At 33.5% G+C, this 72,089-nt stretch overlaps 4 protein-coding genes, 1 long non-coding RNA gene and 1 pseudogene across 9 annotated transcripts; 2 read left to right on the forward strand and 4 right to left on the reverse strand.

Moving 5' to 3' along the window:
• Positions 1 to 15,381: 15,381 nt before the first annotated feature.
• Positions 15,382 to 18,357, reverse strand: LOC131622557 (phosphatidylinositol 4-kinase gamma 3-like). The gene is made up of 3 exons (XM_058893592.1): positions 18,141 to 18,357; positions 16,136 to 17,900; positions 15,382 to 16,053 (listed from the first exon to the last, which is right to left on the reverse strand). Exons 2-3 carry the CDS (start codon positions 17,480 to 17,482, stop codon positions 15,676 to 15,678), a joined length of 1,725 nt encoding a protein of 574 aa, XP_058749575.1. The 5' UTR covers positions 17,483 to 17,900; positions 18,141 to 18,357; the 3' UTR covers positions 15,382 to 15,675.
• A 23,192-nt stretch (positions 18,358 to 41,549) lies between these two features.
• Positions 41,550 to 46,857, reverse strand: LOC131622606 (uncharacterized). The gene is made up of 7 exons (XM_058893651.1): positions 46,723 to 46,857; positions 46,621 to 46,644; positions 45,832 to 46,296; positions 45,484 to 45,678; positions 44,905 to 44,934; positions 43,062 to 44,171; positions 41,550 to 42,282 (listed from the first exon to the last, which is right to left on the reverse strand). Exons 3-7 carry the CDS (start codon positions 46,249 to 46,251, stop codon positions 41,731 to 41,733), a joined length of 2,307 nt encoding a protein of 768 aa, XP_058749634.1. The 5' UTR covers positions 46,252 to 46,296; positions 46,621 to 46,644; positions 46,723 to 46,857; the 3' UTR covers positions 41,550 to 41,730.
• A 6,448-nt stretch (positions 46,858 to 53,305) lies between these two features.
• On the forward strand, positions 53,306 to 55,019 carry LOC131622620 (protein FAR-RED ELONGATED HYPOCOTYL 3-like; annotated as a pseudogene).
• A 506-nt stretch (positions 55,020 to 55,525) lies between these two features.
• On the reverse strand, positions 55,526 to 56,923 carry LOC131622558 (uncharacterized). Its single transcript, XR_009289931.1, has 2 exons — positions 56,529 to 56,923; positions 55,526 to 56,394 (listed from the first exon to the last, which is right to left on the reverse strand). It is a non-coding gene; the product is annotated as an uncharacterized LOC131622558 (long non-coding RNA).
• Positions 56,924 to 57,417: 494 nt separating this feature from the next.
• Positions 57,418 to 58,975, forward strand: LOC131622559 (calcineurin B-like protein 7). 3 transcript variants are annotated; one of them, XM_058893596.1, is made up of 5 exons: positions 57,418 to 57,680; positions 57,762 to 57,844; positions 57,942 to 58,001; positions 58,119 to 58,203; positions 58,293 to 58,975. In XM_058893596.1, exons 1-5 carry the CDS (start codon positions 57,569 to 57,571, stop codon positions 58,601 to 58,603), a joined length of 651 nt encoding a protein of 216 aa, XP_058749579.1. In that variant the 5' UTR covers positions 57,418 to 57,568; the 3' UTR covers positions 58,604 to 58,975. The 3 variants fall into 3 exon arrangements, with proteins under 3 accessions (XP_058749579.1, XP_058749578.1, XP_058749577.1); XM_058893595.1 differs by having other exon boundaries at positions 57,429 to 57,656; positions 58,095 to 58,203; positions 58,293 to 58,963; XM_058893594.1 differs by having other exon boundaries at positions 57,429 to 57,680; positions 58,095 to 58,203; positions 58,293 to 58,962.
• A 5,634-nt stretch (positions 58,976 to 64,609) lies between these two features.
• LOC131622608 (calcineurin B-like protein 7) lies at positions 64,610 to 70,694 on the reverse strand. 3 transcript variants are annotated; one of them, XM_058893654.1, is made up of 6 exons: positions 70,475 to 70,694; positions 70,311 to 70,393; positions 70,155 to 70,214; positions 69,960 to 70,068; positions 69,631 to 69,772; positions 64,610 to 69,507 (listed from the first exon to the last, which is right to left on the reverse strand). In XM_058893654.1, the coding sequence occupies exons 1-6, from the start codon at positions 70,584 to 70,586 to the stop codon at positions 69,444 to 69,446; spliced, it is 570 nt and encodes a 189-aa protein (XP_058749637.1). In that variant the 5' UTR covers positions 70,587 to 70,694; the 3' UTR covers positions 64,610 to 69,443. The 3 variants fall into 3 exon arrangements, with proteins under 3 accessions (XP_058749637.1, XP_058749635.1, XP_058749636.1); XM_058893652.1 differs by having other exon boundaries at positions 69,631 to 69,877; positions 70,475 to 70,692; XM_058893653.1 differs by having other exon boundaries at positions 69,631 to 69,877; positions 70,499 to 70,691.
• Positions 70,695 to 72,089: the final 1,395 nt, after the last annotated feature.

Below are 72,089 nucleotides of genomic sequence, written 5' to 3' on the forward strand. Positions count from 1 at the left end.
TTACAAAAAAATTATTATTTTGAAATCTATACAAGTGTTTTTTATTAAAACCATTTTTTAAAAATATATACAAAAAATTAAAATCTATAAACCCATATTTACGATTTAATTTTAAATAAATACTTTTTAGATAATATTTATAAAATACAATTAAATAAAAATTTACAAAATAATTTATTTTAAAATAATTTATTTTATCTTTAATTTTTAATATTATTTATAATTTTAATAAATTTTTATTTTTTTAATGTTTTAATAAGATTTTTTTTTTCTAAAATTAGAACAGACTTCTAAATTTTTTTAGACGGCCATGCTTGAATTTAGTGTAATAAATAATAAAAGACGATGTAATAACCGATAAAACACATTAATGTAAAACATAAGAGCATCTGGGTGCATGTTTGAAAGCTACACTTGTTTCTGTTTTCCATTTTAGGCATTGAATGATACTTGTTTCTGTTTTCCATTTTAGGCATTGAATGATGAACTTTTACTTGGTTCATTAGTGCAACAATTGCCTCGAAACTTCCGTGGAGCATGCATTGTAGTACTAATAATCTCCAATAATTAACTACTACTATAAGAGTCTAAACATCTCACATGGGGTGTCCATCATAATTAGGGGTATTCGCGGTACGGTTTAGTTTGGTTTTGAACATAAAAGTCATCCTAACCGCGAGATAAAAATGCATGCGGTTCGGTTTTGTTCGGTTAATTTTTAAAAAGTCATCCAAACCAAACCAAACCAAACCAAACCAAACTAAATCAATGCGGTTAGGATCGGTTCGGTGGACTGCGGTTTACACCATAAAATAAAAATGTACTGAAATAAAAAAAGAAAATAATTCATTCTTCCATACATATATTACAGTACCATTAAAAAGAAGTTTTTCATACTAATTACACCAAAATAATTCATTCCTCCATACATGTATTTTACACCAAAATTACTACCATATAAATGTATCATGTATTTTACAGTACGATACTATGTATTTTACATATACTACATACTAAATTACTAATATAACTTCAGTTATTCATACTACATACTATATACAGTTTTCCATACTAATAAACTATATACTAACTAATAAACTACATACTACATATACAAGTATCAGATAACTTCAGTTCTAAATATTAATACAACATTACAACTTCAGGACTAAATATTATCAGTACTACATATACACCAAATGCTTCTCTAGAATGAGTGAGAGAGAAATCAGAGAATGAAGTTGAAATGTTGAATAATGTTAGAAGTTGAGCTTTTGCTTCATACTTCACTCAGTGAAGAAGACGATAGAAAGAATAAGCTAAAAGAGTAAAGGTGTTTAATCATTTAGAATTTCATTATTAGCCAAACAAGGAACTACAACATAGCTTTTATACACATGGTTCCGTTAGTAAACATAACGGTTAACCAACTCTATTAACTAAGACTTAACAGTGTTAACTAACTGTTAACACATAGAAACAGTCCTAAGCTATATATCTTCAACAGCCCCCCTCAAACTGAAGATTGGGGAGTGAAGCTGCCAACCTTTAGTTTGTCTCGCAAGTTCTGAAAGGCAGCTGTTCCGAGAGGCTTTGTTAAGGTATCTGCAATTTGAAGAGCAGCTGGGATATGCTTGATTAACATCTTACCTGCCACAACACGTTCGCGAACAAAATGTATACCCAACTCTATATGTTTTGTGCGAGCATGTAAAACCGGATTGTGCGATAACATGACTGCACTTAAGTTATCACACAGGAGAATGGGTGTATGAAATGGAATACCCAACTCAGACAGTAATGATTCAAGCCAGAGTAGTTCTGAGGTTGAATGTGCGAGAGCACGATACTCAGCTTCCGTGCTTGAGCGTGCTACAAGTGACTGCTTCTTGGAGCTCCATGAAATTAGGTTAGGACCAAAATATAAGCAAGATCCTGATGTAGACCTTCGATCATCTGGGTCACTCGCCCAGTCAGAGTCACTATAGGCTCGCAGAGAGTACTTAGAGGTAGAGAGAGATGGAGATAACCTGAAGCCCATTTTGGCCATGCCACTTAGATATCGCAGCAAACGCCTAACAGCACTCCAGTGAGATTCCAAGGGGCATGACATATACTGACAGGCTTTATTCACACTAAATGATATATCTGGCCTAGTGAGAGTTACATATTGCAGTGCACCCACCACTGACCTATACAGATGAGGATCAGAGAAACAGTCCTTACCATGTTTGCTCAGCTTGCAATTACTCAACATGGGAGTGGGTACCCCATTAGCATTGGACATCTTGGCTCTTGCAAGGAGATCCTGAATATACTTGGACTGATTCAGAAATAAGGAACCATCTTTGCAAAACTTCACTTCAATACCAAGGAAGTAGCTAGGTCTTCCCAACCTTTTGAGAGGAAAACTATTGTGCAGATTAGTTATCACAGTTTGAATGAGTTTGGGACTAGAGCCTGTGAGCAAAATATCATCAACATACACAAGTGCATACATAATAGTGCCCAGTTTTGAGTAGACAAATAAAGAAGTATCACACTTGGAAGCTGTAAAGCCAAACTGCAGAAGAGCATGTGTCAGTTTCTCATACCAGGCCCTAGGGGCTTGCTTGAGCCCATTAATGGCTTTGTGTAGTTTACACACTAGGGATTTGTCTGAATTTACAAAGCCAGGTGGCTGAGTCATATAAACTTCATCTTGAAGAGTGCCATTGAGAAAGGCATTATTGACATCTATTTGTTGGATGTCCCACTTGTGTGTGATAGCTAGAGTGAGTATAACTCTAATAGTGGCAGGCTTCACAACTGGAGAAAAGGTCTCAGTATAATCAAATCCCTGCTCTTGGTGAAAGCCTTTGGCCACAAGTCTGGCCTTATATTTGCTTATACTACCATCTGGATTTTCTTTGATCTTAAATACCCACTTACACCCAACTGCCTGTCTATCATGAGGAAGAGTTGTCAGAGACCAAGTTTGATTAGCCATAAGAGCATTGTATTCATCTGTCATAGCTTTAACCCACTCTGGTTTAGATAGAGCTTGTTTAATGCTAGTGGGTTCAGTTTCAGAGTGAGCCAAAAATACTTTGGGTTTTGAATGGCCAGTCTTAGCTCTTGTCATCATAGGGTGAGAATTGTGAAGAAGGTGAGGAGGAGAAACATTAGTGCCTATGGACGGAGACATAGAGGACTGAGTAGTATCAACATCAAATGTGAGGTTAGGTGAAACTAGAGACAAGTCCTGGAAGTTAGTTTTAGATGGTGACACAACCTGAAGGTCATTAGAAGAAACAGGGTTATGTCCTGAAGTATTGGAATCACGGGTAGTATTATTACTAGGCCTGGAATGATGTAGCTGAGTAGACTCAGAGGAGGGAGAAATAAGGTTCTCTGAACATTGAAGTGTTCCAGCTATGCTAGGCTCAGAGTTTTGAGGACTGTGCATGGAAAGAGTCTGAGGTATGGCAGACTTTTGAGCTGGCAGAGAAGAGTGAGCAGAGCTTTGGGGACTGTGATCAAGGGTATTATCTAACATATTTGTGGCATGAACCTCTGATATATTTGGAACCAAGACAGGACCAGTTGTAGGGACCACTTCATTAGAGACTAAGGGAAGAGTTGCAGGAGTAGACAGTGAGGGAACAAGGGAGGAAAGGTGAGGCATAGGTAGACTGGTAGGTGGACAGACTCGATTGTCAGTCCCTTTACTTGATGTAGAAGCTTTGGGAAATAAGTTGGGAAAGGGATAAGTGAGCTCATTAAAGGTAACATCTTTGGATATGTAAATCCTCCCATCCCTACTTAGACACCTAAATCCTTTGTGTTGAGGTGATACTCCAAGGTAGACACACTCTTGGCTCCTAAACTGCAACTTGTGTTTATTGTATGGTCTCAGTAAAGGGTAACAAGAACATCCAAAAATTTTCATGGTAGTATAATCAGGGTTTTTGGCATAAAGGGCATGGTAGGGTGAGTTGGCATGGGTGAGAGATGCTGATGGCAACCTGTTTATGATATGAACAGCAGCAGTGAAACTATAGTCCCAATATGACTCAGGTAGAGAGGCATGAGCAAGTAAAGTAAGCCCCATTTCAACTATCTGTCTGTGTTTTCTTTCAACTGAGCCATTTTGATGTGAAGTATGGGGGCAAGTGAGTCTATGAGATATCCCTAACTCTGCTAGGAACTTGGTGAGAGGTCTGAACTCACCTCCAAAGTCAGACTGAACAGCTTTGACCTTAGTGGAAAACTGTGTTTGAACAAAAGCATGGAACAGCTTAAATGCTTGCAAAGCATCTGACTTTTGTTTCAACAAGTAAATCCAAGTGTATCTAGTGTGCCCATCTACAAAAGCTATGTAATATTTGAAACCTGAGCTGGAAGAACATGGGGAAGGACCCCATAGGTCTGTGTAAATCATATCAAAAGGCTTGTGATAGACAGTATCAGTAAGAGGAGCATGTATCCTATGTGCTTTACCAAGTTGACACGCAGAACAAAAGAAATGACTATTTTTATTTGATGAAGGAATATTACAAAGATTGAGTATAGTAGCAACAGAATTAAAGTTGGCATGGCCAAGCCTATAATGCCATAGAGTCCTAGTATTATTCACATCTACTCTATTGTCATCAGAATGAGAAACAACATAACTATGAATACCAGATTTATGGTTCAGGTTGCTATGTAAACTCGAATGCTTTTGTTGCTCCAAATGCAGCTGAGGAAAGTAGTAGAGGCCACTTGCATCAAGAATTCCTTCAGCAAGGATCTGTCTAGAAGCCTGAGAGATAATATGACATTTATTAGGTAGGAATTCAAACTTGACATTGTTATCCTTAGCAAATTTTGATACAGACAACAAATTTCTAGTGATAGAAGGAGCATGAAGAACATTATTGAGGATTAACTTATGTGCAGGGTGCAAGGTGGATTGTAAGTGTGTGGAACCTACTGATGCTATGGTAATAGTCTGACCATTGCCCACAAATACCCTACTATTACCAGAATACTGCTTCCTATTATACAACAGATGAGAGAAAGGAGTTAGGTGATGAGATGCACCTGAGTCTGCAAACCAGGCTTGAGATTCTAATTCTGAGGGTAGATTATACTCTGCTGTATACCCAGTCGAGTGCCCTGTGGTGGCCATCATTGCCACAGCCTGAGTATTTGTGGAAGCATTGGACTGTGCTTCTTGCTTAGTTGCAGTCTGAGTAGAGTTTGCCACCACACCATTATTTGCACTGGTAGGAACATAGTTCTCATCAAACCTGTACCAGCATGTGGAGGCTTCATGACCATATTTGCCACACAGCTGACACGTAGGTCTGTTTCCCGTAGAAACTCTGCCACGCCCACGGCCACGGCTGCGTTGAAACCTTCCTCTACCCCTGTTGCCGGAATATGCTCCTCTGGAGCCATGTGTTTCATGAGTCATGTGAGCTACATTGGCTGCTATGGTTGACGCTGCGAGCTCCTCACGAAACTTGTCCAACTGTGCTTCTTGCACATACAATAGGGCTTCTACATCACACAGTGTAGGAGGTGTGGGATAACCATACATTTGCATTACGAAGGGATTATATTCCTCTGGAAGTCCCTGTAAGATAGAGTCAACTTGATCTTGCTCAGTGATTGAATCACCTACTGCGAGAAGAGAATTGGCAATAGCTTTGATTCGCAGCACATACTCAGTGACTGATTTTGTCCCTTTCTTGGTGGATTTGAGCTCCACACGTAGCTGACGAACCCTAGCCTTCATCTGAGCATTGAAATGTTGATGAATCTTGTCCCAAACTTCAAAGGCATGCTTACACGCAAGAACTCTTGGTAAGACAGATTCAGAAATTGTGGATAATAGCCAGATGAAAACGGCTTGATCTTGCACAATCCAGTTTTCGTATTCTTCAGACATCGTACCTGTAACTCGATCTTGAGGTGTCTTGAACTTCAGCGGAATCACTGGATTCACCACAAGTTTGTGCATTTTCTGAGAGAGAATCACTCCCTCCACTTGTTGATTCCACAGCAAATAGTTGTTATCTTGAAGCTTAATGGAGAGTTTAGAACCAAACGAAGTGGTGGATTTGGATCCAACGCCGCCTGTTGAGAACTCTTGCGATTTGATTGTCGAATCGGGAGAACCATCTGACGCCATTGATGAATCTTCAAGATTGGTAAATCGAGCACCAGAACGAATCAAGAAATGGATCTGCAGAAGGAGAAGAAGAGAAGAAGCGCGGAAGAACGAATCAGGCGAATGATACCATGTTAGAAGTTGAGCTTTTGCTTCATACTTCACTCAGTGAAGAAGACGATAGAAAGAATAAGCTAAAAGAGTAAAGGTGTTTAATCATTTAGAATTTCATTATTAGCCAAACAAGGAACTACAACATAGCTTTTATACACATGGTTCCGTTAGTAAACATAACGGTTAACCAACTCTATTAACTAAGACTTAACAGTGTTAACTAACTGTTAACACATAGAAACAGTCCTAAGCTATATATCTTCAACAAATAAGAAGGAAGAATGAAGGAATAGTGAGTCACGTGACGTGAGTGTACAGTATTGCAATTGGATTGGAAATATAATAAATTAATTATAGAAATTCAAAAGTTTAGTTAAATATGTGGTTCGGTTCGGTTTGGTTCGGTTTTGTGAAATGAAAATCGCAAACCGAACCGAACCGTGCGGTTCGGCCCAAAAATCATTCAAAACCATCCAAACCAAACGCGATTTTTGCGGTTTTCGATTTGGATTGGTTCGATTTGCGATTTTCCTTTTGGATTGGTTCGGATACGATGACCCCTAATCACAATGATAGTTCATGATCCCTATCATCCATCTATTTTTAGGTCCAACCACCGACTCTTTGAGGGTTGAAGTTTGAAAAACAATAAAAGTATTTATATTGGTGATATTATTGATGTGTGAGGTATAAAAAACTATATTATAAAAAAGTCAAAAAAAATTATAAAACTGGAGTTAGACTTAACCCATAAAAAACTAAAATAAATAAATAAAAAAAGTTTATCATCCTTTAATCGATCACTTTAGATCCAAGTCCGTATGTGATCCAAATTATGACCCGTTTTTATGAGGTACTTTATCTTGTTGTTTTATCTCACGATAGTTATTTTCTCAACATCTTAACATAAATCTAATAAGAAACTTATGTATGTTCAATCAATACCATCTAAAATATTTTATATAATCCATTTACAAACGATTTTTTCTCTGCAATGATTATATCATTTCTTTTTAGCTCATCTACTATTGGTGTAGTAACATTTTGTACTAGATGATAAGATTTCATAGAAACATTAAATATTCTCTTTGTTATATTTTCCTTCCTCAACTTAGCAAGCTTTTGTGCATGACAATATTGTAATGAGTAACCAATAATAAGACAAAAAAATAATGTATAAGGTTTTTTGGTACTCAACATTATAAGCATAACTATTTCTTTCAACAAGAAAGAAATTGGGCAAGAACTCTGACAAATCAAGATCAACCAAAACGGTAGCATAATATCTTTAAAAAATCCACTAGTTGCTTCATCTAAAATAAACAGAGCAAATAACATAAACAACGGAAAATAAAAAGAGAGGAGGTAGAGAGAGTGCACCGAAGAGTTATATAGATTATGGCTAACTATTTGGCCTACTTCTGTCCTCAATAGTTTTCTATTGACAGTTCCACAAAACACACTTTAGATTTGCCCACGAACCTTCAACTACAAACAAATAGAGCTTTTACACTATTTAAGCTTAAGAACCAACAAGCAAATTTTTAAACATGGATTTTGCTAAGGAACATTCAAACAAAGCTTTTACACAGGACATGCTCAATATTCTACAACTAGAGCTTTTATACAAGTCAAGCTCAAGAATCTATAATGAAGCTTTTATAGGATTAAGCTTGCAACCTTTAGAAAATAATTCTACAGGAGAATCACATTCTTGGATACAAAATATTAAAGCATAACGCCGTTTTTGATATTTTGGTACTACAACAATCTTCATGAAAAGAAAATATGAAAACATAGAGAGTATAAGAAAGATAAAAGATTTTCTATTAAAAAATTTTGTGTGTTATGAAATAAGGAGAAATCTCCTTTTTATAGAAAAATAATTGGCTCAAATGGAAATAATTTATGACCCATTTTAATGACTTGATCTATTAACCCTAACTCGTAATCAATTAAGGGCTTTCAAAATACGACAACCCTAATCTAAAAAAGTAAAACCTAAAATGACTACATGGTTTAATCGATTAAAATATTCTCTAATCGATTAAGAAGTCATTTACCTTGCTCTAATTGATTTTATTAAGTCCTTAATTGATTAGACAGTGTAAAAAAATTCCCAATTAAGTAGAAATACTTCTTAATCAGTTCCATACAAGCATCGTTAGGTTTTTAAGAAGGTTTGTGAAATAAGAGACGGATTAAAAAACTATTAATTATGTGGGATTGCCTATATCTTACTCTTGACCTTTTACATTTTAACTGATCACTGTAAGATACAAAGCGCGCGATAATGTGAGATTTCACACACAACTTCAGATCTTCAAGTTCTCATACTTGATACAACAATGACTTAGCATTTCAACTAGAACTTGAGTCTTTTGACGGATGTGGCTTGAGATATCTTATGGATCAGGTACCATAATCAGAAGCTTTACTTGATAGTTGAAATCAATTACTCCAATTATAGAGAACTCTGAACATCCAAAAGTCATTTGACTTATGAAATTGTTATCTTCAAAACTGCTTCATTAGTAGTCATCATCAAAGCATATCACAAGGAGGTGGTTAACTAAAAGCACGTTAATATTTGGAGTGATTAACTCCTCATCAAAGATAAAAAGAGTATACTCTACTCCCATTGAGAATATACTTCTCCTCTTTTGGAATAATAGAAAAGGCAGGAAAAAAACAGCGCTATCACATAAATTACAATAAAAAGGCGAGAAACATTATAAAAGAAAGAAAGGAATTTTTGAAAGACTTAAGTAGTAAGCATTTTATTCTAAAGATTTAATCATTCATATAAAAGATAAAAAAAACTGACATTAAATATTTAACATTCATAAAGGAAGGGTTACAAGAAGGGAAATTATAAAATACGATATCAAGGAAAACAAGAAGCAAATAAGCAAAGCAAACAAAGGGTACTCATTGTCTTGATCATAATCACTTAATAACCCAGAAGACAGAGGCATTCTAGTTTCAACAAACTTGTGGGTCAAATAGTCAATTTCGGAATTTGTTTGGTTTACGCCTCTAGTGTGTGCTTACTAAATCAAATACACACTAGATCTTGTTTTGATTGCACTTTCCGTTGACTCTTCCTCTTCTATATCAAATCCAAAATGCTCCATAATTTTTGTAATTAAGTGACCATATGTCAGCCACACCTCCCCTTTTTCAAGCACTATATCATGTGATATATTGCCCCACTCACCCAATTAGTTTCTACCATATTGGCCAGTAACCAAGTCAAAATAAAATTAGTATTAGAGACTTGCCCAAGATTAAATTTTCTTAGGATAAGAATGTATGTTGTCATATATTGTATGCGACAGATTTTTGGACACACATATTCAACGGTGAGGGGAAATTTTTTACGCTCATCTAGATTAGATAGGAAAGATTTAGAAGCAGAAAGATAATCAAAATCTTCAACTGATCTTGAACCTACAACTTGTAGAGAGATTTGAAGTAAAGAAGATCACAAATAGCGGCAAAATCTTCCAAAAAGAGAGATATTTCTTGATCACCTACCTCTGATTTGATGATTTCATTTAAAGCTAAGAGGATCATAAATTATCTTTGTCAATTTTGGAAACATCTCTTCAGGCTTGCTCTAGACAAATCTCTTCAAATTATCTTGGATGAAAGAATCGGAGAATTTGAACTTTCTATAAAAGCTCTCATCCACCAAATGAGCCAATGTGAGATTCTTGTCAGTAAAGTTCCTATAAAACATGTCTTCTTGTTCTTGAGAAAAGAAATTATCGAAAAATATGCTGGTGTAGAGGTACTGTAGGAGTACAATCTCAAATGGTGTTATATTAATGATGATCAAGATACAAGAGTATAAAAAAACAACAGAGAATGCAAGCACACAAGAGTAAAAATATGTAGAGAAGGATTACAAAAGGGAAGGGAGGAATGAGCAATCATGCTACCTATTTATATACCAACTTCAATTTTTAATCAATTAAGGCATTAATATCAATAGATTATGATTGACTAGTTGATGTATCCTGCAGCTCTATGGTCTTTTAATCAATTACAAAATTAATGTAAATTGATTATGATTAATTGATTAATGTATCATGCATATATGTGGTCTTTTAATCGATTAATCCTTTAGGTTTAATCGATTAGTTGGCACCAAGTTTGAAACTCAAAAGGTATAATTTATTAACCCTTAGATTTAATCGATTAAAAGATGATTTTCCTGCTTCTATTAGCTCGCTTGGGCCTTGAAGGATTATGAACTCGGGGTTTATTTTTGCACCTCCTCCTTATTTGGTATTACGCCCCCTTTGCAACAAACTTCATTTCTTAAACAATTGATTAGTAACGAAATAATCCAAATGATGTAGGAAATTTAAATAAGCCCTTCTTAGAAAAATAACAAGAGTTTTTCGCGTTTATTTTTCTATCAAATGTTTTACTTTAAAATCTTACAAACTTTTTAGGAGAGATTTCTCACCCTTATGACAGATATGAAATCAATATTTTTGTTCTCTTTCTTTTCGGATCTCTCTAAATTTTTTGGTAACCATTTCTTATTTGGTAAAATACCTTCTAATAAGCCTTTTGCCTAGTGAACTTCTTTCAAATAATTCGTCAAATATTGGATCAATTTTTTATAGAGGAATATTAGAACTCATGCTTTGTACAACTTTTCTTGATTTACATTTTGGTTCTTGAAGCTCCAAAGCATCCTTGCAAAATAAACAAATGTTTACCTTTGGTACTAAAACATTTTTAGGTCCTTTAGAATTAATGGATTTAAGATGCCTTGACTCGTACCCTTTAAACCATCTTATATCATACATTTTAGAAAAACAAAAAAGTTTAATAAGACCATGCTTATGACAAAATTGCATTTATACACATAACAATTGATCTTATTCGTAAAATGGAAAATGCATATGAAAGATTTATTAGGTTGATAACCGAGACTAGTTTTATCATTACAAGTTCTTTGATTAGATAAAATTAGGTCCGAATTCTTTTTACCTTTTGTAAACTTACTTAAGTTTACATGCAAATTCTTATTCTCATTTATTAAGGAATCACAAGTTTCACATTTACGTTATTTTAAAGATTATTTTCTAAAACCATCCAATTCAATACCAAGCCTATTCCATATGATTTTTCAAAGCTAAGATGTTTCTTTTTAACTTTTCATTTTCATTGGTAAGAAAATATGACAATAAAGAAAGGAGAAGAAATATACAACATTTTCTATTTAGAATTTTTGTATGTTATGAAATTAGGAAAAGCCTCCTTTATATAGGAAAAATTTTGGCTCGGAATGGAAATAATCAATGGACCATATTATTGACTTAATCGATTAACCTTAACTTGTAATCACTTAAGGGATTTCAAAATACTACAATCCTAATCCAAGATAGGAAAACCTAAAATAGCTACATAGTTTAATTGATTAAAAGCTTTTCTAATCAATTAAGAGGTCATTTACCTTTCTCTAATCGATTGGACCAAGTCCTTAATCGATTAGGCAATGTAAAAACTTTCCCAATTTATTAGAAATACTTTTTGGTCAATTTTATACAAGTCTTGATTGATTTTCAAGAAGTTTTATAAAATAATAGAGTTTAAAAAACTTTTGTGTGTGTGTGTGTGTTGATTGTCTCGATACTTCTAGACTTACTCTTGATATTTTACATTTAACTAATCAATCTAAGATGCGAAGCCCAAAATCAGGTGACTTTCACACTTTCACAATTTCAAATCTTCAAGTTCCCTTGCTCGATACAATAATGATTTAACACTTCAACTAGAACTTGAATCTTCTAACTGTTGAGACTTGAGATATCTTCTTGATCACGTGACATCATCAAAAGTTTTACTTGACAGTTGAAATCAAGCCCCCTATCACATAGAACTCTTAACATCCAAAAATCATTTAACTTATGGAGTTGTTATTTGCAAAATTGCTTAATCAATTGTCATTATCAAAATCAAATGATGGTTATATGAGCAAGCACATAGATCTATAATTTTTTATTCAGTAAATCAATTGTTGGAGAATATTCTCCTTTCTTTAATATTATCCTTCTTTGAAAGAAATTTTTGCAGCTATACCATCAACATAGTTGTCTTCCATAATTTTTATGACTACTACACATTCTTTAAAACAAGGTGTTGTTAGTTGGATTCGAAGTATGTCATAAGTGTTCTTCAAATTTTGCTTGAATGTTTTCAAAACAAGATCTGAAATCTTGACAAAATCAAATTAAAAATATTTTATTGAATATGTAAACAGGATTACAGAAGGTTGCAACCTGCAACTCTCATTATTGCAAACAAAATAATTTTTTCACTCCACACAAGTGATCAAAGTGTATCCAAAGTGGCCACTTGATAAAATAAAAGTGATAATGATCCAAATTGATAAGCCAAATCAACAATTGGCTTACATGCAACAAGTTTACAATTGAAACATGGAACCCCTAAGATTGAAATTCGTAACCATCAAATTCTTTTTAGTGCAATTGAACAAATTTCCACTGATGCAGCAAACACCAATGTAATTGTTGGCAACGTTCTGGGAAAAAAAGATGTGTATCTCTTTAAATAGAATCCTCTAATTATTTTTGGACTTAGTAATGTGTTCATGCTAATGTCTCATATTCAAATTCTGCCTGCCGATGCTAACAAATTTTGTGTTTGATAAGTCTATACATAGATAGTAGTTTTGATATGGTTTCAATTGATCTCTCATATTAATGTCATATGGATATCAAATTTTAAACAAATAAGTATTATCCTCAAATTCTTTTGTAAAATCAAAAGTATCTTACTAATTGGGTTTGAATTCCATTTAAATGTTTACTTAGAGGGAGAAATTGCTTACTCAAAAAAAAGATAAAAGCCTTATGTATTAAATATTTTGAATATTAAATCTTGATTGAATTTATTCTTTTTTTTATAAAATTAGTTATTGAATTAGCTTAAATATAAAATAATCTAAAAATATATTGAATTAATTTAAAATTTTTAAATTAAAATAACATGAATAAATATGATATGAAAAATGACAAGATATAGGTTTTAAACTTTAAATTATTTTAATTAACTTATCCAAAAAAGTTATAGACTCAGTTTGGTTGGCATAATCTTTTTCTGAATTTATAACTTATAAATAGATACATTTGATACTGTGATTTTTTTACGAGTTTATAATTGATTTAATAAACTATTTCAAATAAATTATAGTTTATCATTTTTTTGGGAATTTATATAGTCATCCCCCCAAATTATATACGACACCCCTTTAAATAATATACGACACCCCTTTAAATAGGCGTTTTTATCAAATTATCTATGTAAAATACTAGGTTTTTTAAAATTTTAAGTACATTACCGAAAATTTTGTTGAATTTGCCAATTTACCGTTTCTAATGATGCTACATACCGAAAATTTTAAATTTCCGTTATCGAATATTACAAATTTCGGGTATGCAGCAGCAGTTAAAATCTATACCGAAAATTTGAAAGATCCGGTATATAAAAAAATACCGGATATTTCAAATTTCCAATGTGACTTCAGTTCATAAAATTACTGGAAATTTCAGGTTTTAAAGAAATTTCCGGTACACATCGGAAATTTAGAGTTTTCGGTATTGGTTTTCTACCGGAAGTTCATGAAATTTTCAAGACGGGATAATGAATTTTGTAAAATTACCGGAATTTTTAAAATCTCCGTTGAATTGCACCGGAAAATTTAAAATTTCCAGTAAACGGATACCAAAATTTTGTAAAAAACAAAGAATTTTCGATATCGGCCAAAAAGAGATATCGAAAATTTGATCTGCGGTACTGGAAATTTGATCTGCATTACCGAAAATTTACTTTTTGATGATTTTGGCAACAATATTTTTCTTTTAAAAAAGATAAAAAGTTTGGGTAAATAATGTCAGGAGCATTTTAGGAATATTGTAAACTGGGGGTGGCATGTATAATTTGGTGGTATGTATAAATATCATTTTTTTCTCTCAACTTTACTCTTTTTTTATCGAAAAAAGTTAAAATTAATTATATATTTTTTATGTGATTTTATATTCATAAGCTAACCTATCATTAATTTTGGGTGTATTTAGATTGACGGCAGATAGATTTGACTATAGTAAAATTGAGTTTGATAGAATTGATTTTATCATAATTGAGTTTAGCAGAATTGATTTATGTTTGGATACATTTATGTAAAAGTAAGTTGAACAATAAATTACAGTGTAAAAGTCATGGAGGCAGAAGCTACAAAGCGTGTGTTTGATTCTGGGTTGAAAAAAAATTGATTTTGAGTGAATCGATTATGTAAAATTGATTCTGGATAAAAGTGGGTTATAGGTAAAGTGATTTGTGTTTGGAGAAAATTTTGCAAAAGTGAGTTGAACAATAAATTTCAGTGTAAAAATCACATTTAAAAATCACGTTTGATCAAAAGTTACAAATCTTAGCTTTAAGTAGAATCAATTCTGGAAAACATAATCAATTCTGCTCGAGATCAACCAAATACGTCAAAATCAATTCTAGATGTCCAGAATCAATTCTAGATGCCTCAAACGTGAAACCAAACATAAACAAATTCTAATTTCAAATACAATCAATTCTAGAGACAAAATCAATTATACTTTTTCCTAACCAAATATCTTAAAATCACTCCGAATCAATTCTACACATATAAAATTGCTTTTAACATTTTCAAAAGTCAAACCAAACATGCACTTTATCAAAACATTACAAAACTAAACTAGTAGCCTATATTCTATAAATTATCTATTATCCGTTATTTTTATGAAAGAAATATATAAGCTAATAAAAATATGTTATAAGTTTGTGAAAACAATTAATAAACACATTTTTGAAAACATATAAGTTTATACTCTCCCATTTTTCAATATAAATCATTTTGGCACTTCACATATATTAAAAAATAAATAATTTATATATATAAAAAAGAAAAATTATATCTATTTAACAAAATTATCATTCTTTACTGATTTAAAGATATTATGAAAGGACTTTTGATTTTATATTATTTCTGAAAGTGGCATATAATAAAAAATGAGGAAAGTATAATATAATTGATATTACTTCTTTTAAACGATATTTATTTGTGCTGGTGTTCTCATTCTTCCCAACAATTCTTTCGCCCAGTATCATTCACTGTAGTTCAACATTTATTTTCAATATTACATATTAGCTCAAGCACCACAGAACATTGGTATGATATTGCACAGAAATTCCATAAGAAGGAGTAGTATTAAAAACACAAAAGTCTATATATCAACACAAGCATCAAATTCTTGATTGGTTGTTGGAAGGACTCAACCACAGCCGATTTCAGTCATAGGAATAGCCCTTCTAAGTTGCAGCATGTGTATATTACAATTCAGTCATGGGAATAGGCCTTCTAAATGATTATCCATGATCACAGAAACAAGATCAAGAAATGCAGCTTCGCTTGTTCCGGGAAGTGCAGCCTCTTCCGCTTCCTGAATAATCTGCTCAATGACAGACTTTTTCTTCAGTGTTTCTCTACACATGATGCTTCCTATGGTGAAAGGAGTGAGTCCTTTCTCTGCACCTTTCTGAAGCAGCATGGTTGATATACGAAGGATCCGGGCACATTCAAGAGGAAGTTCCCATCCATGAGATTTCAAAAGCTTGATATCTTCTTCAGCATCCAGAGATTTTATGTGCTCAATGGTGTCTGGGGAGTAAGGTTCTTGAGCTTGTGGCCAATATAACCAGTCAAAAGTGCAGTCTTCAAACTGCAAAACGGGCAAAACAACATCAGCTTAAATTATTTTCAGACTGAAAAAGAAAACCAATTCATTCAGATTTCAGACTTACACTCTCAGGCAGACAATAGCCATGATCAATTGGAATAAGGACAGTTGGATCATCTTCACCGTTCTTGGAAACCAAAATATTCCCGGCATGTCTATCTGCATTTGCCAACCTGATGTCCAGCACAGAGATCTTGTGTACCTCTTTCACCGGAAATGCGCTAGGGCCCATATCTTCACAGCTTCCAATGTTCTTCATAAACATCTGAAGTGATCCTATTTTAACATTACTTGAAACCTTCTTATAACCTTCAGGATGATGGAACCCTTCATGCATGCATTTGACCATAACTGTAGGCGGAACTCCAGCAAACCCCTGCTCCTCATTGTTATGATATGAGCGAGGGCCTTTCCTCGGATGATCCAAGATGTAAGCTGCAACTTCTCTCAACGCACCTTTCCCTACTCGTGTTCCTTTCTTTAACCCTTCACCATCCTCTGAGATAGGTAAGCCCCGAGGATTATTAATTGCCATTGGCTCCTCATCAGTAGGCTTGAAAACTGACACATACTTTAAGCCAGATGGATCTTGCATGAGATAAGCTCCTCCTGATCCCTCTGATGATCGAATTGGCTTACGGCCTTTCTCTAACCCCTCTAATGTAATTTTAACTAGTTCCTGGATAAGTGGTGGAATTTTGATATTGGAATTCTTAAAAATTGGTTCCAAAAGAAATTCACTAGTCAACCTGTTCCTCTTCGGGACCAGTGGCCCTAGCTGGTCTGCAGCTAAATTTGGTACTCTATCAGGTGTGGACGATGCCTCAATTGATAATTCAAAATCTTTTTCTACTGGTTTAGTTCTTACCTTGGCATCTGATATCCTGACCAACAAATGAATCACAGCATCATTATCCTTACAGATGTCCTCAATAAGTCTTCGGTCATCAAGTGCCTCGCCCTTCCATACCAATTCTTGATCCGCAAGATCGAAGAACCCTTGCCCTTTCCTTGCAATCTGCTGCTTCACATAACCCACATTCCTAGTCTTCTCGATACAAAACCCAAACTCCTTACCAGATAAAGTCCTAACTGTAATAGCTTTAAGATCAGAAAACCTTAGAACTAAATGCAACACATTTCCATCAGCAACTCCATAATCACGGACACATGATTTGTCATGAGCCAATTCCTTCCCTTCAAAAACCAGTTTCGATTTCTTTACAAAAAATCCTCTAAAGGTTTGAATTCTCAGCTTCACCGAAGCAATGGAATCCGTCTCCATAATATGCATGGGGATCACCGATCCACCAACAGTTAGGTAAATCAAAATTGAATCCCTTGCATGACGACTAAACCAACTAGTATATTCACCATTTTCATACATTGGACTAACTGTCAAACAAGCCATTCGCAATTTACAGGTTCATAATCTTGCTGGCTCAAAAATAAACAAGCTATGAACCTTACGATCACTATTAAAATCAAAACATCTCAACTAATTTTCCCTTCTCATTTTTCAGGTTTTCCCTCTCACTGCAAAAGTAGCCCATACCTGAACCTAAGCAGTAAACAAGAACTAAAAAGCCTAAAATATGTAACCTACTAGCAGTTTCTTTCCAAAAATCATGGCTCGGAACCAAACCAAGATTTCTGGAAAATGAAACTTTCAGAGAAATTAAGTTCAGCTTATCAAATCAAATGTCTATTTGAATTGATATTTGAATTGATATTTGATAATACTATAAATTTTTACATTGCTGCAATGCTTAATGCTATAGCAAAATTCAGAGAACAAGAGATTGCTTGCAAACCGTAGTCCAGTTACCCTACAACATATAAATTGCATGTCAATTTCAAATGGAATAATAAAAAACACTGAAAACGAAACATGAATATAATAATTTATGACATGAAATCAAATAATCATTTTCGAAATTTCAAATTAAGAACAAGAGAAATAAGGTATTTTTCATGAATTTTCTTCATACCAAAACTAGCTACGATGATAAACGAGAATCCATAAAAGAATGTTCTAGAAAAAAAAAAGAAAAGAAGAAGAAGCTTACGGAGAGTGAAAGAAGAAACTCAGGTAGGAAGACGGTGATATGAGAAAGTTGAGAAACAAAGCGACATTTTACGAATCGGAAGTTTTCTTAGATTCGACTCAGTGAGTCACCATTGATGAAAAATGAAAAAGAAACAATGTGAGTGAGAACTGAGAAGAATAGAGGTTTTTGTTATATGGTACATTCTGGTGAGGTTCTATGCTATATACATCTATTTTTGTCTTGTCACGCAAGTTCAATACATTTTTCTTTTCATCTCATTGATGCAAGTGTATTGATGATTGATTAGATTATTCCATATTTACTAACCTCCTCACCAAGTAATATTCTTTCTAGATCCTAAATTTGTTTGACAAACTCATTTTTTTGTAAGTTTATAATTTATGATTTTTTTATTTGATATAATTTATGATTTATAAGCTTATATGTGTAAAACAGATTTGTTTAATAAATTTGTACGACTGCTTGTATTATCTTTGAAAAAGTAATTTTTTTAAGAATTTTTTTTAATAATTTTTTTATAAATTACAAGATTAATTTTGACGTATAATAAAACAAGAGAATAATTGTTATGCATTATTAATGTAATATATTTTACATAATCAGTACATCACAAACAACCATTCACAAATATTACTTTGTATATGATTATAAAAAAAAAAGCCAAACAATAACAATTTAATGATTATAATTCAGTGACGGTATAAAATTTCTTTTATATTATCAATGTATCTCAATTAAATACATAAAACAAATATAATATATATTATTAAATTTTAAAACTTAGTCAAAATCACATAATTTTTCAGTTATTTCAAAAATAATTTTATGAAGAGCTATTCAAAATACTTTAAGTAATTTTTTAAAATTTTATTCGAAAAAAATTATTATATAAAAATAAAATTTTAACAAAAATTATTTAAATCAATTTTTTTTCGGAAATTCTATATAATTTTTTAGCTAAAATATTTAACGCTATAAAAATTATTTTAAATAAGCTGAAACAAGCTGCCCAGTATCTAATTTTTACTAGTTTATAAGTTAATTCAAATAGTTTTTTATGTTAAGTTAATGGTTTATATTTATTTCATATGATTTTTTTTATGCTCATTTCCATTATGAATGTCTTAAACAAATTAGGATTAAGAGATTTGTATTATATTTTAGACAAAATTATAATTCAAATCTATGAGTTTTTTGTACAATATATATGAACCTCATTATATTGAGTTTATCTAAATAACATGTAACTTTTTCTATAGAAGTGGATCAAATTAAATTCTTCATTATGGATGTATGTGCCAGTAACTTTCATGCGATTCGAAGATAGTTATGGAATGAAATTATAATCTAAAAAAGGTTAATCCTGACTCTTGGTGAATGCTAGGTGATTTCAATACATTTACTAGTTCCCATGAGAAATTTAATAGATGCACTCCAAACAAAACTTCCATAGATGGGTTTTTTAGTTGGACAAATTAAAATGAGCTTATGCATCTTGACATTAATGATAACTATTACACTTGGACCAATGTGAGGAAAGGCGGTGCTTACTCTTTTGTTAGGCTTGACAAAACCATTTGTAATTATAATTGACTAAATCTTTCAAACACATTCAATTGCTCTACTTTGATCAAATCACTCAGACCATCACCATATTCTTCTCGACTGTAACAAAGGTAAGTTTGATTTGACTACGCCATTCAAATTCCTGAAGGTTAATTGACTCTAGATGATAGATGCAGACAACTTATTATTGATAATTGGAATACTAGTGTGATCGGTTGCCCTATGATTTTTTTTATATGCTAAGTTGAGATCTCTTAAACATATTCTTAGGAAATGGAACAAAGAGTTATTTCGCAATATTCATCTTAAATCCATTCATGCTACGATGAAGCTAACAGGATACACAGTTGGATTGATGATGTAGGTTATAATGGTGGTCTTGGATCAGAGGAAAAAATGAATAACTTCTGTTAGATAAGGCATTGAATATGCATGACTAGTTTTGGAAGAACAATGCAAGGAATAAATGGTTTAAGGATGGAGATGGGAATACAAAGTTTTTTCACAACACAATCAAATTGAGATATTCTAGCAACAAAATAACTGGATTGAGGCATGACCATGTTTTTTTAAAGGATGACATTAAATTAGATAATCTTGTTATTAACTTCTACACAAAAAATTGTTTAGTTCATAAAACAATTGCAGTTATACTGATTTGGTTGAGAGAATCATCTCATAACTTATAAATTATGTGAATAATGAATATCTCACTAGAATGCCTCAGGCAGAGAAAATTAAGAATACAGTGCATAATATGGATTCTAGTTATGCTCCAGACCCTGGTAGCTTTAGGGGATGTTTTTTCAAGGCTATTGGCATATAGTAAGACCAATGTTATTAATTTAGTAAATTAGTTCTTTGAACAAGTTTGGATCCTTCATAATCTCAATTCAATCAATAAGACTTTGATACCTAAACAACATGGAGAAAATTCTATTGAGCAATATAGAACTCTTACACTTGCAAATTTTTAATTCAAAAGTATCACTAAAATCATTGCAGATAGGTTGGTCATCTTACTTTCCAAAATTGTTTTAGAACACCAAAGAGGTTCTATTAGTGGGCAGACAGATTTATGAGTGCATTGGGGTTACTTCAAAAGCCATTAACATGTTATTCGATTTGACTTTGACTTCTTATTAAAGTTGTTGTTCGATTTAACTTTGATCAAAAGTTTTGTGTTTGAATTCTTACCGTTCTATGCTCAGCCAAACTATCAATCATACTAAATGGTAAAGTTGCAAGATTTTTTCTTGCTCTAGAGGAGTGGGGCATGGAGATCTCGTGTCTCCCTTGCTCTTTTACATTACTGAAGATGCACTTAGTAGGAAATTATCTATGTTAATGGATCAGGGTAAGTTGACATACATATTAGCTGGTAAGACAACCATTCCTAGTCACACCTTTTTTTTCCAGGTAAATTTATGATATTTTGCTAAGCTACCAGAAAAAATGCTCAAGTCATTAATCATCTCCTTCAAGAATATGGTAAGAATTTCAGTCAACACATTAATCCAACTAAATGTAAGCTTTATGGTGGAGGTACTTATGGATCTATGTTGAGGCACGTTGCAGACATGTTTGGGTTCACTGTGGGACAAACACCATTTAACCATCTTGGAGTTCCTATATTCAAAGGCAAACCTAGAACTTATCATCTTCAAATTAAAAAAGATAGAGTATTGGCCAAACTAGCTACTTGGAAGGGTCGCCTTCTTTCTATGAAGGGTGGTGTTCAATTGGTCATGTCAATCAATCAAGGCATAATTCTATATAGTCTTAGGATTTATGAATGGCCAATCAATCTTCTTAATAAACTGTATTCTTATATCATAAATTTTGTATGGAATAGACAATAGAAAGTTGAGTACTATATCTTAAAAGGTTATTTTCTCACCATTTTTCAAAGGAGGTCTTGGTCTGAGAGGTATTAAGACAATAAATGAAGTCGGTTGTTTATATTTTTTTTGGAAGTTTTGACTATCAAAAATCAATGGTCTTATATGTTTATTAGTAGATACATACATAAAAAACCAATTGTGCATCATATTTCTTTCTTCAATATGGCTTGACATTTAACATTATTTTTCCTTTCTAGAGGAACATAGTAGATGTCATGTTGGAAAAAGGAAGAACATTGATTTATGGACTGATAATTGGTTGGCATACAAAAGTAAAGATATACACCTATTATTGTCGATGGATATTTAATTTATGCAAACTACTAAGGTCAATTTAATTACCCAAAACATTAATTAGAATATTCCTCGTGACTTATCCATTTTGGCTCCTCAAATTGTTGAAGATTTTTTGAAGATTAACTTGTCTTTTGATAATATTACTACTGATAAACTCATTTAGATAAGATCTGCAAATGATTATCTATCTTTTAAAGTTGCCTACAATTGTATCAGGAAGGATCACATTGAGCCTTCTTGGACAAATTTCATTTAACATTCCTACATACCACCTGCTAAGTCATTAGGGACTTGGAAGCTAATTCATAATGTTGTTACAATAGAAGAAAACTTAATTGAAAGTGGAATGCATGGGGTTTTGAGATGCTCTCTCTCTTCAATCATGATGTGGAAATTGCAGCCCACTTATTTCTTAGATGTTGGTACACCTTACTTTTTTAAAATTGGATGGAGCCGTTGTTTGCATGAACATTGATAGAACTACTTAAAAAACTTAATTAAATTTGTTGTTAGAAGTTGGAGCTCTCAAATTTATAATCTGATCAGGACTATCATCATAATAATTCTTTGGAAACTTGGCACATAAGAAATGATATCAGGTTTCAAAATGGTAAAACTGACTTCGATAGTGACATTTTTCATGTTAAATAATTGATCTATATGGTAACTAATTCTTTCAAGGAGCACATGTACTCTTCATTTCACGATTTTAAAATTATTAAGTACTTTGATATCAAATATTGGCCTCCTCCCGCACCTAGCATCATAAAAGTTAATTGGTGTTTTTCTAGTCATAGTTGGATTAGGTGCAACACGAATGGAATTTCAAGAGAAAATTATGGAATATCAACTTGTGGTGGCATATCTAGGTATAATTTAGGAATATTCTTGGGATCTTTCTTAGCTAAATTGGAGTTTACACATCATTTCAAGCTGAATTTATGGAATCATGCTTACCATTGAATATGTTAGCAGGAAGGATTGGAGAAATATTTGACTTGAAACTGATTCAATGATGGTCATTCGTGCATTTTTTTAATGTGAATATTGTTCCTTGGTATCTTTTAATTAAATAGAAGAATACTTTATACACTATAGGTTCCTTGAGATTCAAGATATATCACATTTTCAGAGAGGAAAATGCAGGTAAAGATAAATTTGTAAAAGCCTTTTTTTATTGATTATGACACTTGGTGAGATTCACTTTCTATTTTTGATTTTGAATGTTTTTTTAGAATAGATTGAACATGTTCATCTATCAATTTTTTGATGAGTTAGATTTTATATCCCTCTGTCATTTTTATTTATTTTTATTCAATAGTTTTCCTTTATTAAAACAGTAACTAATATATTTATAAAAATAAATTAATTATTAACTTTTTAATTATATCTTCTAATTAATTTTACTGGCATCACTTTAAATTTAATATTTTTAACTTTACAGTTATCTCATAGATGAATGCATCGATACATGATAAGAGTGTTTTGATAAAAAGAATATTCTCTCTTTTGGTAATATTATTTTCTTAATTTGTATAAATTGATCACTTAAGTCGCTAAGTTTAAAATCAATCAAGTAGTTTATAATTTATTATTTTTTTTTCTTAATTTTACATTTGTATCTTAATTGGAAGAAAATAAATATTTATTAAACAATTTTTATGTCATTTGATATTATAAATGATAAACATTATTTTTATTGTTTTTAAGTCTTTAATCGCATTGTTATTTCTAGTGTTTTTATTCCGTCTTTGTTCAATTTATTTTTGTTTCTTTGTGTTTTAGGTGTTTCAGAATTAGGAAAGACTGCGAGAAAACTGCATAAGGGAGTGGATTCCATAGCAAAAACATGAGGACATTATGATCATGTCGTAATGGTTGCTACGAGCGTAATGGCTCCAAGCGTCTCCTTCTAAAATGGCTTCAATAGTGATTTTTTGAGGACATTACGGCCAGCACATACGCGAATTATGAAAATATGACGTTTTCTTTTTTGACTCATGTACTTCCCAGTTGTTATACTTTGTGTTTAATGCCTCATAGTGTGAAATAATGTTCATGTTTATGACTCTAGGCGTATAAAAGATCAATGTAATCTCTGAATTATGACAATTCTTATGTAGGTTCTCTCTTGAAAATTGATAACATGAATATTGTGGTTGTTTTAGCTCTCTTCTTTAAACGTGTATATCTCTACGAAAAACTTTTTTTAAATAGTCAAACTTAAAAGATCATAAACGAGAAAATATGTCTGGTTTAACTAAGAAAACCTTTTTTTAAATAGTCAAACTTAAAAGATCATAAACGAACTATATGCTCTGCAAAAGTATGTCATTTTTTTAGTTTAGGACAAGATCGTACGCTGCCGAAAGGAGGTATGATCAATTTAATCTATTCCTGAAAGACGTAGACACCAACAATTAGTTGTGGCCAAATCCAATCACACTCTTAAAGACTACACAACCCACAAGAATAAGGAGCCTCATTCGAGCATTGTGTGTCCAATCATGGAAGCAAATGATTTTGAATTAAAATCCCCATTGTTGTCCATAGTACGGCAGAACTAGTTTTCTGGTTCACCAACAAATGACCCAAAATTACATTTGTCTATTTTCGTTAAATTCTGCGACACCATAAAAATGAACAGAGTAGACTAAGAAGAGATCTGACTAAGACTTTTCTCTTTTTCCTAAGGGATGGATCCAGAGCATGGCTATAATATTTACCCTCAAATTCCATTATGACATATAATGAGCTAAAAATCGTGTTTCTAAGTCATTATTTTCCTCTGAGCAAAACTGCTCTGCTCGAAAATCAGATAACTAATTTTAAGCAGAGCGGCGGAAAATTTTGAAACCTTATGCATCATACACCGTCCAGGTCAATCAGACGATATTCCTCACAGTACGCAGCTTCCCACACAGACATTTTTAACCACCCCTACTATATAAAGAGAGGAAGCACGTTAGTTCTAGGTAATTCAAATCTATTCTCACATTACTTTTCATTATTTTTCTAACTTAAAAGCTGAAGCGCTAACCTTTTAGATACACTCCACCCAACCGTATCAGAAGTCCAATGCATCGTTCTTTGGATGAATTTTGCCATTTCACCAAACAATTCTGGTTACATTAGGAACAAATTTCATGTTAGATTGTAGCCCATGGATTTAGCTCTTCTAAATCAATTCATCAATGAGGATTAATCATAAAAAATATATATATATATATATATATATATATATATATATATATATATATATATATATATATATATATATATATATATATATATATATATATATATGAGTGTGCGCACGCGCATTTAATGGTATATACATCATATTTTAAGTTTTGTATTTACAAAATAATGTTAACATAATTGAGATGGAAAATGGTAAGATTACAAAATAACCAATTTTAAATTAAAAAATATTTTAAAATATATAGGTTATAAAAGCATACTTAATTGAGCGGAAAATGTATTTTGGCCTAAAATGAAATATCAACTTTAAAATATTAAGACTTGTTTTCAGTTAATCGCTTGGGTTTTGAGAGTGTGCTCCTCTCAGGGTCTCAGGTTCGAAACCCGCTAGGTCTAAATTACTTATTAAAAAAAAAAAACTCTTTACATATAAGAGCTATAAACATTTTAACATTGTTGTTATTTTGTACGCAACTTTATAGCATTTAAATTAATACGTGCATTGTTGATGTTAAGCATGACAAAGGTTCCTATTAAAAAGCCAAGTGCTCCGAGCTTGTAAAGCTATAAGCAACAAACATGATGAATGCTTGTTTCCCAAAAAGATTAGGTTGTAAAGCTATACGCAAACATTCAGAATACTTGTCTACAAATGCCTCATAGGAAATCTCAATCAACAGGAAAGGTTAAGTGCATATGATTTTGGATCACTCACTACTTGGCTTTGGATCCCTAATTATATTTGTTTAATTCGTCTATTTTGTTCCATGATGTACTGCATGATATTAAAACTTGTCTTCATTTATCATCAATGGAGATTAACATTAAGTTTATGTGTGAGTGATTAAGTGTCTTATCACTTATAAGTTTGTCTTTCATACGTTTAGAGTGTGTTTGGATGGAGCATTTTAATGAGGGAAAGTAATGTTTTGAGGAAATTTAAAATGATTTGACCAAAATCCATTGTTTGGATACAAAAATGAAGAATTGTTAAAATGATGGAAATTCATGGAGTATTTCATCTAAGTTAAATTTAATCATTTTGAAATGACACAAAAACTAAAGAATTTGAAATTCCTCTCATGTTACATAGAATGTATTTGTTATTATTATTTCTTCAAAATTTACAAATTGGTCCTCATATTTTTCAAAATTATAAAATTGACCCCAAAAATTTTTAAAAAATTGCAAATTGGTCCTTAATAATTTTTAAATTTTACAATTTGGTCCTTCAAATTTTTAAAAATTACAAATTAGTCCCTACTTTTTCATTTTTTAATTTGGTCCAAAAAATTTAAATTTTATACAAAATGATACCAAAAATCTAACAATGAATTATCTTAATACTTCATCCAAACAAAACAATTTAAAAATGAATGGATTTGAATTGAATCATTTGAATTGCTTTGAATTTTAAATTACTTTAAAATTTCTAATTACCTCATCCAAACACACTCTTAGTGTTTTTAAGATTTCGGGTAGAAATATGTCTTTCTCTCTTATCGCCTAAGATTTGCAAAGAATGTGAAATTTATGAGAGGATTCGTGTACATATTGTTTTTAGAATTAACCCGTATCATCTTAAAATGGAAATTGTTTCTCCCATTTTAAGTGGTGTTGAAGCACCTATAGAAATATGAAAGTATCTTTGAGAATTCGAAAACACATTTTAAGACACACCATTTTAACACCAAAATATGCCTTAAGTGAGACTCGCCTTTTTTTTCTTCTAAAAACTTTAGTTAATAAATGTAACTCCAGACTCACTCCATTAAAGTTTTTCTAATTTAACAACTCAGTGACAAATTTAGAAGTATACTATCGAATTTTTGAAGCGGAAATTTAAAAACATGCAACCTTTCCATGTCAGTAACAAATTCGAAAGTGCATTTCCGGTTTATCAAGCGTGATTTTTAATAAAACATTACCTGCATGTTCTTCTTCCTCGTGATCAAATACCATTTTTTCTCGAAACCCTTAAAAATATCATTTCATTCTCAATCAAGTTTTGCACTCCAAAATTTTATTCTTGTGTTCCATCACATCAAAAGAAGTAAAAGAAGCTGAAATTTAAGGTAAATTTCATGTTTTTCTTTCCTTATTGCACACATTAATCTGGCTTTTGAGCTGAAAAAGTTACGTTGCATCCGGAAATACACTTTTGGATTCTATGTGAGTTAATACGAAAGTGTATTTTTGGAATAGTTCAGAGTACAATTTGGACAGTTTTTTTGAAGATTTTCTATTATTGTTAGCCTTATATATGGATGGTGCACCCTGATGTTTTCCTCAAAGCTATTGTATTTACTGATATCAAACGTGTTTATGTCAATGAGGTATATGTTGGCAACCAATTTACAAATGGAAAAAAGCTTGATGTTCCTGATCATATGCTCCAGTAGATCCGCACGAAGGCTCCCAATTGGGGTTTGCTGTTGTAATCAGATGGTTCGATAATGATTCAGATAGAAGACTTACATTTGTGACAATGAGATGCAAAAGATGTGGCAAGTACACAACTCCTCTCCAGAAGTTGAAACGAGATGACAATAGTTCGAGAAAATGTGAGTGTCCCTTTAAGTTGCGTGATTATCTTTTGGCAAATAATAAATGGAGATCTAATGTGATTTATAGTTTACATAACTATGACATGTCTCACAAGTTAGATGGCAATTCCATTTCATGTCGCCTTTGTTAGAACAAGATTTGTTCTGATCAATATTCTTAGTGTTGATGATAACAAGGATATGAATTTTGTATGAGATAATGTGGTACTCTAATACTATGCAATTTCCATTTCAAGAATTATACAAAGAGTATGCACAAAATCAGCGCAAGAGGCAACTGACTCAGAAGGTTCAGCATGCAATATCAGAACATAGTCTGGCAAGACATCAGAAGATGGTCAAACAGAATCAAAACATGGGTCTATGGAAGCATCAGACGAACTTGAGATCAGAAGCAGAAGCACTGAAGTTCTCATGGTATCACGCTCAGAAGCACTTCAAGGTCAGAAGACAAGAAGATGCTCTGCACCAAGCTGTTTGACTCTGATGACATTCAAACGTTGTTTACACAAACATCAGATCAGAAGCAAGTACTAGACTGGCAGGCTACGCTGACTGACAAAAGGAACGTTAGAAGCTATTAAAGGCAACGTCAGTAGACACAACGGAAACAAGGCTCGAGGTAGTTGACAAAAGAGTGAAACATTAAATGCAATGCTGTACGGAATACGCAAAGCATTAAATGCTCCCAACGGTCATCTTCTCAAGTGCCTATATATATGAAGTTCTGATGAGAAGCTCGATACAACACTTGCGCATTAAACTGAAACGCTGTCAAATTCAAAAGCTCTCAAACTTCATCATCAAGCTCACTACATTGTTGTTGTAATATCTTAGTGAGATTTAAGCTTAAACTTTAAGAGAAATATCACAGTTGTGATTATAGCTTTTCAGAAGCATTGTAATACTCTTAGAATTTGTTTACATTAAGTTGTAAGAACTAGAGTGATCAGGTAGATCAGAATACTCTAGAAAAGTCTTAGAGGTTGTCTAAGCAGTTTGTTCCTAGAGTGATCAGGTTGTGATCAGGATACTCTAGAAGACTTAGCAGTTGGCTAAGTGGAAAACCATTGTAATCAAGTGTGATTAGTGGATTAAATCCTCAGGTGAGGTAAATCACTCCAAGGGGGTGGACTGGAGTAATTTAGTTAACAACGAACCAGGATAAAAATCATTGTGCAAATTGTTTTTATCTTACAAGTTTTAAAGCTACACTTATTCAAACCCCCCCTTTCTAAGTGTTTTTCTATCCTTCAATTGGTATCAGAGCGCCGGTTCTAAGGTACAAGCACTTAATCGTGTTTAGAAAAGATTCAGGAAGAGAAAAACGCTTCAGTAAAAGATGGCTAGTGAAATTCCAACAAACACACCTACATCTACATCTGGCTCTACTGAGCGATACAATGGAAATGGTAACAATGGTTATACTAGACCACCAGTATTTTATGGTGAAAACTTTGAATACTGGAAAGATAAACTGGAAAGTTACTTCCTTGGTCTAGATTGTGACTTATGGGATCTTCTGGTGGATGGTTGCAAACAATCCAGTGAATGCTAGGCGTAAGGCTTACAAGACAAGAAATGAATGATGATCAAAAGAAGCTTTTCAAAAATCATCATAAATGTAGGACTGTTTTGCTGAATGCTATCTCTCATGCTGAGCATGAGAAGATATCTAACAGGGAAACTTCCCATGATATATATGAGTCATTGAAAATGACCCATGAGGGAAATGCTCAAGTCAAGGAGACTAAAGCTCTTGCTCTAATCCAGAAATATGAAGCCTTCAAGATGGAGGATGATGAAGATATTGAGAAGATGTTCTCAAGATTTCAAACGCTAACTGCTGGATTGAGAGTTCTGGACAAAGGCTACACCAAGGCTGATCATGTAAAGAAAATCATTAGAAGCTTGCCGACTGCATTCAAGATTGCAAAGAATCTGAATGAAGTCTCTTTGGAAGAGCTAATCAGTGCCTTGAGAAGCCATGAGATAGAGCTGGATGAAAATGAGCCTCAGAAGAAAGGTAAGTCTATTGCATTAAAATCTAATATTAAAAAATGCACTAACGCTTTTCAGGCTGAAGAAGTAGATTCTGAAGAATCAGAATCAGAAGAAGAAGATGAACTGTCCATGATCTCCAGAAGGGTAAACCAACTCTGGAAGAGCAAACAAAGGAAGTTCAAAAGCTTCAGAAGTTCAAAGAAGTTTGAACGAGGAGAATCTTCTGGTGGCAGAAGATCTGACAAGAAGAAAGTCGTCTGCTATGAATGCAATGAGCCTGGACACTTCAAGAATGAATGTCCAAAACTTCAGAAGGAGAATCCCAAGAAGAAGTTTCATAAGAAGAAAGGGCTTATGGCAACATGGGATGATTCTAAATCAGAATCAGAATCAGACTCTGAAGGAAAGCAAGCCAACTTTGCACTGATGGCCACAGTGGATGATGGATCAGAATCTACATCAGAATCAGATTCTGAAGAGGTATTTTCTGAACTATCTAGAGAGGAATTAGTTTCCAGCTTGACTGAACTTCTGGAACTCAAGGCTCACCTTAGTATCAAATACAAAAAGCTGAAAAAGCAATTTGAATTTGAAACTAACAAGCTGGAAGTGGAAAATTCTGAACTAAAGGAAAAAGTTTTAAAATTATCCAATGATAGTGGATCTCCTTCTAAATCAGAAAAATCCATTCCCAGTCTCAATCATATTCTGAAAGAATATGACTCGAGCTTCAGAAAGTTCCTATCTAGAAGTATTGGCAGAAGTCATCTTGCTTCTATGATATATGGTGTTTCTGGAAACAGAAGGTTTGGCTCTGGCTATGAGGGTGATACCTCACATAAATTTGAACTTGTTGATGATTTGAAAATCACATACAAGCCATTGTATGATCAGTTCAAATATGGCCATGCACATGATATTAGGCTCACTTCACATGCACAGAGTTTTAACACTGTACACACCAAGAAGCATGTGACACAACCTAAGAAATATCATGATGTCAAACCTAAAGAATATCATGTTGTTCCTCCTGTTAATTATCATGCTAAACCCAAGTTCAATCAAAACTTGAGGAAAACTAACAAGAAAGGACCCAAGAAATTGTGGGTACCTAAGGAGAAGATAATTTCTGTTGCAGATATCCTTAGCTGCAAAGAGGACAAAGCACAAAATGTCATGGTACCTGGACTCTGGGTGCTCGCGACACATGACGGGAAGAAGGTCTATGTTCCAAGACCTGGTGCTTAAGTCTGGTGGAGAAGTCAAGTTTGGAGGAGATCAGAAGGGCAAAATTATTGGCTCTAGAACCATAAGTATTGGTAGCTCTCCTTCCATAACTAATGTAATTCTTGTAGAAGGATTAACGCATAACTTATTGTCCATAAGTCAATTAAGTGACAATGGTTATGATATAATCTTCAATCAAAATTCTTGCAAGGCTGTAAGTCAGAAGGATGGCTCAATCCTATTTACAGGCAAGAGAAAGAACAACATCTATAAGATTGATCTTTCAGATCTTGAGAAGCAGAAGGTGACTTGCCTTATGTCTGTTTCTGAAGAGCAATGGGTCTGGCACAGAAGATTAGGACATGCTAGTTTGAGAAAGATTTCTCAGATTAACAAACTAAATCTGGTCAGAGGTCTCCCAAATCTGAAATATAAATCAGATGCTCTTTGTGAAGCATGTCAGAATGGCAAGTTCTCCAAACCTGCATTCAAATCTAAGAATGTTGTCTCTTCCTCAAGGCCATTAGAACTTCTGCACATTGATCTGTTTGGACCAGTCAAAACAGCATCTGTCAGAGGGAAGAAATATGGATTAGTCATCGTAGATGATTATAGCCGCTGGACATGGGTAAAGTTATTAAAACACAAGGATGAGTCTCATTCAGTGTTCTTTGAATTCTGCACTCAGATCTAATCTGAGAAGGAGTGCAAAATCATAAAGGTCAGAAGTGATCATGGTGGCGAATTTGAGAACAGATTCTTTGAGGAGTTCTTCAAAGAAAATGGTATTGCCCATGATTTCTCTTGCCCTAGAACTCCACAGCAAAATGGAGTTGTAGAGCGAAAGAATAGGACTCTGCAAGAAATGGCCAGAACCATGATCAATGAGACCAATATGGCTAAGCACTTCTGGGCAGAAGCAATAAGCACTGCATGTTATATTCAAAATAGAATCTCTATAAGACCTATTCTAAATAAGACTCCTTATGAATTGTGGAAGAACAGAAAGCCCAACATTTCATATTTTCATCCTTTCGGATGTGTGTGTTTTATTCTGAATACTAAAGATCATCTTGGTAAGTTTGATTCTAAGGCACAAAAATGTTTTCTTCTTGGATATTCTGAACGCTCTAAAGGCTACAGAGTATACAATACTGAAACATTGGTTGTAGAAGAATCAATCAATATCAGGTTTGATGATAAGCTTGGTCTTGAAAAACCAAAGCAGTTTGAGAATTTTGCAGATATAGATATTGACATATCAGAAGCTGTAGAACCAAGAAGTAAAGCTCCAGAAGCTGAAAGTCTCAGAAGCAATGAATCAGAAGATCAAGTTGCTGCATCTTTAGAGAATCTCAGGATTTCTGAAGAGCCAACAGTCAGAAAATCTTCTAGACTCTCCTTAGCTCACTCAGAAGATGTGATCCTTGGAAAGAAAGACGATCCCATCAGAACAAGAGCATTCCTTAAGAACAATGCAGAATGTCAATTAGGTCTTGTTTCTTTGATCGAGCCAACTTCTGTTGATCAAGCTCTAGAAGATCCAGACTGGATAATTGCCATGCAAGAAGAACTAAATCAGTTTACAAGGAATGATGTATGGGATTTGGTTCCTAGACCAAAAGGATTCAACATCATTGGTACTAAGTGGGTGTTCAGAAACAAGCTCAGTGAAAAGGGAGAAGTGGTAAGAAACAAAGCCAGACCGGTGGCTCAGGGATATAGTCAGCAAGAAGGGATTGACTATACAGAAACCTTTGCACCAGTGGCCAGGTTAGAATCTATTCGCTTATTAATTTCCTTTGCCACTCAACATAACATCACTCTGTATCAGATGGATGTTAAGAGTGCCTTCTTAAATGGTTATATAGATGAAGAAGTCTATGTCCATCAACCTCCTGGTTTTGAAGACTTTAAGTCTCCAGAACATGTTTTCAAACTTAAGAAATCATTGTATGGTTTGAAGCAAGCTCCCAGAGCTTGGTACGAAAGATTAAGTTCTTTCCTTCTAGACAATGGTTTCACTAGAGGACAAGTGGACACGACTCTTTTCTGTAAAACATCTAAGAAGGATATTTTAATTTGTCAAATTTATGTTGATGATATTATATTTGGAACATCTAATGCTTCACTTGGAAAGGAATTTGCTAAGTCTATGCAGGCTGAATTTGAAATGAGCATGATGGGTGAACTCAAGTATTTCCTTGGGATTCAAATCAATCAAACTTCTGATGGAACCTATGTTCATCAAACGAAGTATGTGAAAGAACTTCTGAAGAAGTTTAATCTTTCTGAAAGCAAAGAAGCCAAAACTCCTATGCATCCAACACGTGTTTTAGGTAAGGATGAGGTAAGTAAGAAGGTAGATCAGAAGTTGTACAGAGGTATGATTGGATCTCTTCTATACTTAACTGCTTCTAGACCTGACATTCTATTCAGTGTGTGTTTGTGTGCTAGATTCCAATCAGATCCTAGAGAATCTCACTTAATTGCTGTTAAGAGAATTCTGAGGTATCTGAAAGGTACTACTAATGTTGGTTTAGTCCACAGAAGATCTAAAGAATACAACTTAGTAGGATTCTGTGATGCTGACTATGCTGGAGATAGAATTGAAAGAAAGAGTACTTCTGGAAGTTGTCAATTCCTTGGAAGTCATTTGATCTCCTGGTACAGCAAGAAGCAAGCTGCCATAGCTCTCTCAACTACAGAAGCAGAATATGTTGCTGCTGCTGGATGTAGCACACAAATGCTATGGATGAAGAGTCAGCTAGAAGATTATCAGATATATGAAAGTAACATTCCTATTTTCTGTGATAATACTTCTGCTATATGTTTATCTAAGAATGCTATCTTACATTCCAAAGCTAAACATATTAAGATTAAACATCATTTTATGAGGGACTATGTTCAGAAGGGTGTTCTTTCTTTGAACTTTGTGGATACAGACCATCAATGGGCTGATATCTTTACAAAACCCCTTGTTGAAGATAGGTTTAAGTACATTCTGAAGAATATCAGTATGGACTTATGCCCAGAATGAGAATATGAGAAGATCTTTGTATGAATACCTTCTGAAATGTGTTAGGACTAGGCAGCTATAAGAAGTTCTGATATTAATCAATCAGAAGTTCTGATTCTGTTATTACTAATGTTTCATTATCTAAGTTGATTCAGAAACTCTTTTAAAGCAAAACAGTTGTCACCAGTCTTTCCAGAAATGAACACGTGTTCACTATTTTTGGACAAGCATGCGTGTAGTTGAGGAGACGCCGCCCTAGGTAACTGTGCAAATCATTTCACTTTGTCACATTATCTCTCCTAATGTCATTTCTCATTAAATGCATATTGATGTCATTTTCTTTTAAACAGTTTTCTTTTTACTTTATTTTCTTTTTTCTTTTTCAAACCGTTTAAATAACCCGCTTCATCTTCATTTCATCTTCTCAAGTTCTCAACCCTACCCCCTTAACTACCATCCTTTCCACACCTACAGATATACCTTCCTCATCAACCTCCTTAACTGATATTCCATCTTCCTCAACCACTGCACCTCCATCTTCTCTATCCCATCCCCTAACCACCAGAAAATCCAACCCCTACTGCCTTCTCTACCCTGACTACAAATTCACCTTCAACCCTCCTGAACCTGAACCTATCATTTGTCTGGAGTTGTTCAGAAGTGAAGTGATTAGCAGGCTTGACCTTCTGAGCGATGCTTTCCTCAATGGTCTTGATGATGTTTCTACGAGAAACCTCTGGAGAAGCTTTCGCCGGGATTTTCAAGTAGGAGCAATGGGAGTTCAGAAGAAACTAGTGGCTGTTGCCCCTGTTCATGCTGGTTACCTTCTGGAGGGTGATAATGGTATCTACTACCATCCCCTCAGAAACAGGGTTGCTGTTGAGGAGAAGAGGTTTGTGGATGAACTGGCAGAAGCAAGAATTGCTGCTGCAATGGAAGCTAATCCTTGCAGGAAAATTATGGTCTGGAAACCTCAATATCCTGTTCTGCTCGGAGATTTCAGGACTCTCTTTGACTTTCTGAGGGAAAACCCTTCTAAGGAAGACCCAAGCTTGGTCATTCCAGAAGTTGTTGACCCTCCAGAAGTTGAAGGTCCTTCTGCTCCTAGGAATCTTGCTGCCATTCTTCAGGCACTTGAGAATGGAGATTCTGAGGTTCCTGCTGCAGAATATGGAGATGCTTCTATGGAAGAAGCAGATGCTGATCATGTTGCTGAAACTATTCCTGTTGAGGAAAATCCTGCAAATGATCTGATCATGGAAGCTGTGGATCAGAATGCCATCCCCTTGGAAAGAAGTTGTGAAGCTTCTTCTGATGAACCTTACCGTCTTGCAAGGACTTTGGAAGTTATTTAGAAGAACCAGGATGAGCAGAGATCAATCAACACTGAGTTTCGTGCTTTCATGGAAAGGCAAAATGAGAGCAACAGTGGGATTCATGATATGCTGGCCAAGATCATGTCGATGCTAGGGTCATCTTAGATTGAGTCTTAGACTGTTTCTTTTTGCTTTGCTGCATCTGTTTTTCTTTGCATCTTCTCTTGCCCTTCCTCTTGTACTTCTGAACTTTTTATTTCTCCGTGCTTAATGAAATTTATCCTTTCCTTCTATGTGTTTGTCGTGTTTTTTCATCTGAATCTTTTATATTTTTGATGATATGACAAAAAGGGGGAGAAAAATGTGATAAGTGATCTGATTTATTTTATCAGTTGCTGGGAGAAAGGCTCCACATTTCTAACAGAACTTGCAAAGTTCTATGTCTTTGAGTGTTGTCTTGCAGGAATTGAAGATCCTCTTTAAAAGCTCAACATGAGAAGCAAAGAGATGGGGAAAAGCAATTCTATAAAGAATCAAGCTCTTGGAAATTGAAGCAAGCTGAGTGCTATAAAGCTTCAAGTATCAGAAGCAAGAAGGAAGAATGTTCTGATATTATGATGATAGAATATACTTTCATTCTTATTCTTTATATGTTCTGATGCATGTTTTAGTTACAAAATATGCTCTGAAACATTTTATGTTTGTATGCTCTGATACATAATTATATGTTCTGATACATATTTTATGTTCTGAATCATTCATGCTGACTTCTGTCGTTTAGTTTGTTCTGTGACATTTCAGGATGTAGAGATGCTCTGATAATGCTCTGGTACATTCAATAATGTTCTAATACAATCTAGCATGCAATGACTCAAGAAGATATTCAAGCTCTGAAGTTGTCCAATGGAAGCAAGAATCAGAAGCTATGAATATTCTAAAGATCTAGGAAATTCAAAATTCTGAAGCTGTCCTACGGAAGCAAGAATCAGAAGCTGTGAATGTTCTGAAGATCTAAGCATATGTGAAAGTCTCTACTGAAATACTCAGGGAAGTCTTTTATTTATAAAAATTCTCCTAGTATTTATTTCAGGGGGAGATTATTTATCTCAGGGGGAGATTGTTAATCTCAGGGGGAGACATATTCACACATTGTCTATATGCTTATGCTATAGCTGTGTAATTGTCTTTAGCCGTCTGATATTCTGATCGCAAATTCATATCATTTATGTATGTTTTTGTCATCATCAAAAAGGGGGAGATTGTTAGAACAAGATTTGTTCTGATCAATATTCTTAGTTTTGATGATAACAAGGATATGAATTTTGTATGAGATAATGTGGTACTCTAATACTATGCAATTTCCATTTCAGGAATTATACAAAGAGTATGCACAAAATCAGCGCAAGAGGCAACTGACTCAGAAGGTTCAGCATGCAACATCAGAACATGGTCTGGCAAGACATCAGAAGATGGTCAAACAGAATCAGAACATGGGTCTATGGAAGCATCAGACGAACTTGAGATCAGAAGCAGAAGCACTGAAGTTCTCATGGTATCACGCTCAGAAGCACTTCAAGGTCATAAGACAAGAAGATGCTCTGCACCAAGCTGTTTGACTCTGATGACATTCAAACGTTGTTTACACAAACATCATATCAGAAGCAAGTACTAGACTGGCAGGCTACGCTGACTGACAAAAGGAACGTTAGAAGCTATTAAAGGCAACGTCAGTAGACACAACGGAAACAAGGCTCGAGGTAGTTGACAAAAGAGTGAAACATTAAATGCAATGTTGTACGGAATACGCAAAGCATTAAATGCTCCCAACGGTCATCTTCTCAAGTGCCTATATATATGAAGTTCTGATGAGAAGCTCGATACAACACTTGCGCATTAAACTGAAACGCTGTCAAATTCAAAAGCTCTCAAACTTCATCATCAAGCTCACTACATTGCTGTTGTAATATCTTAGTGAGATTTAAGCTTAAACTTTAAGAGAAATATCACAGTTGTGATTATAGCTTTTCAGAAGCATTGTAATACTCTTAGAATTTGTTTACATTAAGTTGTAAGAACTAGAGTGATCAGGTAGATCAGAATACTCTAGAAAAGTCTTAGAGGTTGTCTAAGCAGTTTGTTCCTAGAGTGATCAGGTTGTGATCAGGATACTCTAGAAGAATTAGCAGTTGGCTAAGTGGAAAACCATTGTAATCAAGTGTGATTAGTGGATTAAATCCTCAGGTGAGGTAAATCACTCCAAGGGGGTGGACTGGAGTAGTTTAGTTAACAACGAACCAGGATAAAAATCATTGTGCAAATTGTTTTTATCTTACAAGTTTTAAAGCTACACTTATTCAAACCTCCCCTTTCTAAGTGTTTTTCTATCCTTCAGCCTTATGCCTAGAGAGAATGAAATTGTTTCTAACATGACATTAAATATGGTGCAACCCAAAAACGTACTTGCAATTTTGAAATGTAAAAGACCCGAAAATATCTCAAATATCAAACAAGTATATAATATTTGTGTCCTTAACAACAAGGCGATAAGGGGGGATAGAACTGAAATGCAACAACTATTAAAACTTCTGGATGATAACGATTACGTATTTAGGTACCGGGTGTGCAATGAGGGAGAAACCTTTCCAAATATATTTTGGAATCTTCCTGATTATATAAAGTTGTTCAGCGCATTTCCCATTGTACCCATTATTGATTCAACGTATAAGACCAACAAGTAGCTTCCACTATTGGAAATTGTTGGTGTTACCTCTACCAAAAAGATTTATTTAGTTGGGTTTGCATTTTTAGAAAGCGAAAAAAGATGACAACATTACTTGGGCTTTAGAAGTGTATCGGACAATGTTGGAGGACAAAGAAAACACGTTAAAGGTCATTGTTACCGATATAGGTACCACATTGATGAATTCAGTTGCGAAAGTGTTTTCTATGAATGGATGAGGTTTTCACTCACTATAAAAGAATCAGGTTTGATGATGATGGTGTGATAAAGGACGGTAAATTGAATATCTCTATCTTGACTGAATGAGGAGTCATACAAGAGAGATTTTTGAAAGCCGATGACAACATTAAACTCCACATTATAGAGAAAATGAGGAAGATTGCTTATCAAGAAACCATATATTTGAAATCAATGTCTCAATCGGTAAAAGTAAAATGTGCTCCTAAGAAGGTCGAACCAACACCGAGTGACAATTCAACGATACAGTCTCCTTCATATTTTGAACATGTTGATAAACTTTTTTCGGATTCCCCGACTTCAAAATCTCATTAAAAAAGTGTTTTCAAAGGAGCTAGCATAAGCAAATCATCTCCTTCACCACCTTTACTCAAAATGCTATACATCGAAGAGATGTCAGTTTTTATGCACAAATACATTGAACGGATTGTCAATGTTGAGGGTGATAGTAATTGCGATTATCGAGTTGTTTCTATTTTACTAGGTGAAGGAGAGGAGGATCATACATTTAACCTCCAACAACTTATCAAAGATTTAAAGGCGCGTAAAGAATCATACACACGACTATTCGGGAAAAAAAGGAATATTTTGATGCAATTCGTGAGTCTATAATTCCTTGTATTAGCGATCCGGCACCGGAGAAAAAATGGATGTGCGTTCCTGAAATGGATCATCTTATAGAAAGTGCGTATAATAAGGTGTGTATTGATCTGATAAAATACGAATTTTCTGAAACATTTTTTCATTGTGGACTGCCCAACCTCAAAATCCAGTTGATCGTATTATGTGTATTGGGTGACTTTAAAAATCACGAATTTTGTTCAAGTTTATTTGAAATCGAGATGTCATATACCACTGAAATCACCAAAGTGGGCAACCCTGTCAACAAGGGAAGTTGAAACTTGGTCGGGTTATTTTTTGGATAGAATGCAAAAAAATCATCAAGTTAAGCATTGAAAGAGAGTCAAATAAACAAAAGTCAAAGATTGAACCACCCATAAATATGAATTTAGACGGTGTCATGTGTTTCGATTCATTTTAGTTTTTATTCAATGATGTATTTATGTGGTTAGACATGCTTTATATGTAATTTCGGATTAATATTAATGATGTCAAATGTATACATTTTCATAGATTTTAATATATGTTTCAGCTTCTCAAAATTTTCTCAACTTTGTTTTCTATAACAGATTTTGTTTCTAAAATAGGTTCAATTTATGGTGAATCCAAAAATGCATTTTCGGATTCATCCCAAATGTTTTAAAAAAATACGAACAGGGGTTTATTCGAAAATGCATTTTTGGACTCACCCTAATTTCACAAATTTCACTAAATGAAACACTGAAGTACATATTCAGAATATCTCCTGAGACAAGATTGGGCTACGATCCATATTGATCTAAAACTTGTATAAATATGGGTCTCTCATCTCATCTTTTTAACAAAATAAAATCATACCAGAATGAGCATGTATTGACATATCGCATTTGTCTACTTCAATGACGCGAAGGCCTTACTTAAATTTTGGATTTCATGGTACACCTCTCTTGTAGATCTAAAATCCATACTGGAGAATCTCCTGCAACACTCATACAATTGAAGAGTTGTGAAACTTGAGTATCGTTCACCTTCAATTGACAATAAAGGAAAGATTAAGTTCAACAAGTTTGAGTTGAAGACGAATGAAGACTTAAGGTTTATGTGAAGTACATTCCACTATTATGAAACAAAAGGTCTGATCGAGCTGGATGCGAAGATCGCGAGATTGAGTGAAGATATTATGAAGATGTTGAAATGTCTTACTTAATGATGAAATGTATTCCTCGATTTATGTTAACGATTATCTATGTAATGTTTCATTTTTTATGTATGTTATAACAATTGTCAATGTTAATTTATCTCTGTTTCAGCATTTGTTTTGTTACTACATTTGTTCCTGGTTCAGTGGATTTCGAAAATACACTTCCGCAAGGTATGTGGAGATGCATTTTCGATTATATTTTGTCATAGAATAGGGGTCTTACTTAATAACGAATGGATAGTATATGAATGGGGTGTGTCCGGGAGTCTATTTTTAAACGAATGGATAGTATATGAATGGGGTGTGTCTGGGAGTATATTTCTAAAATCCATGAGTAATTTTGGTTTTTCACTATGGTGAGAAAGCAATGCTTAGGGTGGAAAAACAATCCTCTCTTTGAATTTAGACTGTGTCTCATCCTTACAAATTGGCTTGTAAGGTGAAGATTGCTCCCACTTATAAATATAATACAGTGAGATTATGTCCTACCACCCCAGTCATACCTGACACCCCCTATTTTTTTGTATTGAAAAAAATACCCTTCTTATTACTTACTCTATCTAATTCTTATAGACCAAGGAATCATGGAAGGCTTAGAAAACGCTATAACCACCAACTTGAAATCTGACTCCAACCAAAACTGCGATCAAGTTTTAGAGAGAGCATACTCCATTGCAAAGATGGCCCTCATAAATTCTGAAAAAATAACATTGTCTTTTTCAGGAAACAGGAAAAACTACTAATATATTTGGCCCGATGATCTTTAAAAATTTCCCCAAAAACTGCCCTGTTAAGAATTTCAATTGAAGCACCATCGGTGTTTGCATTTGATTCAATCCATTAGAGGAGGTGACTAGAAAAACTCAGTAACTGTTGGGAGTAGGAAGTTTGTTTCATATTATAAGCAAAATTCATCATTTTAGAATTATTGAATAATTAATTTATCTCATTTATATATAATCTAGATATATTAATTATTCAATAAATTTAAAAAGATAAAATTTATTTATAATATGAGACGGAGGAAGTATATAATAAATAAATAAAAAATGGTAACATGACGTGCCTTAAACATTGAAACATTGTTTTAAAACTAGTGTATTAAATTTTTTTAAGTTAAAAAAATACTATTTAATATTAATATTATTATTTTTAAATTTCTTAATGTGTCTCAAGGATATAATATAAGTAAACCAGACTCGTAAACAATGCATGGTGTTTGTTGCAATAGGAGTTTTAAATTGTTTAAAAATTGCTTCAACCATTAAAAAAAAAATTATTAAGATGAACTGCGTATTAGATCATTCTCTTAGACTCAAATTGTCTAAGAATAAATTATTATAGCATTAAAAAGAATGAATGCAAAATATTTGTTTTCTTTGAAAATATTTATTATAAATTTACTTGATAAGATAAAGAAAAGTTGCATCTACCACCAAAATTTCCTATTTTCACCCTCCTATTAATTACTAATTAGTTAGGCAAAGGCAAGTATATATTCATTAATTTTGAAAATACTTGAAGTGATCAAATCCAAGAGAAGTGTTTATTTTTCCTGTATAGAAATGCATCAAATGACCAATCGTCTTGGGTGAAAGTAGCTAACAAGTTAAGAAACAATTTTACATGTGTAAAAGAACTTCAGATACTACACTGCCCATTAAATATACCAAAGAAAAGAAAGATGCTCTAAAATTTAATGATGTCAAAGGTTCCTGTCTATGAATTCCCACATCCTCTCTTCCATATAAACTCGGTCGCTATATCGCCGAGGCATGTGGCGCTCATCTGGGAAAATGATCAGCTCATAAATTTTTCCAGCTGCCACAAGGGCGTTGATAAGCCTTGCAGTATGCCTAAAATGTACATTCTCATCAATCATGCCATGCACAAGCAACAACCTTCCTTTCAACTTGTGCACATGGTTCATCACAGAACCTCTTGTATACGCTGACTTATTTTCAGATGGCAGTCCCATGTACTTCTCTGTATAGAATGTGTCATATCCGTCCCACGATGTAGTAGGTGCACCGGCTATAGCACACTTGAAGAAGTCGGGATACCTTGACAGTGTCATAGCAGACAGATACCCGCCGTAGCTCCATCCATACAATCCAATGTGTCCAGATTCTGCAAGCCCTTCTTTGATAAGCCACTCTGCTCCATAAAATTGATCGTCGGCATCAATCTGTCCAAGTTTGTGCTTTAAATAGCCTTCAAACTTCAACCCCCGTCTCGAAGTTCCTCTATTGTCTAACTGTAAACAAGGGAAGTAATAATTAAAAATGGAAGGATGAACTGACAATATACTACAAAACTGGTAAAGAGGTAGTGTCTAGTTTTTTTGCATGCTGTCTGACCTTATCACTAAGCTTGGTTCTGGTAACTAAAACTGATTTTGATTTAATTGATTTTTGCTAAAAATAAGTTAAATAGTGATTAATGTTTGAATACATTCATGCAAAAGTGGGTAGAACAAAACATTATATGCTAAAAAATATATTGCATGGACAAAAGTTTAAGTACTTTAAGTTAAAAAAATAATTCTTGAGGCAAAATCAATTTTGCACCCTCAAAATCAATTTTGTCTCCTTCAAAAATAGAACCAAACATACACGTACAAGATGGGACAATAACCTATGAATTTAAGACATCAGAAACAATTCAACGAACAAATGGAAATGTCAAACGCAAGGGGATGAAAATGTTCCTCTATGGATTTTCTTATCTCAATCATAATCACGCCACTGTTAGGCCGGAACACTTCCCATGTATAAATATGGATTTTCTTATCTCAATCATAATCACACATCAATCTCTTCGTCTTCAAATAAATTCTTTAGTATTCAATTTAGCCACACCGATGTTTAAAGGTTCGACACATTCAATATAGTGTAACCATCCACAGTTTTACGTGTTATCATGTGGCTGAACAATAAAAAGCAATATGCATATAACAGTTTGAAATTTAAAAGCAAGCAAGAGAGAGGGGGAAAGGTAGGGTCATAATAGTCATGTAAAATGCAGGGAACTGACCTTCCAAACTAAGATGCCTTTATTTCTCAAGTACTGCGCTCTCAGGTCAACAGTATTTTGCCAAGAGTTAGAAACAAGCTGTACACTAGGACCACCGTAAACATTGATCATGGTTTTGTAAGGTGGAGGTCCAAATCTTGAAACGTCGGGCTTATAAAGAGCTCCATACAAGATAGTACCATCAGCGGTCTCTATTTCAACAATCTCTGGAGGTTCAAGTTGAAGCTTTTTAAATTTTGGAACTGGCATTGGCTGCTCATACAAAGGCATGATTATGCTTCCATCCTCTAACGAGCAAAGTAATACCCTAGGCGGACAACTAAGAGAGTCATGGATATCAACAAATGTTTGCATATGGTGATCAAGTACCACAATGTGCTTTCCCTTGCCATGTGTAAGTCTGGTAGGGGCCTGAAGTGGTTGAGTTCCATCGACGAAAAGTTTAGTACAGTATAAGTTGGATTCAAGAGGACTATCTAAAGTTCCAGTGAAATATATTAGACCTGTTGCCTCATTCACACCGGCGATTTGTTCAACCATCCATTCACCTTCAGTGATGGGTCCTAAACAAGTCCCATTTGCATCATGAAGATAGAGATGTCTAAATCCTGATTTCTCACTAGCCCAGATAAATCCACCTGAAAACTTGGTAACTCCTTTATCAAGAGGTGTGAAACAGTCATGAATGTTGATCCAGGTTTTGTTTTCTTCTACCAATATATCTCTCCCCTGCCCTGTTCTAATATCAAACTTAACCATCTTTATTTTAGTCTGGTGTCTATTGATGATCTGAGCAGTGAGAATGTTTCCATGCATCCAATTAACTCTTGCCAAATATTCATCCTCGTTGTCCAGTTCTTTCACTCCCCCGCAGTCAAGATCCATCCAAGTGGTGGAGCCTCCAGTTACTGAAACAACCCCCAGGCGTACTTTAACATTTGAAGCTCCTGCAAAAGGATAAGGATGGTCTTCCTGTGCATCTGGGCCAGCTGAGCTCTTACCTTGGTGCATAATTCTAAAAAGCGGTATTTCCGAATAATCAACTTCAGTAAATGCAATATATTTACTGTCCAGTGACCACCAATATCCAGTTTTTCTATCCATCTCCTCCTGAAATCAGAAAATTACATGTTAAAGATATAAACCATTCACAGGGCTGCAAGTAGATGCAAGATCGTAAAATATAGGAACGAAACGAGTATCATAAGATCCAACCAAACTGAAAAACTCAATAAATGAATACAAAACCTGGGGGAATAGTATGGTGTTCCGGGCATCATAGTTAAAGAAGTATTCAGCAGTATTGTATAATATCGGTCATGGCGGATTGCGGTGGCAGATTTTTCGACAACTTATGGCCAATTTGTGAAGGGTGGTGGCATCATATGGCAGATTTTTGGATTTCTGCCATGGTCCGCAATCCGCCATTGATAACAGTATTTGACAACTGGGCTTCCATGGATAGCCCCCCGCCCAAGTCAATCTTAAACTAATTGATAAAACAAATAATTAGAAAGGAAAAATAAAGACCCTTTCAAAATCAGGGTAATCTAGAGCTGAGACCATTGCAACACAGAAACTGCTCTTTTGGGAACGCAATATATCAAACGGTCTCGTGTTCTCTAAAATCTAACACACGATCTCACTATGATCTTACTAGAATCCGATTTTGCATATGATCAAGCACAGACAAAGGGGGAAGGATCGCTAGATCATGCGACCTTGCGGTTGAGATTGTGATTTTGACAACATTCCTAGACTACTGTATACACGCAGAGATACAATGCACCCAACAAAGTTTAAAGTATGCATAGAGTAGATATAATTTTGAAAGAAATATCACCTGTGCTATATATTCCGCAAGCCCGTGAATCTGCAACAAACAAATGCAATGTCAAATTTTCAGAAATCGAATCTGTCTGAATGTGTCTGAAAGAAAACTACCATTGGATTACCATCCATAATTGATCCTTTAAATCTCCAAATGTCATAATACAATCGAGCTCTATTTCGGAATTAAGAAAGAAAGGAAAAAGAACCATAAATACTGTTCAAGATTGACCCTAGAATTTAATCAACATTGCATTCAACTACCATTGACAAGGTGGATGATAACAAGGGTGGAAGAACCAACTCAACCAAGCTTAATAAAATTTAGCAGTACAATGATTAACCAAACACTTTTAATGTAGTTAAATGTGCAGCTGATATACATTGGGATATTTCGAGATGCATAGCACATCACACAGACCATGACTATCTACCTTTTTTATTGTTAAGCTTTTTGTTTTAAAAATATACATTAGCTACAAAGGTTACATTTGGTTCAGTGGTTATATAAAATTCATCAACGGTATTTCATATAACAGAAAAGCATTTAGTAACTCAAATAAATTAACAACTAATCAACTACTGTACTTACAAAACCGTTTTCCTTCGCGCCATGGGTCAACTGCTTTGATTCATTAGACAAGAGATTCATAACATGCAACTCAAAGTCTCTCACATAGGCAAGCATAGATCCATCAGGAGACAGATGTGGATCAATAGTGGGCGACGCCGGTATACTTGGAAGCTTAAGCTCTGTTTTCGAAAGCGAAATATCGTGGAAATAAATCTGTTCATTCCGACAGAACAATAACCATAACAAACATGAGTACAAGAAGATATTACTAATCAATGCATAATACAAAAAGGACAAGCATTAACACATAAGAAGCAACTACAAAACATTGCTACATAACTATTTTACATGACAAAAAGAACTAACCCCAGCAGGTAATGGCACCATGACTGCTTTCTTTTTCGAGTTCGTCTTCACCCATTCATACCGCGTCACTCCTAACCCCCGCTCCCTCAACCTCTCCCTCCTCAACTTCTCTTCCGGAGAAATATTACTCTCATCAAGCCCCCCATCAGGAGGGCTAAACAACAATTCTTGTTTATTACTCTTCACATCATAAGTGAAAATATTCCTGTTCAACGTATTATCCGGACTAAACAGATACGAAATCAAACTATCGTCAGGACTAAAACTTATCGAAGTCGGCGATACATATCCAGGCAACGGGTATTGCGCAATCTCTTCAACAGGGAAAAGAATGCCATCGTCGAGATTCTGCGCGTCGTTGAAGTCGGTTCCGGGCATTTTGAATGATTTTTGACGCTTTGAATTCCTCTTCTCATTCATCAACTGATCGCATTACAGATAACCAACAAGTATAATAAAGTTGAACTGCAATAAAGCATGAATAACAGAATAAGAGAGCAATGAGATTCAATTTAAATTAATTTAATTTAATAATTGAAATTAAATTACAGTAGTTTCCAGTGCTTAATTCTAAATAATTACAGTACTATTAATATTATTGCCCTAAAACCCGTTTCACTGTTTCTTGAGTCTAGAAACTGTAACCGGATCGGATCGAAAACTGTTTATAGAACTATAAACCCCAACCCGAACCAAAAACAAAAAAGAAACAAAAAAACAATTGAATAACGGTAATTGAAGGTAACCTAGTTTTGTTATAGATGAATAAGACGATAATTGAAATCTAACCTGAGTGGAAGAAGATGGAAAAATCTGTTATGAAAAGAAAGAAATGGTTAGTTGAAAATCAAAAGATGAAGAATGAAAAGAGAGAGAGAAAGAGATACAGACGTGTTGTTGAGGGATTGGATTGTGTTGAAGTGAAGGAAGAGTGAGAGAGAAGAGAGGACGAAAATGAAATGAAATGAGGTATTTTTGTTGAGTTGGTGGAGTTGAATTGTAATGATAGAGATATATATAGTATAGATAGATAGGGAAGGAACATATGTAGAAGAAAATTTGCCGAATTTATTATAAAATATGATACTTTATTATAATTATTATTCGGTTGATACAATGAAATAATGAAATAAATTATTGAGTCCGTGACCGAAGAAATGTTGTGGAGGCATAGAGGGTAACAATTTGATAAAGATGAATGGAAAGAAAAATGTAATCAAGTTATCTCTTCATATAAGATGAGATTATTAGTATTGAGAAAATAGATTTATAAAATGACCTATGTTTCGTCCGACCTAGCTCAACTTATAATTATAATCGTCCTATTGTTAAATTGAATATTTTGTCTTGATTCGAATTCTAGAATGTCAAAGTTATATGTGTCAAATTTTAGTGACTATTGTTATTTTGTTTATGGATACAAAAATTCATATTGAGAGTTCTCTATAATAAACATAAATTACTTGAGTTAAAACCATCATACAAACGATTAGTAGATAGACAAATTTTTTTAAGTTAATATAGTCGAGTATGAGCATAAATGTGAGTCGATTTCTCTTAAGTTTATTAGAGTTCATCATGATCGTCAAAGCTTTAAAATTAGTCAAAAACGAAGTAAAACTGGACATTTGAACATTACAATTATTTCAGTTTTGATATTGCCATTAGTAATTATAATATAGAAGTTGTGAAACACGATTTAAAAGTTTAGAACTTTGGATAGGGTCAACGGAACGTGCAACAAAATGGAAGATAGTGAATCGAACGTTGGCGTGGTGTATCTCACATAAAGGAAGCACTCATGATTACACGTGAAAATAGCTGAATGAAACTACATTTTGATAGGCTATTATTATATGGCTATGAGAATAGTTTCTTTTATAAATAACACAAATTGTAAATCATTTGAAGACAATTTATCAAAAACCAAGTTAATTTAGACATTTTTATCTCTTTTACTTTATTTTAATTTTATGTTTTTCGTACTTTAATGGCTCAACATCCCCATACTATACTTAACACCTTTTGGAGTAGTTAAGGGGATCACAGTTAAAGAATAGTTCATTCATCGATATAATTACTTGAAGAAAATGAAATATCTCTAGGAGTTATTAGTATATCCTTCAGCTAACTTTCAAGTTTGACGATAAATTTAGCACACTCGATGGGATGCTATGATGAAAAACACAACAACAAAAAATCTATTCACCACGTCAAGACTACACTTGGCGTATGCAGTTGCAATTCAAAAATATCCTTAGTTGCATGGTTCAACCATCGTCATCATTAATGAAGAGGTCATGCTAATAACGACCTGAAAAACCTCCACGGACATTAGAAATGACAACATATATGGCTTCTGGTGACATCTCAATTGTTATGAGGTACTGTTTACATGTGAGCATCATGGTTAGATGGGAGATCAAAAAAATTCCGGTCACAACAACTTTGGGTTATGGAAAATTAAGATACAAGCAATTTTAATTCAACAGAAGTATATGGATACTTTGAAGAGTGAAGCATTGATTCCTGCAAGGCTTACACAAGTACAGAAGTTTGAGATGTTGGATAAGGCTAGGAGTGTCATTATCTTGTGCCTCAAGGATAAAGTTCTAAGAGAAGTCGCCAGGGAGCAAACTGCGGCTCCTATGTGGGTAAAACTTGAATCATTTAATATGACAAAGTCTTTGGCTCGCAGGTTGTATCTAAAACAACAACTCTATTCAATCTGAATGGTGGAGAACAAATCCATAGTTTAGCAGCTTACAGAATTTCACAAGATTATTGATGATATTGAGAATATTGAAGTGAAGATTGATGATGAGGAGAAGGCTTTGCTCCTATTGAGTTCATTACCCAGATCCTTTGAGCACTTTAAGGATGCCCTTCTTTATGTTAAGGAATGTACTATTACTTTGGATGAAGTACAGACGGCGGTGAAATCTAAAGAATTTTCAAAGTCGAAAGGTTTCAAGAGGAGGAGGTGAGCGTAAAGGGATGTCTAAATCAAAGAGGTCTGACAAGTCAAAGGTAAAATGTTTTAATTGTCAGAAAATTGGTCACTTTAAAAGGGATTGTCCTGAGAGAAAGGTCAATGAAGATTCTGTCCAAGTTGCAGTTTTCTTGGGTGAGGAAAGTTATGAGGATACCGATGCACTAGTAGTATCGAGTTTGGAAATTGAAGATAGTTGAGTCATTGACTCCGTTTGCTCTTATCACATGTGTCCGAGAATAGAATACTTTGAAACTTTGAAGATGGTGCAAGGTGGAGTAGTTCGCCTTGGTGATAATAAGGCTTGCAAGGTTCGTGGTTTTGGTACTGCCAGATTTAAAATGTTTGATGATCATGAGTTTCTTCTTCATAATGTGAGGTATATTCCATAACTCAGGCGAAATTTGTTATCTATAAGTATGTTTGATGATCTAGGCTATTGCGCTAGAATTGAACATGGAGTGTTTGAGATTTCGCGTGATGAATTAATTATTTCTAAAAGGTATAAAATATGTGGTCTATATATTTTAGAAGGTTCAAATGTTGTTATTCATTTATCGTTAACTAGTGGAGGCTTTCATGACAAGGAAGAACTATGAGATTTGTGTTTAAGGCGTTATGAATGTCTTGAGAAAGTTTCAGAGGAGTATAATGAATTTTGCAGAAATCAAAGTTTAAAAATGCATGTTACCGCTGAGTTGTTATTGAGTTTCGAGGGAAGAGCTGAGGTTAAAACAACTTACTTGGTTGGTAGAGAACTTCTTCAGAGGGAGGATAGTGAAAACCAAGGGAGAAACCTGGTAAAAACTATAACGGAAAAAACTCAATTTGAGGTGGAGTTTCCTACTATGTATGCTAGCAATAGTGAGGAAACGGTTACAAATATCTCTTATTATGATCTGACCAATGATAAGGTAAGGAGGATTACTATAGAATCTCAAAGGGATGGTTATGCTAGACTTGGATATTATGTTTTTAATTTCTGACATATTTCTGCAGCCCGGGCTGCGGCTAAATCTGTGGCCGATTTCATGGTTGCAGCTCGGTAAGCAGCCTGCTGTGAAATCATAGTTTGTTGCATAATCAATGCTTGATGGAATTGCATTTGTTGCATGGCAACAACTTGCTGCATCATCAAAGGAAGAGAGGATGAAGCAAGTGAAGAGTTCGTAGTTTGTTTTGGCGGAAGTGATATTGCCATTTCAATATTCAAAGGACGCCCTCAACATCAATGTTATTTAATGCCATAGCAGCAGCTGCCTCTTCGGGGTTCGAGTATTATGTATAAGCAAAATGCTTTGAATCAGTGATTGTACATTATTAAGTTTATCGACATGGAATCACTCTATGATGAATGCATTTTGAATTTGAGCAACATAAAGTAACAAATTGTTTAACAAAACATCAAAATATCAAAATTGGAGTAGATATATAACAATCTATAACTGCCAATAAGATCTTAAATATGCTTTTAGATGGAACAACTCACCCATTGCTTGTAGCATTCAGTGCTATGGCTAATATATAACCTTAAATTTCCATTGCAAGAGATAATTTGCTGCAAAGAAGGAACTCACCATAACAGAAAATAAGATGAAATAATTATAACAGGAACATAATAACAGAATCGGAGGACAGAGTTTGCGATTCCGATTCCTCCTCCATATCTCCACATTTCTCTCCATAATCACCATCACCGATTTCAATCTATATAAGAAAAATCAGAAAACCATAAGAATATCGGAATTAAGTTCATTGTACACCGCATTCGCCTTGGACCTCTCGTACAAACAGATTTAATAATCTGCACAAATAAAATAATGAGAGAAAACATCAATGATGTTGCAACATTGTGAGCATAAGAAAACATACTGCCATGAATAACAATACGCTCCTAAATCCATAAAACACATTAAACCAAGATATATGATGTTGCAAGCTTCCAGGACTCTATCTTCATTGATAGATTTATTCAAGCAGTTTTGACATGAGCAAGGTGATGTGCAATATATTCCAACAACAAAGCATTGTTAATAACTAAAAATATATGTAAATTAAGGAGCAGGTTTTATAACTTACATTTTCAAACATTGTGATCTTCTACATTGACAGCTATAACATTCCCCTCCTTCCCCGATTAGATTTGACTTGTGGCTCCAAAATTGATTGTTCAAAATCAAAAGATAAAATAAATTCAAACGGTTTCCATATACAAATCATAAGAAACATCATTGAAAAACCAGCCCAATATATGACAATGGTAAAATCAAATTGAGTAGGAGATTAAAACCCGTGCCCAACCCGAAATGGAAGAACCTTGTTAGGAATGGCGGAGATTGGGGATTTGTTGATTTCAACGGAGGTGGTGGGAGTTGAGACGATTCGAGGTAACTTGAGATGGAGATTGTGAGGGAAAGAGCAAATATGAAAGCCATTATATGATAACCATTATTCTTGTAGCGGTTTAAAACGTGGATGAGCACACAGATTAAACAATCTGTAACTGCAACATGAGAGTTGAAACAACATGGGGAGTTGAGTGATCGGCAGTTATAAAGTGAAGTAAAATAAAATACAATAAAATAAATAAAAAATCAAATGCCAGGTGGAATTTTGTGGGAATAGGAAGTTGCTGTAGAAGGCTGTGGATTGAGAAAAAGGGAGACTCTTCTTATATGATAGATTGTGTAAAAGTAAGAAGGGAAATAATATTTTTAAGTCATTATCATGTACTCACAGTTCTTTTTTAAGTGTAATTTTTTAGATAAAAATTTGTTTCTTTTTAAGTGTTATTTCAAAATTCAAGATAATATTAATTATAATTTTGTCAAAATTATCCCTAGTCATTATTAGGTAGAGAAAAAAAAATTAAATAAACTACTAAAAAGTTAACGGTATTATAAAGAAAAAAATAATCATTGTGTATAAATTGACAATAATCAATAGTTATTTTGATACGTATAAAAGTAAAAAAAATGACAATTAAAAAGAGTAATGAAAATCATGAAAATTTTATTAATTAAATTATAGAATTAAAAAAATATATTAAAAATTAAAATGAATCATTTATTTTAAGAATATTAATTATTGAATTGAACATATAGTATCATGTAAACGAGAGTGGATCCTCTCCTTCAAAATTGTCTACTTTCCTCTCCTTCTATAAATTTCAACCACTTGATTAATCCAACAACTCACCTTTAAAAGTAAAATAATATATAAATAATCCAAAAGAACACCACACTATCTCTCATAAGTTTCGGCGGGAATCTACTTCATCACCACCGCCAGTTTCTTCTTCATATTTTGTTTAGGATCTTCATCTAAAAAATTGTTGCTCGTTACAGCCGTATATTCCATGTTTACCAAAATCTTCACTCATATCTTTTAATTTATTAATAACATGGTTTGTTATTAATAACATTTCATCATATAATTTGTCTATATGTATACTGTTAAAACAATATATTGAATGTGAATTCATTTGTGTGCTCAAATTTAGTGACTTTTGAAATATATTGTGTCAAAATGTGTTTTTTCAGTTTTAACTTTTTTTCCCTAAAAATGTAGGATTATTGATGCAAAATGCAAGAAGATTGGAAGCCAAAAGTAGGCATGGTTTTTGATAACATGAATGATGCTTGGAAATTTTGGATTGATTATGGTGGGAGAGTAGGGTTTAGAGTGAGAAAACAATACATACATAAAAGTATAGACGGTTCAAGTACTTCTTGCAGGTTTGTTTGTTGCAAAGAAGGTTTACGAAAACCAGACAAATGAGATTATAAAACAATCAAGCCAAGAGCTGAGACTAGAACAAACTGTCAAGCAAGGATAGGACTTAAAAACACGGGTGAAGTTTGGATAGTGCGTGATTTTGTGGAGGAACACAATCATATTTTCCACTTGAAAGAAACAACACATATGTTGTCATCTCAACGAAAGGTTTCAGAAATTCAATGTCAACAAATTGAATTAGCAGATGATGCTGGTCTTCAACAAAGAAATTCATTTGATTTGATAAGTAAGGAAGTGGGAGGTAGAACCAACTTGGGATTTACACGTCTTGATCAAAAGAATCACCTCCGAAATAGAAGGCAAAGAAGTTTGGTACATGGGGAAGTCGGCTATCTGTTACAATACTTTCAAAAGATGTCGGTTGAAAATCCATCTTTCTATCATGCTTATCAAATGGATATGGAAGATCAAATTACTAATGTCTTTTGGGCAGATGCAAGAATGCTCATTGATTACGGATATTTTGGTGACGTAATTTCTCTTGATTCAACATATTGTACAAATAGTTCTCATAGACCACTAGCGGTGTTTTCGAGTTTTAACCACCATCGAAAAGCGGTTATCTTTGGGGCTGCCCTATTGTATGATGAAACAACAAAGTCATATAACTGGCTTTTTGAAACATTTTTAGAGGCACACAAGCAAAAGAAGCCTCAAACTGTTTTTACTGATCAAGATCATGCAATGGCAAAAGCACTTGTTGAAGTTATCCCTGATACATATCATGGCCTATGTACGTGGCACTTGATGCAAAATGGTATCAAACATTTAGGCAATTTAATGAAAGGTGGATCTCATATTCTTAGTGACTTTAAAAAGTGCATGTATGAATATAACGATGAAAAACAATTCGAAGAATGTTGGAGAAACCTCCTTATAAACTACAAGGTCGAGGAAAATACTTGGTTGAGAAGAGTTTACAATGTGAAAAAGAAATGGGCTTCTTGTTACATGAATAAGGCTTTTACATTAGGAATGCGAAGCACCAACTTAGTGAAAGTGTGAATGCAAATATTAAAAGCATTATGAATGTGAATTTGGATATTATCAAATTTTTAAAGTGTTTTGAGGATGTTATTGAAGAAAAAAGATATAATGAATCAAAGTGTGAATACGATGCACGTTAAAAGATACCAAGACTCCGAAACTCATTTTCTGATGTATTACGACAAATGTCTGAGCTTTGTACTCCTGCTATTTTTGATCTATTCCAAAATGAATATGAGTTGTTTGAAGCATGTTCTATCAAGAGTTTCAACATACAAACATCAAAGATTGATTGTGTTATTTCCATGGCAAGAGATTTTGGAGAGTGGCAAGTGTTCTTTGATATTGATAAGAACTCAATTAATTGCTCTTGTCGCAAGTTTGAGAGCTTTGGCATACTATGTTGTCATTGCTTAAGAGTATTTATTCATATAGGTGTGAAATCGGTGCCTGAACCTTATATCTTGAAGAGGTGGACAATATCAGCAAGAAGCGGTGTTTCACCTAATGTTGAAGATGCTGATTTTAGTCATGATGTGGAAGATGCTGATTTTAGTCATGATGTGGAAGATATTGATTTTTCTCCAAAGCAATGCTACAAGGAAATTTATCCTCGCCTTATTAGGATTGCCACTGAAGCATGTAGAAGTCCAGAAACATTCACTTTTATTACCAAAGTTGTTGATGAGTTGGATAAGTGCATACTAAAGTTTCAAAATTGTGAAGTAAGTGGTGCACAAGTGAATATGTTTCTTAGAAAAGTTAAAGAGATTGAAAGTAATATTGATAATTCAATACATGTCAATGGCTTCAAAAAAATACAAGGCGGAAAGGGTTCAAAACGTAAGAAAGGTTGGGTCGAAACTAAACTTACCAATAGAAAGAAAAATGGTGGTCCAAGTACATCTCAGATCAAGGTATTATTTAATTAGTCATTTTTACTATTATAGTTAATTATAAAATTTACATTTTCTAAAGTTTATGTTTCTTGTAGATCAATACTGAGACATTAAAGATTGTTGAAAGTAGGAAAAATGAAAATTTAGGTGGTTTGCAAAGACAAACGCAATATGAGGTGGTCGATATGAACGCATATATTTGGCTCAATGATGCATACAACAACATGGTGAGCTAATGGACAGTGGAGTATATTAATACACTAAAAAATATTTACTGATAAATGGATTTGATATTTATGCAGAAAAAGAATGAAACTTTAAGTTCATTTGGTGACACAAGTTTTACTAGCTTATTGATGGTATGAGTTAATAACTAAATTAATATCTCTTTCAATACAGGAAAGTAATTTTTTAAATAACTCTATCTTTCAAAATTATAGGAAAACAATCAAGAATATACAAGTGGGAAGGAAAAGTGGAAGAGAACTAGTGTTATGGACCTATTATGTTGATATAAAACTCTACATATTTTTTGGGTTGTTAATGGAGCATAGTGTATATTTTTGGGGTGTATATGTTGTCAATTAGTGGATCAATATTTCAGACATATTTTTTGGATCTGTTATTTTGCTATATAATCATTAACAGGAGGGTTGTAATTAGATTATTAACTATTGTGATTATTCTGCAATGTATAAGTAGTTTGGACATGTTCATGAACATATTTTGGACCTGTTACCAAGAGTATGAGATTAGTTTATGAACATGTTTGTTGTACCTATTATTTTGCTATATATTCAGTAACAGGAGGGTTGTAATTAGTTTATGAACTATTGTAATTAATCTGCAATATATCATTAGTTTGGACTTGTTCCTGAACATGTTTTTTGGACCTGTTACCAACAGTATGACATTAGTTTATGAATCAGTAAATTGAAACAATATAATGAAACTGCAATATATCAATAGTTTCTGGATTTGCAATATATCAATCGTTTTTGGACTTGCAATATATCAGTAGTTTGAGATCAAAACAGTTTTATTTCTTGAAATTGAAACTTATACAATGCATCAGGAAACTCAAGATTCCTTTTACAACCATTGGCCTAACTTTTACAAGCAATATTGCCACTAAAAAAAATACATACAAAGCTATTTCTCTAAAATATTATTCCTTCAACTCCTGATCCAATTCAGCACTTTTCAGCTTTTGGTTGACCTCATTCGACACTTCCTTCTTAACTTTCCACACAATCAACCCCAAAAGCTGTGCACTTCCTTGAAGCATAGTTTCAACAGTTTCAGACAAATTCTTTTCAACTTCAAAACTTGGTTTTCTAAGGACTTGAAGTGCAAAAAATGCAGAAGAAACACCAAAATACATTGGATACATACCATCACCATCAGTATTATCAATCTTTCCATACCCAATTCTATCCAAAACATAAATTTCCTTATCACCCATCACTCACTGCAACATAAAAACAAACAGTTAGATTACAATTCCAGTAACAACAACAATAAGCCTAACATTGCATAACAACAAAAACACACATGATTCAATAGAAGAAAAGGGTTACAGATCCAAATGATTCATCAATAATTGGAAACAAAATATGCAATCACCCCTCAACACTTCCATCTTTCCTTTAATTTCTTCTGTTTCTCTGTAACTATTTTCTGCAACAATTACACTAAAAGGGTTTTCCATCTATAATAATCACAACCAAAGTAAATTGTAGTAAAGTGGTATTCATCTATAATAGATGTAAATCAGTCGAAAGTGGTTTTCATCTGTTCTGTTGAAGCATATTCTGGTGTACACGTAACACTGTTCGGGTGAATCATATTCATCTTTTGCTTTCACTCTCATCATCACTGCCGTAACTGTAAGGAAAAACAAGAGAATTCGTTTAGGACCCATTTTTGAAACTTTATTCAACAAAAACAGAGATAGAAGAATTTATAAGGAGAAAAAAAGAGAATGAGAGGTTTGTTTTGTTATGAAGATTTGTATTCACCTTCCCGGAATTACGACTTTCGTCATCGACGACGGTTTGAGAGAACGCATAGCCATCATTTCATTTGCTGGCTTTTTTATTTAGGTTTTGTTTGGATTGATGGAACCGGATGGAGCGGAGCGGAATGGGATGGAATAAAATGATATTCCATTGTTTGGATAATTTAAAAACGGATGGAACGGAGCGGAATAGAGTGGTATGGATTCCATTCCATTCCATCACTTACCACCATTTTTCTTACCCTCCGATTTGGGCGGAATGAACAACTTATCTTGTTCCGTCCTAAAATTTCCAAACAATGGAATGGTATCTTCGTTCCGCTCCGTTCCACTCCGCTCCATCCCACTCCGCTCCGCTCCATTCCGCTCCGTTGATTTTATGATATCCAAACATAGCCTTAGGGATTTGGGTATTCCACTTGTTTTTTATTTTTTAGGTTTTCTATCATTAGATTGATCTAATGGCTAAGATTTAGTGAAGGAGAGAAATGGAGAAGATTTCTAAAGGAGACGACCCGTATCCTCATATAAACATAGATGAAAACGAAAAATATAAACATATTTTTTTAATATAAATAATTTATAATATATTTGATTGGTGTATTTTCATAATTTCGATGTCACACATGTAGGGTCAAAGTTGAAAAGAATAAGATGTGACCGTTGATTGAATATTGCAGCGTGAAATGGACTGAGTCATCAAAGTTGTTTTTCTCATCAAATTATACTGGCAAGAGAAACTATTTTTTAATTTCTTGTTTGATCTCTTTTGACTTTTTCGGGAAACTAAAATTTAATTATAAGTCCAACATGGTATTGGTCCCTCATATAGGGATAAACATCAATTCAAATTCAAATTGTATCACGGCACAATATATAATAAACTCTACTTACCTACAAATCAAAGTAATAAATAATACTAAAATATCTGAATGACGGTGAAGTTTGGGGCTTCTGAATTTTCATACCTCCTTTATATACTTATTCGTTCTGTTAATTGTTAGAGAAATCTGAGTAACAATTTTGTGGTGATTCAATTGAATGGGTTGCTATTGTTCAACTTCAACTTCAAGGAAAGTTAAAAGGCCAGGTTATGAGGATCCAACTGTTCTTGCTTCTGAGACACCTTGTGAGTATCCATCATCATTATCTGGTAATTTCTGTTCTAAATCATATATTAGTGGATTAATTAATCACTATAATATGCTGATTAAAACAAGTTTTTGTTTCTTAGTTACTGTGAGTGAAGTAGATGCATTATATGAACTCTATTTGAAGTTAAGCAATTCCATTATTCAAGATGGTCTTATTCATAAGGTGAGTTTAAGTGTTTTAGTTTAGATTAAATCTCCTTAATTAATTAATTATGGTTCTTAATTACTTGTTGTGGTGCATTTTTATTTTTAACATTCAGGAAGAATTTCAACTAGCACTTTTCAGAAACGAAAACCAAAAGAATCTGTTTGCTGATAGGGTTAGTATAAATAACTGATTCATATATGCTCTATGGTATAAACTTGTTTGGTTTCTTGTTCTTTTTCACAATTGATAATTTCTGCTTTTATAGATTTTTGACTTATTTGATGTAAAGCGGAACGGGGTAATAGATTTCGGTGAATTTGTTAGATCTCTTGGTGTTTTTCACCCAAACGCAGCCTTAGAAGACAAAATTGCATGTAAGATAAAATTCATTTCATAGTAAAGTGATTTTTTAAAGTTTTTTACGGCTTATTGTTTATTGAAGTGTGAAAAGTGATTATTGCAGTTGCTTTTAGGTTGTATGATTTGAAGCAAACAGGATACATTGAAAGAGAGGAGTTAAAGGAAATGGTATTGGCACTTTTGCATGAATCGGATCTTTTTCTTTCAGATGAGATGATAGAATCAATTGTGGATAAAACATTTAAAGATGTTGATACAAAAGATGATGGAAGGATTGATGAAGATGAGTGGAAAGCTTTTGTTTCTCAACATCCTTCTTTGATTAAGAACATGACTCTTCCATATCTAAAGGACATTACATTGGCATTTCCCAGTTTTATTGTAAGAACAGAAGTTGAAGACACCGAGGTTTGAACAATTGAGAAGTTTTCCTTATGAAAAGGAGAGAAAGTAGAAAGGAAAAAGAAATGGTCAATGGTAGAGCCAATTTTGTAACAGTAAGAATGAGTGATGTAAATAAAGCTACCCTACTTGTTACTACGTAATACGCAAAAAGGGTTTCTGCTTCTGTTACCTATGTGGGTCGTATAGAGCCAAACACTAATCGTGCAAATATCCACCAACCAAGTCATTGACCATTGATTTTTTTTTTAATAAAGCAAAACTAATTTTTTTTTTAATTATAAATCAAAAGTTCAATACAAGGAGCAACATTATAGATAAGACGTTCAAGAATTGACAGTTTTCGATAATGAATGGACAATCATATTTGCTTGACGCTTTATAAAACCAACCTCAAAGTTTGGAAAATTAACTAATAGCAACTTGAATAGACTTTAAGGTTAAATATGTTTTTAGTTCCTATAAAATTACCTAAAATGGCTTTTAGTCCCTATAAAAAATATTGATTTTTAGTCTCTATAAAACTACTTTTGCACTCAGTTTTAGTCCCTGTAGGGGGACCAAAAGTGAGTGTAAAAGTAATTTTATAGGGACTAAATGTCAATATATTTTTTTTATAGGGACTAAAAGCCAAAATTGAGATATTTATAGAGACAAAAACATATTTAATCCTAGACTTTATAATAGTAGAAAACTCCTATACTCCTGTGGTTTTGGCCTGAACAGCTTGTACCACCCAAAGAGAGTCGCTCTAAAAAATTATGTGATCAAGGTTCATAGTTATTGCTTGTTGAATAGCCTCTTTAAGGGCTAGAGCTTCTGCTTCAATGATTGAAAGCTTCCCAGGATCCAACGCTACTCCTGCAATAAGAAAGTTTCCCGAGTTATCTCGAATACACCAACTGCGATTTGAGGTTCCATAAATATTGTTAAAACCCGCTTCTACATTGCACTTATTCCATCCCGAAGACGGTGGAAGCCAATAAATTCTGTGTTGCTGCCTAGATTCAACTCCTACCTTCTTTTGCGCTTCAAATCATTCCTTCCACTTATGAAAATCCAACCAACCAAGCTTCGACGCAACCTCCTTCTCATCGCTCCAAATAAAATCATTTTTATTTTTCTAGAAAACATCAATCATCAAAGCAACTCTACCGGCAATGTTCCTATCCTCTTTGTCGCAAATGTCAACAAAAATTGACTTTACATCTAAAAAAGAATGTAATCGGTGATCAATGACATTATTTAATCCTGCTGCCCACCAACACTATTTGGTTGCAGAACACCAAGGAAAACATGCCAAGAATCTTCTAAATTAATTTCACATAAATGATCTGATTTCTGCTGACCATTGATTGGTTTAGTATATAAGATTGGTTGATGTCACCTACTCCTCACACGCTGAGGGTCTGTGATCAAAATAGAGTTGTTGAAAAATAATCAAATAAATTGATTTCACCAAAACCATTCTCTCCTTAGTTATTGTGTTAATTTTGGGTTATATGGATACGTATATTTGCAATCCATATGTGCTGATTTTTTTAAAAAAAATTGCAAGTGATTTCTTTTTTTAAAATTGCAAGTGATTTTTTTTTTTGCATTTAAATACCCGACTATTCGATTATTTATATATGTGCATGTTCATGTTCATTGCGTATCATATAATGTCCACTAATCATCATTAACTTTTTAAGTGCGTTAAATTTTCTTTCACTCATTAGATTTATTTTACATTAATCTTTTATAAAAAAAATTTCCTTGCATTTTTGATTAATTTTTAATATTTTTTATTTGATGCTGATTAAGGATGATCCTAAATCAATTCAAAGTTTTATCTTTTAAATTAGTCATTTTGATCCGAGTTTTGAGACTTGAATTACAAAATCTCACGAATTGATTTAATTCAGTAATTCTTAAAATCACTTGAGTTCGAGATTTATGAAATTATTCACAAACTCCCGAATCGACTCATGTCAAAATTTTCAAAAGTTTATAATTATTGAGATTCGTGAATCAATTCCCATGCCCCTTTGAATCAATTAATGTTGAAATTTTTAAAAGTTCATTTTCATTCGGAATTTGTGTCTGGAGTAATAACCCCTCAATGAATCGATTCAAGTGACGTTTTCAGTAACTTTTTTTACTGCATGACTCAAATCACTTACTTACTTGAATCAACTCATGACTTATTACATTTGACTCAACTCACACTTGATTTTGAATCGTTTCATAGTCTATTTTAAATCTGATATGTTGATTTTATTTCTCAACTGCATCACAGGCTTACATCCATTCATATATATTAATAATTCATTTTAAGTGCATCTTCATCTTCATTTTGTAGTTCTATGTGATGTGCTATTAACATTGTGGTTTTGATGATAAAAATTGTCAAGTGTTGATGTGATGATAACTTACAAGTATTGATGTGATGACAACTCCCAAGTGTTGATGTAATGATAACTGCCAAGAGTTCATGACAATTTTCAAATGGTTTTGATCATGGTGACTCTTCAATATGATTCTTGATGATGGTATCCAATTACGGAAGGAGGAAATACCAATCCTTATCAGTCAAAGATGTCAAGTTTCTGTTGAGAAAAATAATAAACATAGAGAAAAAGAGGAACACAATCACAACACAAGAAAATAACGTGGAAACTCCAAAACCGAAGAAAAAACCACGACCGTTGTCAAACTACAATCAGAAAATAACACTATGGGAAAATTGTTACAACTTATAATATACCCTCAACTACTCCCGACCCCAAGTACCCCCCCACACCCTCCAAAACAAATATTTAACTACATCTCACAACACTCTAATACAATAACATAAGAGAACAAAGAAAGTCAAATACAAGCTTAAAGTGCTTTTGACTAGTGCATCTTGTAAAGAAAAACTTGAATCCTATATATAGCCTTGGACTCCCTTTTCTTTCACAAAACTAAGCGATGTGAGACTTCTTCGACATATATATTTTCAACCAAACCCAACAATCTCCACCTTGATTGAAAATAATACATTAACTTTCATTGTCTTCACCGACAATCATACTCCACCATAAAGAGTATCAACATGAATATTTTCAACAAATCTCAACAATCTTCACCTTGATTGAAAATAATACATCAAATTTCATTATCTTCGGCGATAATCATAGTTTTAAAAACTATCATACTCTCTCATGAAAAATATATATCACTTGAGGATAAACCACTTCAAGAATTTCACATTATCATCACCGACAATCATATATTTATCATGAAGAATAAATTTCACTTGAAACTAAATCACTCCAAGAATTTCACATTGTCTTCACTGACAATCATAGTTTTAAAAACTATTATACTCCACCTAAAGAAGAGTACACTTAACTTGAAATTAAACCACTTCAAGAATTTTCACATGCTGAAAACCAGGTTGAAACTTTATGGTGTAACTTCCATGTTGGTAGGAAGCTTTTCAACCATCGACATAATCTTGCACATTGTGTGATCTTGATTGTATCAACACATCTTTGACTTGAACTTTCCATAAGTCAAAAACAATTCTTCCATCAATTTTCTCAAGCCCAAATTGCACAGCAGAACTTGTGACTGCAACTCAACAACTCTTTCACAACACCACCCTTCTTTTCTAATATGGAAGATCAGACAAAGCTGCAACCACAAAGCATACTAAGAACTCATATCCCTAAATAGAACTAAAATCTTTGATACCGGTTGTTTAGAAAAATGACAAACATAGAGAAAAAGAAGAACACAATCACAACATAAAAAAATAACTTAGAAACTCCAAAATCGGAGAAAAAACCACAACCGTTGTCAATTGACAATCAGAAAATAACACTATGTGAAAATTGTTACAACACATAATATACCCTCAACTACCCCCGGCCCCAAGTACCCCCATACCCTCCAAAATAAATATTTAACTATATTTCACAACACTCTAATACAAGAGCATAAGAGAACAAAGAAAGTTAAATACAAGCTTAAAGTGCTTTTGACTGGTGCATCTTGTAAAGAAAAACTTGAATCTTATATATAGATTTGGACTCCCTTTTCCTTCACAAAACTAAACGATGTGGGATTTCTTCAACATATATATTTTCAACCAAATCCCACATTTTCTGTTGAAAGTGTTAGACATTGTTGAATCAAACAAAGGAACTTAAAGACTTTAAGTTATGGAGATGTGAAAGCTTGAAACTAGGGTTAATACCTATTTTCACCCCTGCCATATGGGGTTGGTTTGAAAAATCCCCCTGCCAAAAAAAAAGTTGTAAGAATTTCCCTAACATTTGAAGATTCTCTCGTTTTAAACCTTGTAAAAAATTTGTTTTTAAAACCAACCTTGCTATTTGAAGATTCGGTCATTTTAAACCCTATAATCTTGTAGATTATGTCATTTTAAACCCTCTGGAATATGACGGGCAAGGTTGGTTTTACTAAAAAAAACAATTTACAGGGTTCAAAATGATAGAGTCCTTCAAATGGCAAGGTTGGTATTAAAAGTAAAAATTTCACAAGGTTTTAAACGAGAGAATTTTCATTTGTTAGGGAAATTCTTGCAACTTTTTTTTTGGTAGGGGGATTTTTCAAACCAACCCCATATGGCAGGGGTGAAAACAGGTATTAACCCTTGAAACTATGATTCTAAAGGGGCAAAAGTGTGAAAGCTCTCCTTGTCCCGTGCTTAGGGTTTTTCTAAGTTCTTATCAGTTTTATTTTAAGATGACAAGAGTAAGTCTCGAGGTACTAAGATAATGCACACACATGCAAAGAGTATTTTTAAACATCTCCTCTTTTGATAAAATCTCTTAAAACTAGTTTGGAAAAGCACTTGATTGATTAGAAGTTTGGTTAATTCATTAGGAAGGTAAAATACATTGGTTAATCAATAAAAAGTTTCTTCTAATCAATTAAATCAAATTTTAAGGTATCTTAATCGATTAAAGATGTTATTAATTAATTAAGTGATGTCGAAAGTCAAACTTTCCTTTTTTAGCTTGAACTAATCGATTAAAATATGTTTTAATCAATTAAAAGTTAAAAAGTCCCATGAATTGTTTTTTTAGCTAGATTTTTCCTATATAAAGGATGTTTCTGCTTATTTCAGAACACACCATTTTTCTGAATTGAAGTTCTTCTATCATTAATTTCTCTCATTCTCTTATATATTTTTCACTAAAGTCGCCTTAGTGTCAAGAAAGTGAAAAATTCCTTTTAAAAGTTGTTGTACTGATGATCAGGGGCGAACCTACATATACTTCATATACTTGAGGGGATGCAAGTGCACTCCCTGAGTTTTGAAAATTTTCGTTAATAATCCTGTTATTTTAATTTTTGCACCCCAGACTTTTCACTGTTTGCACCACAATATTGTATATGTTTTGAACATAAAAGCTACTACAACTCTACTATAAGTGAGTAGACATAAACACAGGAAGAAATTAATGTGTTTGTCTATGCTAAATCATGTGACAAGATATAGAGAGGAATTTGATGTGTTTACTTCCACTATAATATTTGTTGTGTAAAAAAATCTATAACATCTCATAACTAATGAATTATTAATATATAATGTATATATTAGTACTAAAATTTTTAATATTATATTTGTTAAAATTATAAAAAAGCTTACGCTAATAATGGAATCTATGAGAAAAAGCCAATTAACTAGCTTTTGTCATCACCACAACAACACTGCCCCTGAGTTAATAAAAGAAACAATTCAATATATATTACCTAGGATAATTTACATTATAGATTATATAATTCATTTATTTATCATTCCTTAAAATTATATAATACTCTTATATAACAGTTATTATTAACAAAAATAAAAATGATCTATTATTAAAATAAAAATATATAGAAACTAAACATAAATTATATATATATATATATATATATATATATATATATATATATATATATATATATATATATATATATATATATATATATATATATATATATATATATATATATATATATTGTACCCCCGGCTCCACCAATGCTGGTGATGTGCTGAAAGTGCTTATTGAAGAGTGTTAGTTTCTTGTATATATTTGTATTTTATGTGCATAAAGTGCTTATTGAAGAGTGTTGGTCTTTTTGACATATTTGTATTTTATTTGAAGGTTGCAATCTAAACCTGAAAAAAAGTTTGAGTAAAGTTTTTTTTTATATTTAAGTTGGTCTAAAATCTAGGTTTTGTTATAAGGTTTTTTTGGATGGTCCTATGTAAAAGCTCAAGTTGTTGTGAAAGGTTGTTTGGGCTGATCTTGCGAAAAGCTCAAAATTGTTTTAGTAGAAATATTAAGGGGAAGCTCATGCGGACCGGGGTAGGTCAAATTAGTTAGGTCAAACTCAGATAATTCTCTAGTACGATCTTTCTATCCTTTATCCTTTAATTTTCTATTCTTTAATGAGTAATGCTATATAGTAAGAATGATTTGAATAAGAAATGCAAGAATGAACACTTGTCATTGTTTTAGAGGATAATTTTAAATTGATTTTAAATTTAATTTCTTTTTTAATAGGGATCATGGGGTGGTGGTAGTAATGAGTGGTTGAGATTTAATTCTTGCCTTTCTTGCTTTCATACTTTCTTACTAATAAGCATTTTCCTTCTTTAATTTATTTCCATTGCTTATTTCTCCATGTCTTATCTCCTATATTATTCCGTTGCACCTTATTTACTCTCACTTATCATCTAAAATTAGTTTCATTCTGATTATTGCTTTGTCAAATCTCAGGTGTCTAAGGAGGTTCTTTTATAAGGATTCTTGGATACTAGTGGACTATATTGTTTTTCAACTCTGTCAGTGGAATCTACACATCACTCTGTTGTTAACACTATTAGTGTATCTTCCAAAGACCAGTTTACACAATTTTCAAGTAATTGTTCTAATAAGTTTTCTCTTTGGCATAATAGACTGGGTCATATTAACGTAGTTACCCTTAAATCTGTATTGAAATTTGGTAACATGTCATTACCAAATAAAAAGTGCATTGAATTCTGAAACTCATGTAGTGTTGGTAAATCTCATAGGTTACATGCCCCTTTATCTCAAACTAGTTACACTACTCCCTTTGAACTTATTCATGTTGACTTGTGGGGTCCTTCTCCTAGGCCCTCTAGTCAGGAATATTCCTATTATATAGCTATTGTTCATACTTATACCAAGTACACCTGGTTATACTTCCTAGAACATAAATCTGAAGCCTTATGCATTTTAAAATAATTCCTGGTGTATGTCCAAACTCAGTTCAAAGTCACAATCAAATCTGTACAGTCTGATTTTAGGGGTGAATTTAGACCATTCACTAAATATTTGAATGACTTGGGTATAGTGCACAGGTTAACATGTCCTCACACTTCTCATCAACATAGGATTGTGGAGAGAAAACATATGAGTATAGTAGAAATGGGACTCACTCTTTTAGCTCATGCTAGTCTTCCTATTGAGTTTAAGGACCATAGCTTCACTTTAGTTGTCTACCTCCTAAATAGACTGCACATTTCTACCTTTCCTAAGTTCACTTCCCCTTATCATGATTTATTCAATCAAATATCTGACTACAAAAGTCTTAGAACTTTTGGGTGCTCATGTTTTCCACACCTCAGACCATTCAATAAAAATAAGCTGCAGCTTAGAAGTTCTGAGTGCACATATCTAGGAATATGCCCTCATCACAAAGGCCACAAATGTTTGAGTAAGGAAGACAAAATATACATATCCAAAGATGTTGTTTTTAATGAAACTATGTTTCCTCATTTTGGTATTATTGGTAGCAATGTTCAAACTGACTCAATCAGGACTACTAAATCCCTCCCTGCACCTAGACTGCTACACTCTCACAATAACCCAGGACGTGGCTCTAGCAATGAGAGCATACAGACTACTGATATCAATTCTATCCAACCAGTGTCACCTATTAATCATACTGAAAATCCTACAAGACAGCTCACCATCATTAATAACACTACACCTAATGATACCCAACATTTCTTGTCTGAGTCTGATCAACATCTATTGGATATAACCAATGACCATAATAATCTTTCCCCATAACCTGAGTATGGGAACACAACATGACAAAGTAGCTTTGAGCAACTTTTTGCCCCTGAGCATCATCCAATCCCCCAATTTCTCCTTCTTCTGAACCTTCCTTATCTCCATCTATTCGTAATACTATTCTTGAAACACACTTAGTAACAAATAATCATTATATGGTAACCACATGCAAAACAGGTCATCTAAAGCCTGAGGTGTTCTTAGCTCATACTGAACCAACCACAATTAAACAGGTCTTATCTCAACCTCACTGGTTTGAAGCTATGAAACAAGAGTACGACACCCTTCTTTCAAAAAACACTTGGACACTTACTTCTCTCCCATCCCACAGAAAATCCATAGGTTGCAAGTGGGTATTTATAATCAAAGAAAATTCGGATGGCACACTCAACAAGTATAAAGCAAGGCTTGTCGCAAAAAGCTTCAATCAATAGTATGGGTTTGACTATCATGAAACCTTCTCACCTATTGTCAAACCATCCACCATGAAAGTTCTTCTAACTCTGGTCTTGACATATAAATGGAATGTCCAACAAATAGACATCAATAATGCTTTTCTAAATGGAAACCTTGAAAAAGAAGTTTACATGATGCAACCATGAGACTTTGAAAATGAAAACAAATCTCTTGTTTGCAAGCTGAACAGGGATTTATATGGGCTAAAGCAGGCACCTTAATCCTGGTATGAAAAGCTTCACAAGACACTATTTTAATTTGGCTTCATAGTAAGCAGAGGTGATTATTATTTGTTTACTTACAACCATCAAGATATCACTTTATGTGTTCAAGTATATGTGGATGACATATTAATCATAGGTTCCTCTTCTCATTTGATACACAAGCTAATATCCATGCTTCATGATCAATTTGCTCACAAGAAACATGGGAAGCTTGAATACTTTCTTGGTCTTGAAGTTAAGTATCAACTTAATGGCTCTCTCATTCTTACACAAACAAAATATATAAGGGACCTGCTCAGCAAGGTCAACATGGAAACATCTAATGGTGTTGCAGCCCCAATGTTCAGTCAATGTAAACTCAACAAGTTTTGTACAGATACTATGCAGGATCCTTTGTTATATAGATCTGTTGTAGGTGCTCTGCAGTACATCACACTCACTAGACCTAACATAGCCTATTGTGTGAATAAAGCCTGTCAGTTCATGGCTAATCCCCTTGATAGCCATTAGAGTATGGTTAAAAGGATACTAAGGTATCTTAGTGGTACTGCAACATATGGTGTAATATTATCACCTGCTAATCTAAATCAGGAACTTTCAATTAGGGTCTATAGTGATTCAGATTGGTCAAATGATCCAGATGATAGAAGATCCACTTCTGGAACTTACATCTTCATTGGTCTAAACCTGATTTCTTGGAGCTCAAAGAAGCAAACCCTTGTAGCCAGATCAAGTGCAAAAGTAGAATACAGAGCTTTAGCACATACAACAGCTGAGCTACTCTGGCTGCAATCTTCTGGCTTAGTTAAAAGTCAGATGTCATTCTCCTACCCTCCTTTGTGACAACCGTGCAGTGCTCCTGTCACACAACCCAATTATACATGCTCGAACCAAACATATAGAGCTTGATATACACTTTGTCAGAGAGAGAGAGAGAGAGAGAGAGAGAGAGAGAGAGAGAGAGAGAGAGAGAGAGAGAGAGAGAGAGAGAGGGTCATGGCAAATAAGCTTTCCACATGTTCCAGTCACAACAGTTAGCTGACATTATGACTAAGCCTTTTCCTAATACAGCTTTTCAGGATTTAAGGAGCAAGCTCAAAGTCATGTCATTGCCACCACCATGATCTTGAGGGGGAGTATTAGTGTACACTTCAGTCTTGGACCTTAGTGTAATTGGGCTTTCAATCTGTAATGGACTTTAGCTAGATAATATCTTATTGTTCCATTAGATAGAGTTGTGTAGATAAGAACCACTGAAGTATATAGTTGATGCGGCGCAATTGTTTCTGTAACTAAAAATGTACTCACATTGTCGAATGAATGATAGTGTAGAGCACTTTACACTCTAATAAAAATCGATCCAAACCGAATGAACTGATTATTTTTTTTAGATCCATTAGTGTATGAGAAGTAAGTAACAGCAGCCAATCTTATTCTAAACCAACCAATGGTGTGTGGCTAAGCGATCTCCAAAGCAACAAAAAAATAAAGCATGTCCTTTTCGCACATTAAACATGTCTCCTGGACTCTTTACCAAAACTCTATACGCCACACACAGCTAACAGAAGCAGAATCCCTTTTTGTGTATTACGTACGTAGCAACAAAGTTTAAACACATAATTTTGTATAAACTGTTTAAATATCTGCTCACAACTAACCATTTCACTACAAGTAGACACCTTTATAAACATCACCATTACAAAATTGGCCCCACCAATCCTTCTCTCTTTACAGAAAAGACCTTTACAATCCGGAATCATGAATTCACACCTCTATCTCTTTTTATAATCTTGCCATTTCATTTTCTACTTTTTTCTACTTTCTTTGTTTTTCTCTCCTTTTTTCTCTTCCATCTTAATCACTCAAAGAGTCATTTTCCTCTAAACTTTTCTATTTCTTGTGAAAGCACTGCTATTAGTCCTTTACCATATTAAACATTAATCATAATAACCATACTTACATTACTTGCTCCAATATATACTGTCTCTCCTCTGTGTATATAGATATATACAGAAATATGTAAAAGTGCACTAGAAATAACAATTCACAAGTGAATAAGCATGAAAACTCCTCAATTACTCACAGCTCTGAGTCTTCAACTTCTGTTCTTGCAATAAAACTGGGGAATGCCATAGTAATATCCCTACAAATATGAGGAAGACACATAATTAAAAACAAATTTCTACATTTCTCGAAATTAATTTGCGACGCAGATAATCTGTTTGTCTTCTATTTCTGTATAATCAAGAGGTTACATTAGACTTACTTTAGATATGGGAGAGTCATGTTCTTAATCAAAGAAGGATGTTGAGAAACAAAAGCTTTCCATTCATCTTGATCGATTCTTCCATCATCTTTTGTATCAGCATCTTTAAATGTCTTATCCACAATCGATTCTATCATCTCATCTGAAAGAAAAAGATCTGATTCATTCAAAAGTGCCAATACCATTTCCTTTAACTCCTCTCTTTCAATGTACCCTGTTTGTCTCAAATCATACAACCTAAAAGCAACTGCAGAAATCACTTCAATAAACAATAAGCTGAAAAACACTTCGAAAAAAAAGACATTAGTATGAAATGAATTTTATCTTACATGCAATTTTGTCTTCTAAAGGTGCGTTTGGATGAAAAACACCAAGAGATCTAACGAATTCGCCAAACTCGATAACTCCGTTGCGCTTTACATCAAATAAGTCAAAAATCTATAAAAAGAGAAATTAACAATTATGAAAAAAAACAAACAAGTTTAAAATCATAGAATATATGAATCAGTTTATAATTTACTTACCCTGTCAGCAAACAGATTCTTTTGGTTTTCATTTCTGAACAGTGCTAGCTGAAATTCTTCCTGAATGTTTAAAATAAAAATGCACCAGAAGTGATTATTAAGCACTGAATTAATTAATTAAGGATGTTTAATCAAAACTAAAACACTTAAACTCACCTTATGAATAAGACCATCTTGAATAATTGAATTGCTTAGCTTCAAATAGAGTTCATACAATGCATCTACTTCACTCACCGTAACTAAAAAACAAAAACTTGTTTTAATCAGCATATTATAGTGATTAATTAAGGCACTAATATTTGATTTAGGACAGAAATTACCAGTTAATGAGGATGGATACTCACAAGGTGTCTCGGAAGCAAGAACGGTTGGATCTTCATAACCTGGCGTTTTAACTTTCTTTGAATTTGAAGTTGAACAATAGCAACCCATTCAATTGAACTACCACAAAACTCACACTCAGTTTTCTAGAAAATTCAGAACCACCAAACTTCAACGTGATTCAGCTACGTTGTTTGTTAGTTTGATTTATATATGAAAATGTGAAAAGTTGAAAACGACATGCAGACATAAAATACACTTTAGCTATATTATAATCGCTATATAGGAACCTATGGCTATTTTAGTTTGCAGAAAAAGTCAAAGAAGATCAAGAAAAAAATTAAAAATTAGCTTCTTTTTTTATATTTTAAGGGAAAAAGCAGGAAATACAATAAAACTGTTAATAAAATAGAAGAAATTTTAGGGTTTTCAATATAATGAGAAAAGTGTATAGAATAAGGATTATAATAGAATATAAATATAAATAATATATAATATTGAAAAAGGTTAAATTATCCTTATTAATATATAATATTATATAATAATATAATAATTATATTATCTAATATTTTTTTCTCAAATTCATGTTGCATTAATAGGAAGTATCGTGAGTTTGTCGATTAAAAAAGATAATGTTTAATGGAATGGACCTTCGTAACAAATCAACAATATATAAAAAAGAAGAGACGAACAATCTCAATCATTCTATGTTGAAGATGATGATAAGTGGGGTGAAAATCAATCTTAATGTACTTGGTACGTTCATGAAATATTGAGTTGTGAGTAATTTGAATGATACTTTTGCTATCACAACACATGAGAGTTGGTTCAGAAATAGAGATTTTTAAAATTCTTATTTGCTCTCAACAACTCGGGACATATTGAGATTAATTTTCAATTACCTTTCTTCTTAAAAAAAACACATTCATCAATACCAAGTCCAATTCTACCTTGATATTTTTCTTTGTGAATAAGAGCAACAAAAATAGATAGAGGAGTGTAGAGAATTCCTTAAATTGGAATCATATTAGAGTGAGTCTTAAGTCTAAATTCTTCTGTCAATAACTCATTAACAACTGAATCAACATTGGGAAGAGGATTACAATGCAGAATGTTTTCACGAAGACTCTCAAAATCATCCCGAAGGGCCATGAGAAATTGAACGAGACACTGCTTTTCTCTTTTCTCGATGTATGCTTTGATAATTTTTAATTCTGTTGATTACATAAGGGCCCATTGATCCCATAAATCAGTCATGGTCAAATAGTATTCTTGAATGCTCGTATTGTTTTGTTTAAGAGCACCAATGTCACTCTCCAACTGGTACCATTTTGTAAAATTAGGTTAATTATACAAACGTTTTAAATTATTCTAAATCTCTTTAGCAATATCATATTTTGCTAATTGTACATCTAGTGACGGATAAACAAAATTATTGAACCAAGTGAGGATCTTCAAATAACTAAGATTTCATGTTTCCAACTTTTTTGCATATTCTGCTTCATCTTTTTTATCTGGGCTCAACAGATGTTCTACTAACATAATTTCACTTTTTTTTTCTTCAATTTTTTTTCAGTACATAACTTTAATAATCATAACATTTTTCATTAAGTG

This window comes from Vicia villosa, unplaced genomic scaffold (assembly GCF_029867415.1).
Source record: "Vicia villosa cultivar HV-30 ecotype Madison, WI unplaced genomic scaffold, Vvil1.0 ctg.000032F_1_1_3, whole genome shotgun sequence".
In the NCBI taxonomy this organism is placed as follows: Eukaryota; Viridiplantae; Streptophyta; class Magnoliopsida; order Fabales; family Fabaceae; genus Vicia; species Vicia villosa.

Coding starts and splice junctions, on each gene's coding strand:
- LOC131622557 (XM_058893592.1), bottom strand. CDS start 17,482: ATGGCTTGTTTGACAGTTAGTCCAATGTATGAAAATGGTGAATATACT. Junction 16,054..16,135: donor GCTATTGTCTGCCTGAGAGT/GTAAGTCTGAAA, acceptor CCCGTTTTGCAG/TTTGAAGACTGCACTTTTGA.
- LOC131622606 (XM_058893651.1), bottom strand. CDS start 46,251: ATGAATGAGAAGAGGAATTCAAAGCGTCAAAAATCATTCAAAATGCCC. Junction 44,172..44,904: donor TTGCGGAATATATAGCACAG/GTGATATTTCTT, acceptor TTCTGATTTCAG/GAGGAGATGGATAGAAAAAC. Junction 42,283..43,061: donor AAGGCATCTTAGTTTGGAAG/GTCAGTTCCCTG, acceptor CCTTGTTTACAG/TTAGACAATAGAGGAACTTC.
- LOC131622559 (XM_058893594.1), top strand. CDS start 57,569: ATGGGTTGCTATTGTTCAACTTCAACTTCAAGGAAAGTTAAAAGGCCA. Junction 57,845..57,941: donor AAGATGGTCTTATTCATAAG/GTGAGTTTAAGT, acceptor TTTAACATTCAG/GAAGAATTTCAACTAGCACT. Junction 58,204..58,292: donor CTTAGAAGACAAAATTGCAT/GTAAGATAAAAT, acceptor TGATTATTGCAG/TTGCTTTTAGGTTGTATGAT.
- LOC131622608 (XM_058893652.1), bottom strand. CDS start 70,586: ATGGGTTGCTATTGTTCAACTTCAAATTCAAAGAAAGTTAAAACGCCA. Junction 70,394..70,474: donor GTATCCATCCTCATTAACTG/GTAATTTCTGTC, acceptor TTTGTTTTTTAG/TTACGGTGAGTGAAGTAGAT. Junction 70,215..70,310: donor AAGATGGTCTTATTCATAAG/GTGAGTTTAAGT, acceptor TTAAACATTCAG/GAAGAATTTCAGCTAGCACT.